Source organism: Chenopodium album, chromosome 24, assembly GCF_948465745.1.
Source record: "Chenopodium album chromosome 24, dcCheAlbu1.1, whole genome shotgun sequence".
Classification (NCBI taxonomy): Eukaryota; Viridiplantae; Streptophyta; class Magnoliopsida; order Caryophyllales; family Amaranthaceae; genus Chenopodium; species Chenopodium album.
The window spans coordinates 17,179,401-17,251,489 of record NC_137857.1 but is presented as its reverse complement, the minus strand read 5'-3'; the positions used below and the strand labels follow the sequence as shown (position 1 = coordinate 17,251,489).

The 72,089-nt window shown below is 37.3% G+C and overlaps 2 protein-coding genes and 1 non-coding gene across 3 annotated transcripts; 1 reads left to right on the top strand and 2 right to left on the bottom strand.

The window, feature by feature from the left end:
- Window positions 1-7,304: 7,304 nt before the first annotated feature.
- LOC145612921 (small nucleolar RNA R71) lies at window positions 7,305-7,410 on the bottom strand. The gene has a single exon (XR_014106824.1). It is a non-coding gene; the product is annotated as a small nucleolar RNA R71 (small nucleolar RNA).
- Window positions 7,411-28,673: 21,263 nt separating this feature from the next.
- Window positions 28,674-50,238, bottom strand: LOC145610085 (lecithin-cholesterol acyltransferase-like 4). Its single transcript, XM_081665349.1, has 11 exons — window positions 49,791-50,238; window positions 43,765-43,856; window positions 40,759-40,877; window positions 39,034-39,169; window positions 38,893-38,944; window positions 34,921-35,021; window positions 31,068-31,250; window positions 30,813-30,970; window positions 30,616-30,670; window positions 29,602-29,655; window positions 28,674-29,334 (listed from the first exon to the last, which is right to left on the bottom strand). Exons 1-11 carry the CDS (start codon window positions 50,032-50,034, stop codon window positions 29,005-29,007), a joined length of 1,524 nt encoding a protein of 507 aa, XP_081521475.1. The 5' UTR covers window positions 50,035-50,238; the 3' UTR covers window positions 28,674-29,004.
- A 3,383-nt stretch (window positions 50,239-53,621) lies between these two features.
- LOC145610088 (putative arabinosyltransferase ARAD1) lies at window positions 53,622-66,163 on the top strand. Its single transcript, XM_081665350.1, has 3 exons — window positions 53,622-54,621; window positions 61,533-61,898; window positions 65,475-66,163. The coding sequence occupies exons 1-3, from the start codon at window positions 53,746-53,748 to the stop codon at window positions 65,661-65,663; spliced, it is 1,431 nt and encodes a 476-aa protein (XP_081521476.1). The 5' UTR covers window positions 53,622-53,745; the 3' UTR covers window positions 65,664-66,163.
- Window positions 66,164-72,089: the final 5,926 nt, after the last annotated feature.

Here is a 72,089-nt window from a genome sequence, read left to right as displayed (position 1 = left end):
AAAAGAAAAGAAAAGAAAAGAAAAATGAGATGAGAATCCAGGTTGCCTCCCGTAAGCGCTTTTGGTTAACGTCGTTAGCTCGACGTGCACCACCCTATCAAGGTGGCTTCAAGAGAATCATTTTGTGAACAAGACCAACAAACACTCCATCAAAGTACTTCTTGAGCCGATGACCATTAACCTTAAATGAAGATGAGGAGTCCAAAGGAGAAATCTCCACGGCACCATTACCAAAAACATCCTTCACCAAGAATGGACCACTCCATCTTGACATGAGCTTTCCGGGGAACAACTTCATTCTAGAATTGTAGAGGAGGACTTTGTCACCTACACAAAACTCCTTTTTCTCAATCAACTTGTCATGAACCTCTTTGGAGCGAGCTTTGTAGGTGCTAGCACAATCGTAAGCATCAATTTGAAGTTCCTCTAACTCATGAAGATCCAACCACCTCTTCTCTCCCGCACTTGCTAAGTCAAAATTGATCTTCTTGATGGCCCACAAGGCACGATGTTCAAGCTCAACCGGGAGATGGCATGATTTGCCATAGACAAGGCGATATGGAGTGGTACCAATGGGCGTCTTAAAAGCCGTCCTTGACGTGGGGAAAACTATGTTGTTGGGCTAATCTTCCCTAAGCCAAATAAAATTTATAAACACTCAACAAACCTAAATACAAGTATAGAGGTAAGTCAAGGGTCGAACCCAAAGAAACGGTAATGTCTAAATGCTTTCAATTATGTGCCTAAGCTAGGGCGAAGTCTAAAGAAAGAAGGTGTCACTAACAACTACTTAAATGAAGAAACCAAACAAATATAAAGAGCTAGGGATTAGGATCCGCAAATAATAGCAATGAACATAGCAAATTGGAATGGAAAGTTGACTAAGTCAAGCAATGTAAGGGAAGATCAAGCATGCAACCAAAAGAGCATATCAAGCTATCCTCCTAGAGGTCTAACTAGCGTCAACTACAATAAACTCTAGCTAGGAAACATCACAAGACACCTCAATCGTGTAAATGCAAGCCACAAATCAATGGTCCGTATCAATGTGAACTTACAATGCAATCTAGTGCAATAATCAAAGTTAGCTACTCTCTAATTAATCACACACATGCACATGATCAATCAACCAAGTTTAATCACATCATCAACTCCATCGATTATCCCCAATTTACATCAATCCATTACATCATAAGCTTCACCAAATCCCTAACCAAACAACTACTCTAACAACATCATCAAATCAACTAACAACTAGAGAAATCAACAATCAAAGAATCAACAATAAAAGAAGAACAATTACTCTAATCAAACATCAATCATCAAATCATCAAAATCCAATCAAAATCAAACAATCCAAACATGAATACTAAACAAAACAATAAATGAGATAAAGTTTAGAAATGCTCTTTGATAATAGAGAAGATTTCCAATACAATTGTCACCATTGAATCTTCAATCTCTCAATCACCATTGAAATTCCTCACTTTCTCTCTCTAAGATCTACTCCTAAAATTAACCCTAAAAACTAGAGAAAGAAGCTCTCAACTAAGCTAAGAAAATGATCTAATTGTAATTCTAATCTAATTCTCTAATTGTCTAATTGTTTCTCTCTCTACCCAAAAATGGGTATTTATAAATACAAGGATTAAAAGAAAATAAAAGAGAAAAGAAAATAAAAGAAAAGGAAAAGAAAAGAAAAGAAAATAAAATAATAAAAGAGATAGAAAGGAAAAAGAAAACTAAAATTAAAAAGATAATAAAATAAAAAGAATTCAAAAAGAAAACGGAGAGCACGAAGTTGCTGCTCCTCTAAATGGGAAGTGATCCCATGCTTCTCTTCTCACGCATCAGATCACAGCCGTTCATCAACATCAATCAACGGCCCAAGTTATACCCAGCTGGGTGCGGCCGCATTCATGGAATGTGCGCCTGCACCTTCTGAGGTTCGAAGCTGCTCTGATGGAGGGGAGTTAAATGGGGTTGCTGCTGTCGTTGGTGCTTGATTTGGTGGCGCAAATGGAGGTAGCAGGTGACGGTTGTGTTGCTGCAATTAGTGGCGGAAATGGAGATTGTTGTTGGAGTTGTTGCTGCTTGGTTGCGTCGTGGAGTTGTTGGTGTTTGATTTGGGGAAATAAGGGAGGTTGCGTGAGTGGTGGCTGGTAGAGCAGGGCTGGGATTTGTGGTGCGAATTGGGGTGGATTGGTGTTAATTGCTGGCAAAAATGGTGGTGTAATTGGTGAGTGTTGCGGGAGCAGGGGAAGTGGCGAAGGTTGCTGCTGGTGGCTGTTGCGGTTGTAGGGGAGGCTGATTTGGTGGGAGGATTGGAGGTGTGCGTTGGGGTTGCGCTGGTGGAATTTGCGTGGCTGGGAAACAGGGGAAGGCAGGGGAGTTGCGGAGTTGTAACTGTTGTTGAAGCTAGTTGCTGCTGTTGTGAAGTTGGGGAAATAAGGGAGTAGCTTCTGGTTCTTATCATCACCATCACCATCATCACCATGATGGTGATGAAGACTCAACTATGCAGTAGCACCTCTAGCGAGCGCAACAACTTGGACTTGGAACAAACACCTACAAAACACACATAAAACCGAGAAATAAAATAAAGTAAAATAAAACTAAAACCAACAAATAAAAGTAAAAGAAATAAAATGAAAATGAAAATAATAAAGGAAGGAAAATATAATAAAATGAAAATAAAATAAAGTAAAGAAAATGAAATGAAATGAAAATAAAATCAAATAAACTAAAATAAAATAAAACTAAATCTATAAAATCTAAAATAAAGAGAAAACAACTAAAATAACGAAAATAAAAGAAATAAAAGAAATCCGTGAAAACTATGGTCTTGGAACCCAACAAGTAACACCGGAATTTCTCAAAAGAGTGCACAATTACCAAAAAATTCCTTTTCCGTTGTTGTGTAGTTCTTTTGAGCCCTATTGAGAGTCTTGGACATATAGTAAATCACATGAAGCTTCTTGTCTACCCGTTGTCCCAAAACACCTCCAATCGCCCAATCACTCGCATCACACATCAACTCAAAAGGAAGATCCCACCTTGGGCCTTGAATAATAGGAGTAGAGATTAGGGCCTTCTTCAATCTATCAAATGCCTTCAAGCATTTGTCATCAAAATTAAATTCAACATCCTTTTGAAGAAGGTCATTTAGGGGCTTAGCAATAAGTGAAAAATCCTTGATGAATCTTCTATAAAAACCCGCATGACCAAGGAACGATCTCACTCCTTTGACATTCACCGGAGGTGGAAGTTTCTCAATCACTTCTATTTTTGCCTTATCCACCTCAATGCCTCTATTTGAAATCTTTTTCCCAAGCACTATACCTTCCTCCTCCACAAAGTGGCATTTTTCCCAATTCAAAACAAGATTGACTTTCACACATCTTGCCAAACACTTCTCAAGATTCATAAGGCACTCCTCAAAAGAAACACCCCCCACCGAAAAGTCATCCATAAAGACCTCCATTTCCTCCTCCAACATATCCCCGAAAATACTCATCATGCACCTTTGGAACATTTCATCACTGCAACGGCGCCATTTTGACAAGAGGAAAATGTATGTCGTTATCTACCCTTTTCCCAAGTCAAACTAAATTTGTAAACACCTAACCAACCTTATATGAATGTAGGGCAAGTTAAGGGTCGATCCCAAGGGAATGCAATGATGAAAACTAAAGTCTAAATCAAGCTACCTCGAAGATGAAATTAAGATTATGGTTGGTACTAAAGTGAACTAAAACAAGTTTAACAAGTAATCAAAGGTCTAAACACTAGGGATATAGGTTCCACATGCAAGATCAATGATAATGCTAGTTTAGAGCTCAATCAATTAATTCAAGTATTGCAATGGACAAACAATAGTAGCAATCGAGAGAGTTGAAAAGCTATCTCCTATAGGCCAATCTAGTGGTCACTATGAAAGGCAAACCAAGAAGAATCACAAACAAACTCAATCAATTAGAGCAACCTTCAAATCAATTGTTCATGACATTAAGAGTTGCAATGCAATCTAGATTAATCTTATAGGGTGATCAATCCTAGTCTAATCACTCTCATGCAAAAGTATGTCAACCAATTTAATTGCAACAAATCAATTAATCAAAGAGCATCAACTAGCAATTTCATTAATCAAACATGCTTCCCCCTTTCCCTAGCAACTAATCTACTCACTAATCATGGTGAAATTCAAGAACAAATAACTAGAAATTGTATTGATCATCATTCTATATCAAAATCTAGTAGAAATCAAAGTATTCAATAGTATCAAACTCAAATCCAAAGAAAAACAAGCATCAAGCATAAATCAAATAGCAAGTAAGTAAGAGATGAAAGAAGGAAGAGATTCTCACTAATATTGATGATTGAAAATGAAGAAATCCAAACTTGATTGATTAAATGTTGAGTTACAAATCCAAAACCAAGAACTTCTCTCTAACTTCTCTCTAAATTCTCTCTCTAAATTCTAAGCTAATGAAATATCATCAAAAAGTTGGTTTCAAAAAGGAAATACAGTTCTATTTATAAGCAAAGAAGAAATCGGCAGCTCCCGTGCCCTCTCCTGATAGACCCGCGCCCGCACAGAAATGGGTACAGAACCCTCTGCGGGCTATCTGGGCAGAACCCGCGCCCGCGGCAGTGAAACCCGCGCCCGCGGCTAATCCCCTGCTCCCAAAGACTGATCAGGGGGGCCGCGGTCTCTTTGAATGGAGCGGCCTCTCCATTTTACTCGCGCCCGCGGGGCAACCACGGCAAGTTCCTGCTAAGTTTTGGCAGTATTGAGCAACATAGGCCCGCGCCCGCGGCCTACTGGAATTGCCTTGGAGACCTCTCCGAGGCCTCTCCAAGGCCTCTCTAAGCCCTCTCTAGCCAAATGCTTCTTCCTTGCTTGATCATTAAGGTCCCGAATTGAATCCTTTGCCAAGGTGATTCTCACAATACCTACAGAAGTAAACAAAGAAAAGAAATTTGATGAGTGACATTCATGGCACTCATTTGGTTCCTTTTTGGATGATTTTTATTTCATTTTATCTCTCTTTTCTTTAGTTTTCCTTAGTTTTATTCTTGTTTTCTTCATTTTATGCTTTTTGTAGTTAGTTTCTCTATTTCATGCTTTTTCTAGTTTACTTGTTATTTTTCTCTTTTACTTGCTTTTTATCATTTGTTTGTAGGTGGTAATTGATTGTCCAAGAATTCCCGAGCTTCCTCTCTATGAGCTTTCATTGTTTTCATGCCTAAAGAAGGTGCAAGAAGCTTCAAGTCATGGGTGGATCCAAGAGGCAAGTTTCAAGGCTTTGTATATGCCTTCTTCATGGCTTATACTTTTCAAGAAATTCAAGAAAGTTTCTGCCTACTTTGTCCTCCATCATCATCATCTAGGACGTGTGCACCGCTTGAGCTAGGACGAAGAGAAGAAGGGGGAAAACCCAGGGTTGTGCGGGCGCACTAGAGAAGTGTGCGGCCGCACATCTGTCGTGTGCGGCCGCACGCCAGGTGCGTGCGGGCGCACCTGTCTGGGTGTGTTCCCGTGCGCACCATTCTCTCCCCTCCGAGCGCCCGCACTTACGAGGGTCTATTTTTGGGCGTCATTACCGACCTCCTCTTTGTATATATAGTTATTTCTACCTATTTTTAGGAGGAAGAAGTTTTTAGATTGAATTTGATAGTTAGTTTTGGGAGAATTTTAGAAAGAGAAACTCAAGAACTTTAGAGAGAGAAACTCATGATTTTTGGTGATTGCTCAAGAATTCCTCATTGTATTTGATCTTTAGATCAAAAGTTTTGTAAGGATTTTCTTCTTGATTTCAATACAAGTTTGATTTTAGTTGATTTCATTTGTTTTCCATGTTATTGATGATTGATTTGGTTATTGATTGAATTTTGATTGATTTTGGTTGATTGTTGGTTTAATCTTTGATTTCAATTATGTTGATGATGAAATTTATGATTGTTGTAGTTTTGATCTTAATTCCTATGGCTAGTGAGTAGTTTCCTAGCTAGGGAAATGGTGAAGCATGTTTGAATAATGGATTAGTGTAATTTGGGGATAATTGATGGAGTTGATGATATGATTAAATTTGGTTGATAATTCATGTGCATGTGTGTGATTAATTGAGGTTTGGCCATCTTTGATTATTACACTAGATTGCATTGTGAGCTTGCTATTATACGGACCATTGATTAGTAACTTGCAATTTCACGATTGAGGTGCTTTGTGACGTTCCCTAGGTAGTGTTTAGCGTAGTTGACGCTAGTTGGACCTCTAGGTGAACCATCTTAGTATGCTCTTTTGGATACATGATGATCTTCCTTCATATCACTTGACTTAGTCGGTTTGACCTCCCAAATTACCATTTTCCATTACAATTACATGTGGATCCATTGCCCTAGTGTCTTTAGATTGATTTCATATAAGTTCTTGTATCGTTTAGCTTTAGTTCTAATTTCCTTCATAAACCCCTTTTACTTGACTTCGAAATAGCTTGACTTAGACATTGTGCATTCAACCTCCATTCCTTTGGGTTCGACCTTGACTTACCACTACGCTAAATAGGGGTTTGTTAAGTTACAAATTTTGTTTGATTGGGTGGGGTGGTAGCCCAACGACCTACCGTTCTCCTTCCCATCAAAATGGCGCCGTTGCCGGGGAATGGTGCTTTGAGTGCATGTTGTTGTTGAGTCTATTTCATTTCATTTGCAAAATACAAAAAGATTTTACACTTTAGGCTACACTTGTAGTCGTGCTACTTATATTTTCTTTGAGTTTTGCATGCATAGGTCCCGAGATCGCTCATTTGTTCCCTTTGATCCGGAGATTGAAAGAACTCTCTCAAGGAGGAGAGTAGCAAACAAGACCTTGGATTATAGTTCCTCAAGCGAAGAAGAGATTGAACAAGAGCAAGTCATGGGAGAACAACCAAGAGTTGCCTTGAAAGAATTGGGAGTACCCGGTGCATATAAGTTCGAGAGCGGCATAGCTCCACCTACTACACCGGCAAACGACTTTGAAATTCGGCCGGCAATGATCACCCTAATAGAGAGGAGACAATATAGTGGGGCAAAGAACGAGAGCCCATTGAACCATCTTAAGGAGTTTGAAAAATATTGTAACACGATCAAGGTTAATGGAGTGTCTCAAGAATTCATCCGCCTTAAGTTGTTCCCTTTCTCTCTCTTAGGAAGGTCTTTGGAATGGCTAGACAAAGAGGTGAAGCCCAATTCATTGAGAACATGGAATGATGTTACTAAAGCTTTCTTGTCCCGTTTCTATCCTCAAAAGAAAACGGCGGAGGCAAGAGCTTTAATTCAAGGATTCAAGCAAAAGCCAAATGAGAGTCTTTATGAGGCATGGGAGAGATTCAAGGAGTACAAAAGAGAGTGTCCTCACCACGGAATTCCAACATATCAATTGATCCAAATCTTCTACGGTGGTTTGAGTCCTCAAGGCAAGGCATGCCTTGATGGAGGGGCCGGTGGTCCAATCATGAACAAAACCGAAGAAGAAGTTGTGGACATAATAGAGGATGTGGTGACTTACTATAGAGATTGGCAAGATGGGGAAAGAGATTCTTCAAGTAAGCAATCTTCATTGTATTCGGTGGACCATCTCAATGCCATCAACAATCATTCCTCTCAAATGACAAACTTGGGAAAGGAGATGACGGCGATCAAGGCCAAGTTGGAGAGTGTTTCTTCCTCTTCCCAAGCTCCAAATCTTCCCTCCCAAATTAAGGGGAGAGGTACTTCTTCTAACTCTCAAACTCCTTCAACTTCACATAATATGCCTATGGGATGTTTGTTTTGTGATGTATGTGGATCATATGACCATGATTCTAGCAATTGCAACAATGAATGTGTTGATGAATTTGACAACAATGAGTGTGAAAATGTTAATTTTGTGTCAAACAACAATTTTCAAAGGTTTGATAATCAAAGAGGCCAATGGAATAGGAATTACCAAAACCAAGGCAATTTTGACAACTATAATCATAATGGTGGTTATAGGAACCAAGGGAATCAAGGTTCTCATGGTAACCATAACCAAGGTTATAGTGGCCAAAATCAAAGCCAAAATTATGGTAATCAAAACCAAAATTATGGTAATCAAAACCAAGGTTATGTAAATCATAACCAAGGTAATGGTAACCATAATCATGGTGGTGGTAACCATAATCAAGGTTATGGTTCAAATCAAAATAGGGGTAATTGGAACAATCAAGGAAGGGGAAATTTTCAAAACAACGCTCAAAGAGGTCCCCCACCCGGTTTTGTTCCAAAGACTCAAGGTGAAAATTCCTATTCACAACCTTCTTCTTCTAGGACTACTTTGGAGGAGTTGATTGATAATCAAACCAAGATCATTAACACCTATATGGCGGTTAGTGATAAGAAATTCAATGAGATGATGACCCACAATAAGATGCTTGAGACTCAAATTACCTAATTAGCAAGCACTATTAAGGATTTTGCTAGTCCTTCATCTTTGCCTTCCCAAGGTGTTGAACCAAAGAAACCCGTGTACTCTATTGCCACAAGTGGTGGAAATGATTTTGATGAGGGAGTTTCTTGTTCAAAAGAGGAAAGAGATGAGAGTGGTGCTACGGAGAATGAAGTGGAGAGGGTTGAGTCCAAGGAAATTTATTGTGAGGTTGAAAAAAAAGAAGAATGTGTTGTTGAAAAGATGAATGAGGTAGAGAGATTTCTCGATCTACCATATCCCCAAAAATATTTGAGATTCAAAATGGATGAGCAATTTGGGAAGTTCCTTGAAGTTCTTAAGGATGTTCATGATTCCACACCCTCTACCGAGCCAATTCCCGACATGCCTAAGTACTCCAAGTTCCTTAAGGAGATACTAGAGGAGAAGGAAGATTTTGATGAGGGTAGTTCGGTGGAAGGAGGGAAGTGTTTTAGTGCTCTTATCCATGGTGAGCTTCCGGAGAAGATGGAAGATCCGGGGAATTTTTCAATCCCTTGTCAAATTAAGAAAATGGTTTTTGAGAATGCTTTGTGTGATCTAGGGGCTAGTGTGAGTATTATGCCCTTTTCGGTTTTCAAAAGGCTTGATCTAGGTGAGCTTCAACCATCTAATATAACACTTCAATTGGCCGATCGCTCTATTAAGCTTCCTAAGGGAAGAATTGATGATGTTCCTTTAAAGATTGGAGAGTTTGTCTTTCACGTGGATTTTGTTGTTTTGGAGATTGAGGAGGATGTACATATTCCAATCATTTTAGGGAGGCCTTTCTTAGCCACCTCGGGAGCTTTAATAGATGTGAAGGGAGGTCAAATCACTTTGAGATGTGGAAAATTGGAAGAGAGTTTTAAGTTGAAGCCAATGCATGAGTCCTTATCTTGTGTGCAAGATATAGCATGTGCTAGTCTTTCTCGTTCCATTGATGATATGTGCATGATTGATTCTTCTACTAACGATGTTTTTGAGATTGTTGATGATGTTTGTGCAAGTCTTAATGATGTTAGTGAAGAAGAATTTGTAATTCAAAAGCCAAGGGATGAGAAAGAAATTGAGATTCCAAATTGGTTCAAGCTTAATTCTCAAGATGAAGAGAAAGCTTCCATGATTAAAGATGTTGAAGTCAAGCCGAAGAAAAAGGCCCGTGACTCGAAGAAAGCAAGAAAAAGAAAGAAGTTGAGAAAGGAAAAAGAAGAATTTGAAAATAATTTTGTGAAGGTTTCATTAAGCAACGATGAGAAGTTGCTCAAAATTGAAGAAGATTTTGCTCTATCAACTACCTTGAAGAAGGTGGTGTTCTTTGATCCTCCATGATTTGGAGGAAGGGTCGAGCTTAGGACCTTAAGCAAGCGCTTCCCGGGAGGCAACCCGGAGTTTCTAACTTTTCACTTTGATTTTTGAATTTTCTCTTTTTTGTTTCTTTTATTACTTTGTCTTTTCTTTTACTTTTCTACTTGATTGGATTTTTAGGATGTCCTTTTGCGGGATTGGAATTCTAAAAGTATGCATGATGAATAGAAGGTGTTCATAGCACAAATCACATTGCGTTCGATTCTAATCGAAATTTGAGGTAAAAGGGGTAAGAATTTTAGAGAGGTAAGATAGAAAATTCATGTTTTGAAAGTTGGAGGAAATTGATACTTAGTGAATTTTTGTGGTGAGCACATGAATTTTCAACTTTGAGGGCTTTGAAAATGATTTTAGCTACTGCCTATGTTGTTCCTCATCACCATCATGATTCATGTGCGCACCAAAACAGGCAGTAAGTATCAAATTTTTGAGAAAAAAGGAAGGAAGGGAGACGCACAGGGGTGTGCGGCCGCACACGAGGCTGGTGCGGGCGCACAGCTTGCGTGTGCGGGCGCACAGCTTGCGTGTGCGGGCGCACACCATTCCTGCGCGGCCGCACACTTCTGGACGTGCATATTACCTCCTTCTTCCTCCTTTTTCCCTTCATTTCCTCATTTCCTCTATCTTCCTCACGCACTTCCTCTTCCAAAACCCTCATGTGCGCACCTTCTTCTCCTTCATTCATCATCAAAAATCATTCAAATCCTCACCAAAATCACTCCAATTTCAATTAAAATCACTCACAAAGCTTTCTACACTACAAATTCCTCACAAATTGACCCAAATTTCACTCACTCTCTCTCCTACTCTTGGTGACCGAATTTGGGGCTTTCTTTGTGGATTCAAATTGCTTGCTCAAAATTGGTTAATCTTGCTTCTTTTATGGTATAATCACTAATCCTTGCTTTAATTTTGCCATTTATATCATAAATTTGCATAGATTGAAAATTTGTATGCGCATGAATAGTGTAGTATTGATTTTGTGATTTTTGATGCTTGATCTTGATATTTGTTGTGATTTGGTGATGTTTGTTGATTGATTTTGCATAACATTGTGTTGTTTGTTGATTTTGTAGTGATTCTCATCATTTTTGGTTGAAATCTTGTGAGTTGAATTTTTGGAGTATTGGTAGTATATGGTGATTTTGGTATTGGTCTTGTGGTTGTTCTTGGATTGTTGAAAAGGAGTTTTTCTTGGATTATTGGTGTTGTGGATTGGTTTGGAATTGGTTTGATTGAAAAGAAGTGTGAATTTGGAGTTTGGCAATTTTGGTAGTAAGTGGTGAATTTGGGTGTGGTATTCTTGGTTCATTGATTTTGCTTCTTGTTGGTTGTTGGTGATCTTTCTTAGCCTCTCAAAAATGTCTAAATACTTCAAGAAACTCACCAAGAAAAGGAAAACCGATGTTAGCATCGATGAACCTCCTCGCCCAAGTACCTCCTCTAGGCCTAGTACATCTTCTAGGCCTAGTACTTCCAACCCTTCCTCTACTCAAACACGACCCCCAACCTCTCTTCCCAAAAAGAAAAACTTCACCGACAAACAAAAGACCTTCTACCAAAACTTGAAGGATGAAAGAATCCTAAAACAAACCCGCCACTACTTCCAACCCGATATGCTGAAGTTGGGTATTGATAATGATGTGCGGTCGTTACTTCTAAATCTCAGATTGGGTTCTTTCATCACCGATGCCTACCGCACCTATAAGGAGCCTACTTTGGAGTTCTTGGCTACCTTAGAGCTTGTACCCGTAGGAGGGGTATATAGGGTGCGTTTCCAATTGTTCAACCACATCTTCGACCAGTCATTGGAAGAGTTCAACGCCGCTCTGGATTTTGATCCCCATGGGGATATTGTCAACGTTGAACACTACATCTTCCCGAAGTATGATCAACACTCATGGTGGGAAGACATCTCAGGTGGTAATGAGTTTATCACCAACCGGGCTAAGATCTCAGAGGTGTACCAACCTTGCCTTAGGGTTGTACACCGTCTTTTGGGCTATATTTTGTTCCCCAAACAAGAAATGGGGAAGTTGAGTAAGTTGGAGCTCAAGGTCCTTTGGTTGTCTACCCGCCCGGAGTATGTGGGCCGGTTGAACTTGGGCTATATCTTTGCCCAATATTGTTTGGATCTTCGCAAGAGGAGGACGGGAGAGATCCCATGTGGGGGCATGGTAACTAGGCTATTGACTCGCCTTCGCCTCGATGATTATCTCCCATTTTGTAAGGAGATCGGGGATGCAGCTTCTATCTACCTCGATATGCAACAATTGGGTCAAATCCAATTTATCTCCAAGGGCTTTAGCGAAGGGAGATATGAGTGGCTTAGGGGCAACGAGCATTGGTGCTACTTGCCTAACCCCAGCTTGACTTCTTTGGCTAGGATTGCCAACAATGTGTGGCATGTTCCCAAGTCCTTCCGGCATCCCAACTTTGACTCCGAGGAGGATGAGGAAGAAGATGATGAAGAAGAACAACAACATCAACAACAACAACATCAACAACAACAACATTATTCTCCACAACAACAAGCTCCTCAAGAGCAAGAGCAAGAGCAAGGGCAACATGCTTTCGCCAATGCGGATTTGAGGGCTCTTAGTGAGAAAATGAGTGGATTGAAAATCCACGTGGATGGCATGTATGATCAAGACTTTGGGGCCATCTATGAGCAACTAAGAGGTCTTCAAGAGATGCAGCAAGGTATGTTTACACAACAACAACAAATTTATGAGGCGGAGGTTAACCGTGGGAACATTACTCCCCCGGTTAACTATCCGTACTTCCCGCCCCAACAAGGTCCTCTACCTTTATATGGGCATCCTTATTGGTCGGGGCCTTCTAACCCCGACACCGAGCGTCACTACTATCCGGACGAGCATGGTAACTATGATTACAAGGCTCCGGGTGGTAGTGACTATAGGGGTGATCCTAACTACCCCCATGTCCATCCCAACCACCCCTTTGAACTCACTTTGCCCGATAACTTCACCCCTCTTGCTCCTTGGAAACAAGATCTTTTCAAGGGGCATTATGGGTGGCCCGAGGGGTACACCGGAGGATGGGAGCCCTACCCTCATCCCTTCGATGACCCCGAGCGCAACAGAAACCCCGATGGGGCCGGGCCGAGTGGGAGTGGTGGTGGTGATGGTAGTAGTTATTAGTTCCCTTTAGCTTTTCATGCTTTTTGCCTCCATCCCTTATATTTTTGATGCATGTTTTCTTTTGATTGGGATGTTGAGATGTATTTTTATCTAGCTTGGGGGAACTAATAACTTGCTCGGTGACCATTTTGTTTTTGTGTACATATCTTAGTTGTTTGCATGTTTATTTTCATTCCTCTTGTTTGTTTTCCTCATTTTCTTGATCTCTAGGCTACTTTCCTTGTAGCTAGCTTGTTTGCCCGATTTGCTTGGATGTTTGTTGTTTGTGGCGATGTTTTGCTTGGCATGTTGTTGTTGATGATCCCTTATATCCAAATCCCTTAATCCAAAACCCTTTGATCCAAATCCCTTAAATCCAAATCTTGTAGTTTAGAGTAGTTCTTTAGTTAGTTTAGACTTTATTGTTTACTTAGCTTTATTTCTTTTATTCTTTCTATTCTTTGGTTAGTTTAGCTTTTCTTTCCTTTAGTTGTATATACTTCTTGCTTAGTTTAGTTTCCTTTTATTTGTTGTTTTCTTTTATTTGTTTTGAAGTTACTAACCATTTTCTTTGTTTATAGTTTCTTTTATTTCTTTTTCTCACTTGGTTCCTTGAAGAGCTTATGGATATGGCATGCTACGAGGTGGTTTCTAATCGCTTCATTTATTTTTACTAAGCTTGGAATCCCGGTGAGATCTTTCTTATTTTCTCTTTATTTTCCTTGGTTGCATAGTATAGGATTAGTTTAGGAGAAGTTGAATGGTTCGAGGATGGATGCTTGTTAACACGTAATGTGTTTGGGATCGGTGACTTTGTTGTCTATCGATCACTTGTTTGTCGATTGGGAATTTTATGTGTTTAACTTGCTCTCTAGTCCTTTACATGCTATTTCTCCTATATTTTCCTTTTCTATGTCTCCGTTTCTTTTCTTCTACTCTCTTTTATTTTACTTTTTCTCTTACTTTCCGTTATTTTTCTTTTCATTTTTAATGTGATTATGAGGCATTGTTTTTCATTTCTTTTCTTATGAAATGAACCTTGTACATTGGACTTGTCTTTTGCATGATTTTCTTCCTAGGTTGTAAAGGTATGCACGGTTTGAGACTATGTTCGGTTGACTCTAGGATAGTGTATGCTAGGGTAGTTGGTTTGAACTAGGAGGATCATGAAGCCGGATTCTACTTGTTTGTGGTACGTTGGTAGTTGCTTCCTATAGTTGATTTGACACCACTAGTGAGTTGTTGCCACAACCTTGTGAGGTTACTTGTTTTTCTAGCCTTCAACATTCCTTGTATGAGCGGCGTGGATCCTTGACTATGCAAACCTAATCTAATAAAGCTTGATGTATGATTCTCAAACACGAGACCGAACTATCTAGGAAGGACAAAGGCACATTTTTCGGGGTGGTATTCTTCATTTTTTTTGCTATTTTGTTATTTTCTTTATTTTTGGGTTTACATTTGCCTTCTTGCAACCATTTGAGCCTTATCCCTTCTTTTCAAGCCACGTCTTTAGTTATTTGACCTTTTGTTTCATTTTGTCTATTTTCTTGGTTTTTGTGAAGCAATATGATCATTTGAAATGAAGTTTGTGGTGGTTAAGTTGGAATTTTGGTTTTTATATAAGCAAGTATGTGATTTCATCTTCTTTGTGAATAATGGCAAATATTTGTGAAAAAGCCGTCCTACTTCATAAAAGGCATGGACTAATAATTTGCATTTTGGAAAAGCCGTCTGAATTAAGAAAAAGGCAAGGACTTTGCAAATACGATATAAAAACACAAAAAAATTGAAAAAGTGAAAAGTTCAAAAATATTTTGATGTATTCTTTTCTCCTACTAAGCATTGAGGACAATGATTCATTTTAGCTTGGGGGAGAAGCGTGTACGCTTTTTGTATATATTTTTGTGAGTATAGCTTCAAGTAAGCTTGGGGGTGTTGTTTTTGTTTGGTAATTTCTTGATTGTGGTGTTAAGGATTGATCACCCTTTTGCTTCACTTTTTAGGAAAATCACCAAATTTTTAAATTTTAGCCTACCTTCACCCTTTATGCCTTACGTTACAACCTTGGGGAAAGACCTTTCGACCTAGATAGTTGAGTCACTATTCGGGGGAGGGCATCATGGGTCATTGCCTAAGGAAAGGGGATGCATAGTCAAGATTGTCGAGTAGCCTTAAAATAATTCTTTTCCGGTTTCTTCGAGGAATCATTGGGACACTCACTAAGGGGAGATTTGAGACTAGTGGGAAGAACGCGGTAAGATTGTTTGGGATGAAAGTGAATTGTGATAACTAGTTCCTATGCCTAGCATACCCTATGTTTCAATCAACCTTGGATATCTTGAAACGTGCATACCTTAACTACTTGAGAAAGATTGTCATTCATTTGCATTATAGTCTTTATGTTGATTCATTTCGCAAAGGTTTGTTTTTATTTCATTTTCTTTCTTTTATTTTTATGGTTTGCCTCATTGATGTTTGGTGGAGAGTTATGGGTCAAACTCTTAGGATACCCTTACGAGACCTCACTCGTCCTCATAGGCGACTTTGGGGTTTAAAGGGCTTGTTGTAGCTAAAAACAACCGTGATTCCTACAACAGTGAGTTTTAGTGTATATTCTTATCTTGAGTCTTTCTTTTTCGTTTTCAATAAAATTTTCATCCTCTTTCTTTCTTGCTTTGTTTTGCTCGAGGACGAGCAAAAGTTTAGCTTGGGGGAATTTGATGAGTGACATTTATGGCACTCATTTGGTTCCTTTTTGGATGATTTTTATTTCATTTTATCTCTCTTTTCTTTAGTTTTCCTTAGTTTTATTCTTGTTTTCTTCATTTTATGCTTTTTGTAGTTAGTTTCTCTATTTCATGCTTTTTCTAGTTTACTTGTTATTTTTCTCTTTTACTTGCTTTTTATCATTTGTTTGTAGGTGGTAATTGATTGTCCAAGAATTCCCGAGCTTCCTCTCTATGAGCTTTCATTGTTTTCATGCCTAAAGAAGGTGCAAGAAGCTTCAAGTCATGGGTGGATCCAAGAGGCAAGTTTCAAGGCTTTGTATATGCCTTCTTCATGGCTTATACTTTTCAAGAAATTCAAGAAAGTTTCTGCCTACTTTGTCCTCCATCATCATCATCTAGGACGTGTGCACCGCTTGAGCTAGGACGAAGAGAAGAAGGGGGAAAACCCAGGGTTGTGCGGGCGCACTAGAGAAGTGTGCGGCCGCACATCTGTCGTGTGCGGCCGCACGCCAGGTGCGTGCGGGCGCACCTGTCTGGGTGTGTTCCCGTGCGCACCATTCTCTCCCCTCCGAGCGCCCGCACTTACGAGGGTCTATTTTTGGGCGTCATTACCGACCTCCTCTTTGTATATATAGTTATTTCTACCTATTTTTAGGAGGAAGAAGTTTTTAGATTGAATTTGATAGTTAGTTTTGGGAGAATTTTAGAAAGAGAAACTCAAGAACTTTAGAGAGAGAAACTCATGATTTTTGGTGATTGCTCAAGAATTCCTCATTGTATTTGATCTTTAGATCAAAAGTTTTGTAAGGATTTTCTTCTTGATTTCAATACAAGTTTGATTTTAGTTGATTTCATTTGTTTTCCATGTTATTGATGATTGATTTGGTTATTGATTGAATTTTGATTGATTTTGATTGATTGTTGGTTTAATCTTTGATTTCAATTATGTTGATGATGAAATTGATGATTGTTGTAGTTTTGATCTTAATTCCTATGGCTAGTGAGTAGTTTCCTAGCTAGGGAAATGGTGAAGCATGTTTGAATAATGGATTAGTGTAATTTGGGGATAATTGATGGAGTTGATGATATGATTAAATTTGGTTAATAATTCATGTGCATGTGTGTGATTAATTGAGGTTTGGCCATCTTTGATTATTACACTAGATTGCATTGTGAGCTTGCTATTATACGGACCATTGATTAGTAACTTGCAATTTCACGATTGAGGTGCTTTGTGACGTTCCCTAGGTAGTGTTTAGCGTAGTTGACGCTAGTTAGACCTCTAGGTGAACCATCTTAGTATGCTCTTTTGGATACATGATGATCTTCCTTCATATCACTTGACTTAGTCGGTTTGACCTCCCAAATTACCATTTTCCATTACAATTACATGTGGATCCATTGCCCTAGTGTCTTTAGATTGATTTCATATAAGTTCTTGTATCGTTTAGCTTTAGTTCTAATTTCCTTCATAAACCCCTTTTACTTGACTTCGAAATAGCTTGACTTAGACATTGTGCATTCAACCTCCATTCCTTTGGGTTCGACCTTGACTTACCACTACGCTAAATAGGGGTTTGTTAAGTTACAAATTTTGTTTGATTGGGTGGGGTGGTAGCCCAACGACCTACCGTTCTCCTTCCCATCAAAATAAAAGGGAAAAAAAGCCAAATAAAGGAAAACACGATAAAAACACGAGAATCATAAAGAAAAGAGGAAAAAGAGAAACTAAAGGAAAAAGGACCAAAAATAAGAGAAGAAAGCATGAAAAAGGGAAAGAAATAACCCTAAAAGACTACCCTATGAGTGCCATAAATGACACTCATCACGGGTCACCCTCTTTCGAGGGAAAACTGCCTCGTCAGGACCTCCTAGAATCTCTTCATCATCGACGAATGGAGGCAAGTCCATACTATTATGGATAAAGTTTCTTTATTAGTTTATTTTCCTTTCTAAACTAAGCTAATAAACGTGTTCTAGATCCATTTCGGCAGCATAACGGCTGCCGGTAGGGCAAAACACAAAAATAAAATGCCACCCATACTTGGGGGCTACGATACCTACAGTCAAACTCAGTAAATGGGGGCTTGTAACACCTACAAAAGCAATTCTATACCAGTTTTGACTAAGCATTCAAGGGATTTTATTTCAAAATCTCAAAGAATCAACTATTCCTAGATGAATACCAACAATACAAATGTTATTATCGTCTACCAAACAATCTTAAACTTCGAATCTGGCAAAAATAGGCTAAGTATAAACTTCGCGCCAATTTTTTCGTATTCAAAATTTTCAAATTATTAATTATGAAGGTAAAATTAGTTCTAATACTACAATAACTTCATCATTGACAAGTTTAACCAAAATGAGCAAACAAAATACTAGAAATCAAACCAAATTCGAGTAGAATTTCAAAAAACACACTCAAACGAAAAAATGCTCATACAAGGTTCAATGCTTAACCATTTTTCTTGAAATTTGTTGCAAAACACCCCTAAACATAGCATAACAACATGGGACAAACATTTTCAAGAATAATGGACCGAATCAAAAACCCCCAAATTCGAAATTTGGGGTTTAACGATTCGAAAAATCGTCCAAATTAAGCCAAAAAAGAACGAGTTTTACATTGGATTATGGAAAATGTGAATTAAGGACGAGATATGCTTCCTTTAGCTTTGATTAACAAGAAAATCCGAGCTCTTTAAAGAGAGAAAGGGGCGAAAATCGTGAAGGAAGGAGAGAGAGAGAGAGTGAAATGAAAAATTGCGCTTCGCGATATTCTTTTTGCTGAACTGAGTGTCGCACACAACTAAATCAGTTGCGCGTGACAGACCAGCGCAACTCAGAAAGATGCGCGCGCCTGGCCAGCGCGACCAACTGAGTTGCGCGCGGATACTGGTCACTGAAATGATCGGTATCCAGATTTTGATCGTTTGATCATTTTTCAACGGATTTTGCTCGTTATTAGATGTAATGGCGCACAAATTATCAAAATCTTTTAAATTGCTTTGGATTTTGTAGTTTGTTTTCTTCTTTGATAGTTTTTTTGCATCATATTGCATGCACACCGTGCTTTGTGCCTTCCTTAAGCATACGTTTTGAACATTTTTCGTAAGAGTGCCTTAAGACGTTCCGTGGTGGTGCTTTACGTAAAAGCACCCATAGACAGGTTTTTTTCACGTCCGAAGCAAAAAGGAAGGCGTTTTCATGTAGCGTAAAAATGCAAATGGCTTATCGTACGGCGCAAAATTGTACGGCGTAGGTGTTGCGTAAAATTTCACTTCAGCCCAAGCTTTGCGAGATCTACCTGTCGGAACTAAAAGGTAGAGAATTACCGTAGGCGTTACCTCACGAGTCAACAGGCACGCCGAACCATCAGAAACAGGCACTTCTTTAATGGAAGAAAATACGGTAGTTAGTGAGCTTACTAACTTACCGGACAATTAGGGTGTCCGACCACCCCTGTATAAAAGAAGCAACGAGACGATGTCGCGCCTATGTAGTCACATGCCTCCATTCCTGAGACACGTGTGCTCGTCTTGTGGACAAAACTTCTGAGAGAGTTACTGACTTTCTTCCCTCTCACTAGATTTGGATATATGCCTCTAAGACATGTATTCTATCTTATGGACATCCGGCTCGAATACCGGGCCATTTCGGCTCGAATACCGAAAACGCCTTTTCATCTTTTTTTACTTTGTTAAATTCAGGCTAAAGTTTCAATGACATATCGAGGGACTTTAGACCAACGATGGCACGATTGAGAGGAAATCATCCCCTTTTATCCTTTTTTAAAACTGTTCTCTTCTCATGACTTCACATCATCCAGAACACCTTTACTTGTAAAAGCATTTTACAATTGCAAAGGATCAATCTAGATTCTTTAGCACGTTAAGACTAGGAAAAACTTTTCCTAGCTTTAATAGCTACTTGTTTCAAACACATAGCGAATCAATGATCATTTCGACATCCTTAAACATTACTGAAAGATTCTCTATCCTTAGAGAACTTCGCAAAATGAGTCTCGGATTTATTTCCTTGACTACTTTGATCATCGTTTATTCTAGACTCGATCAAAGTGGGGGCTTGATAAGTGGCTTTTATGTCACTTTTAGGGTATTTTTATGCTTATTTTCCAGTTTAGTTTCTATTATTTTTCCCTAGTTTTATACTTTATTTCACTTATTTTCTTATTTTCCTTATTCGTTCTCTATTTTGAGTATCTTTGCTTTTTTTATTAGTTTTTAGTTTATTTTTGTAGTTTTAGTTAATAATTTCCTACTTCTCTCGTTTTATTTATTTTCTTTTAGTTTCTAGTTTGTTTTATTTTATTTCATTTTATTTTGTTATTTCTTTAGTTTTAGCACTTTATTTTACTTTATTTATCTTGTTTTATTTTATTTTATTTTATTTTAGTTTTTGTCCCTATTTCTCTCGGTTTTCTTGGTTTGTGTAGGATTGTGCTCGGAGGTCCAAGGTTCGAGGTTCAATATACGTGTCTCAAGTTTTGAGTCATAAATGGAGTCTTGAATTCAAGCCAAACATCATTCACATGCTGCTGCCCCTAACCAACCAACTGCTGCCAGCTTATCATACACCCCACCATCACCTAAACCTACATCACACACTCTTCACCTCACTTCCCCTGCTCCCCTGCTCTCCTCAACAACACCAACAGCAACAGCTCTTCACGCATTCCCACACCTCCAATCACCACCAAACCACTCACCAATTAAACCCCGCAACTCACAGCAGCAAACCACCATCAACAACCACCCATCAATTCGACCCCAGCCTGCCACCATCTCCTCCACACAAATCGTTACAGCAGCGCCAGCCACCCATCATAAACTCCTCGCATCCTTCACGCGCAACCCCACAAATACAACCACAACAACACCCCAATTATCCCCTGCAATTAACGCACCATTGCACCAATTTACAGCAACAAATCAGCCACGAACCGCAAGCACCTAACATCAATTACAGCAGCAAAAATTGCGCCACATCCAACCACAGCAACAAATCGCACAACAACCCCAAATCAGAGCAAATAGCAAATCAATTGAGTTCGGGCGAGAAGTTCGGTCGAAGTAAAAATGCAAAAACAGTCAGAATCATTCGAGTTTTTCTGATTTTTAGAGGTGTGGGCGAACACACCCATGGTTCGACCGAACCATCCCAAAGTTCGGTCGAACCCACCCTCGGTTCGATCAAACCGCCTCACAAGCTTCTCACGCAGTTGTTTAAAAAAATCGAATGGCCTTGATCGATGCTCAATGAGATGCGATGATGTTGAATGGTTGTGATTTGGTGATGCTAGATGATGATGATGTTGATGAACGGTGGTGATGATAGTTTTCTGGCTGATGCGTGATGGTGATGAAAGTTCAGAGCAGCCACGAAGAGAAGAGAATTGAGGGGTCTGATGAATTCGTGGGTTTAAGGGAATTTGGGGATTTTTGTTTTAATTTCATTTTTATTTTTAGTTTTGTTATTTTAATTATTTTAATTAGTTTTATTTCTCTTTTCTTTTATTTTATTTAACTTGTATTATTCTCTTAACTCTTAACATTTTATTTTACCCTAGATTAGAGTAGTTTGGCCTATTTTTATTTTCTCTCTCTTAGGGTTAAATTAGGATCTTCCCTCTCTAGTTTAAGAGTAATTTAGAGATAGAAAGCTTGGATTTTTCATGGAGTTTTTAGATTTTAAAGAAGCATTTTGTGGATTTTTCTTCTCATTTATTCAATGAGTCTTGCTAACTTTCTATCACCTTTATTGCTTTTATTTATTATTGTTTTTGCTCATTTATTTGTTGATTTGAGTAGATTAATTAGTTCAGCTATTTGATTCTTGCTTTTATTCTTATTTTACCTTGTTTTCCATGTTTTTGTTCATCATGTTAGGTTAGATTTTGTTCTAGGGAAATGGATGAAGGTTATGTTAATAAATTGAATGATTGATTGTGATTAGTATGGAATTGTTTCTTGATTATTGTGTATGGATGATGCTTTTATGGATTAGAAACTTTCTAGCTAATTGATTTTATGTTCTTAATTGTGCTTTCAATCAATTGTGCGAGAGTGTTGGTTGAGAGTCTAAATTCTTCCATACCTTTGCTAGGCTAGTTGCACGAGAGTGAATTAGTTTAGTAGGATAATTAACATGCTTAATTGCGTGAGAGTTAAATGTGTTGATCGTTCCTAATTGAGGTCATTTTCATCTAATTGTATGATGTCGTTGAATGCATTGATGTAATTGGATTCCACTTTCCCTAGTTTTAGTTATTTGCTCCTAGTGTTTAGTTTAATCTCTCTTTACCTCACAACCGTACCTAGTAGTCTAATTAGCATAGATTGATACAATTAGTCTTCGTGGATCGACCCTTTACTTACCCCTATACTTGTATTAGGGTAGTTTAGGTTATAAATAATTAATTTGATTAGGGTTAGTAGTCCCAACGACACTACTTAATCCTCGATCAGGGCTAACTGTAGACACCTACTTTTGGCCTCCTGTTCCGACAGGAAGTCCAATGACGATAAATAAAACCATCTTCGCGTTGGATCAAAGTGAAGAATGCTTATGGAGAACTGGTTAAGCCACAAAACACAAAAGACTAGCCCAAACAAAGAACAAGGCCAAAACAAGGTCCAATTAACTAAACCCGATCATAATTAGGCTTAAGCCCGTCCTTAAAACCCAATAATGACGGATTTAGGAGCGCCTAGGTTAAATTTTAATGCTGCTGCAGAAAAGCCGCGCGCATCTCAAACAGTCGCGCTGGGCAGCTGCGCGCAACTAATTCAGTTGCGCGCGACACCCTTCACAACCTCCAGAGATGCGCTCGTGTGAGATTCAGAATTTTGAAAAAATTGAAAATCGAATCTTACCGCATAGCCGCGAGCAAGAAACATAGTTGCACTGCCAATAGCAGCGCAACCAATTCACTTGTGCTGGGATGCCACGCGCAACTCATTCAGTTGCGCGCAACACCTGCTGCGGCAGAATGCTCGTAACCCTAAACCTAATCATTCCCTATAAATAAGAGCTTAATCTGAGGCTTAAAGACACAAAAAAATAACCTAAAACTCTAGAAGAATACTTGTGAACTTGTGCTACCTAAACCCTCTTGCCCTAAACACTCACCCCTTTGATTTTTGTTACTACGGTGGAGGTTCCCCAACAAGGAGTCCATAAGTGTTTTAAACTGAGATCTGGCAAAGAGAAGTGGTAAATCCTCGAGCACTTAGTTAAATCATATTTATTTTCTTGTTTAAAAGAACTTTAATTAATTAATCAGTGTTGCTTGATCACCTTAAAAAATTAATTAATCAAGTCCACATAGTATCTTGCATTAAATAAGATTAAATTTGAATAATTAATTGTTGTTTGATCACTTAAGCCAAGGCGAATATTGTTTATTTCTTGTTCTATTCACGAATTTGATTAAATAAAGAATAACGACATTGCAATGCAATTCCTACGTGAATTGATGTGTGTAAATAAAATCAACTAACTTGGTTTTAGGTATCGCGTTGCATATATTGTTTGGTGATAAAATTGTAAAAAAGGAAGAGCTAGTAGAGGCCGCATTAGGGCTAGGATAGCCCCTAAAGGGAACATTATTTTAGTACCCTCGCTCCCGAACTCATTTCTAGTTTATAGACCAATTTGGGCATGGGTAAACTTACGATTCGTGCTAGTTATTCCATGAACTCCACATGGAAAAAAGGCATGAACGAGGTTAATGAGTTTTCCTAAAACTCATTGGCGACTCCCTACTTGTCTCTTACAAAAAAGCGTGATGATAGAATCAATTCTAATTCAAGGTCCCCCAAACAGTCTGACGTGGGGAAAACTAGGTCGTTGGGCTAATCTTCCCTAAGCCAAACAAAATTTATAAACACTCAACAAACCTAAATACAAGTATAGAGGTAAGTCAAGGGTCGAACCCAAAGGAACGGTAATGTCTAAGTGCTTCCAATTATATGCCTAAGCTAGGTCGAAGACAAGGGGTAAAAGATGACTCTAACAACTACTAGAACGAGGAAACCAAACAAATATAAGAGCAAGGGATTAGGATTCACTTATGATAGCAATGAACAATGCAAATTGGAATGGAAAGTCGACTAAGTCAAGCAATGTGAGGGAAAATCAATCATGCAACCAAAAGAGCATGTCAAGCTATTCTCCTAGAGGTCTAACTAGCGTCAACTACGATAAACTCTAGCTAGGAAACATCACAAGACACCTCAATCGTGTAAATGCAAGCCACAAATCAATGGTCCGTATCAATGTGAACTTACAATGCAATCTAGTGCAATAATCAAAGTTAGCTACTCTCTAATTAATCACACACATGCACATGATCAATCAACCAAGTTTAATCACATCATCAACTCCATCAATTATCCCCAATTTACATCAATTCATTACATCATAAGCTTCACTAAATCCCTAACCAAACAACTACTCAAACATTATCATCAATTCTACCAATACAAACATGAATATCCAAAATCAATCATCAAATCATAAAATTCCAATCAAAATCAAACAATCAAAACAATGAATACTAAACAAAGCAATAAATGAGATAGAGTTTAGAAATGCTCTTTGATAATAGAGTAGATCTCAAATATAATTGTCACATTTGGATCTTCAATCTCTCAATCACCATTGAAATTCCTCACTTTCTCTCTCTAAAATCTACTCCTAAAATTAACCCTAAACTAGAGAGAGAAGCTCTCAACTAAGCTAGGAAAATGATCTAATTGTAATTCTAATCTAATTCTACTTGTTTCTCTCTCTACCCAAAAATGGGTATTTATAAATACAAGGTTAAAAGAAAATAGAAATAGAAAATAAAATAAATAGAAAAGGAAAAGGAAAGAAGAGATAATAAATAAAATAACAAAAGAAAAGAAAGTAAAAAGGAAAATAGAAAACTAAAAGGAATAAAATAAAAGCAAAAATCCCCAAATAAGAAATCAGGGGCTACGAATAAGCTGCTCCAATACTCATGGGAAATCATCCCCTGCTTCGCATCTTCAAACCCACGAACGTGCGACCGCAAAGAAGGAAAGTGCGGCCGCGGAGGCTGCGAGTGCGGCCGCACCTGTCGAGGTGTTGAATTGAGGTGGCTGCTCCTTGGTGCTGCTGCCGAGAATAGCTTCGAGGGTGGATAGGGAAAGGAGGTGAGGTGGCGATGGTGGTTATTCTGCTAGCTGCTAGTGTTGCGAGGTGGTTTGCGGGAATTGTTGGTGAATTGGGGGAAACAAGGGAGTTGTGCTGGTGGTTGCGGGAATTGTTGGTTGCGGCTGGGTTGCGTGGGTGGCTGTGGTGTTTTGGGGGTTCGATTGGTGGCGTTGCGGGGTTTGTGGCAGCAGGTGGTTGATGCGATTGTGTGTTGGTGTTGCGTGAGGTGGCTGGTGGGAATTGATGGCCGATTTGGAGGGGCAGCAGGTGGTGATTGCTGGTGTGTTTTGAGGTGTAATTGCGGGAGCAGGGGAAGTGGCGAAGGCTGCTGGTGGAAATAGAGTGCGAAGGTGGTGGTGGCTGGAGTGTGCGGTAGTGGTGGCTGCGAGGAGTGTGGATGGAGGGGGCAGCAGCTGGGGTTGATGCGAGGTGAGGGAGTGAGGTGCTGCTAGGGGTTTCTTCGGGGTTTGTGGCAGCAGCTAGTTGATTTGTGTTGCTGCAGTTGTGAAGTGCGGGAACAGGGGAATTGAGGGAGGAGTTCCTGGTTGCTTTAATCACCATCACCATCATCACCATGATGGTGATGAAGGTTCAACTATGCAGTAGCTAGAACCAATTTGGACTTGAACCAACACCTACAAAACACACATAAAACCGAGGAATAAAATAAAGTAAAATAAAACTAAAACCGACAAATAAAAGTAAAAGAAATAAAATGAAAATGAAAATAATAAAAGAAGGAAAAATATAATAAAATGAAAATAAAATAAAGTAAAGAAAATGAAATGAAAATAAAATCAAATAAACTAAAATAAAATAAAACTAAATCTATAAAATCTAAAATAAAGAGAAAACAACTAAAATAACAAAAATAAAAGAAATAAAGGAGAAAAAGCTAGAAAACCATAGAAAGGTAGAAAAGAGAGAGAAAGCATAAAACCGAACATTTATTGAGCAAGAAAACTATGAAAAGAGGATAAAAAGGACCTAAATACTCATCAAATGTGTGCCATTTATGACACACATTACAGTCAGGAACTCAAATCCTACTACACCTTAACAAGTGTTAAGTCCTAGGCTTTTAAAGGGCCATGGACATGTAAGGAGAAGGATCCCCTACGATGGGAACACCCTCCTTACAGAAAGAAAGAAAGAAAGAAAGAAAGAAAGAAAGAGAAAATCTACAAACTCAAACCTTGGGCATAACCAACTACCAAAACTCAACTCATTATCCAATCATCATCATCATCATACAAGACATCATTACTCAACAACAAACAAAAACAAACCAACCAATCGCTATAAAACCAATACCCAACAACAAGACCAAACACAAATCCCTCTATTGTTCTCATGAGTCCTTAATTGGTGCCTTCCCCCACACTTACCCAAAACTACTCCCTTTTGACTCAAACTGACCACCCACACTAAATAAGAGCATTGTCCTCGCTGCTTCACATGCAAAGAACAAGAAAGGGATGGACCAAGAAGAAAGGGGAAAACAATAAAGCAAAGGGGAAACTATTGGCCATTGAGGGTGGCACCACCATCATCCCCATTATAACTATCATAAGAAAAACCCGAAGGGGGGCCATAGGGTTTCCAACCTCCGGTGTAACCGGGAGGCCACCCATAATGACCCTTGAAAAGGTCTAGTTGGGATGCGGACAATTGGTCAAATGGCTCGGGTTGCACTAAAGGCAAAGGGTGAAAAGGATCAACATAAGGGTAGTTAGGGTCATGACAAAGGAATAAACGTGTCGTCAAATTTCTATTACTAGCTAAAATACAATTTATAACACTCAACTAAACTAATACAGGTACATGGCAAAAGAGGGGTCGAATGAACCACAAGGAACAATTTAACACCACCAAATGTTATCACCAACTAATTAAGCTAGTCCGGGATAGGGAAAGTAAACTTAAGTCAAAACACACTAAAAAAAGAAGTAAAACACTAAGGGAAATGGTTTAGGTATAGCATCTACTCAAGCATACCAAAGGCATAGAATTTAAATTAATCATGAACTAAACATGCTTAAATATCGAAGTAAGGTCCAATCTAGCCACCTGTTGGGGTCAATTGGCTTCTCCTAACATAGCCTCTATGTTGTAACATTAGAACCATATATTAGGAGGTGTAATAAAATAACAATCAATACAAATGAATCTTGCTAGGTCCGCTATCGCATCAACAAGCAATAATTCACCCCCAATCAACTAACAACATGCATTTTGCAAGTAGATTAAAGAACATCAAGCATATAAAGACTTTAATTACAAACAAATCAACTCCAAACCCTAAACACGCTTAAGATCAAATTACACCACAACCATCCCCTTAATGGGGAAATTACTCACTAATCACGCCAACCTTTTTTGAATATTACCCACAGCACAAAGACTCCTTGATATGCAAGAAAATTCTGCAAATACGACCCCTTCTTCTTCGTGATGGAAAATTGGTAATGGGACAAGTGATCTTTTTTTAATTAGACAATTGGTGTGCTTCTGAGAATGTTTTTCTTTCTGTAGGTTGGACATCTCTATTAGGAGTGGGATAGTATGGCTCTCTCGCAACTAACACCTGATCATCTAGTTTATCTCATTAAAGGTAACGCCTTCCTGCTTCAGACATTCAAGATGAACCTTATTGGGGTTTATCATATAATGAGAATTTTACTTGGCTACATGGCTAGCCCATAACATTCCTTCGTATACTAAATGGGAGTTTTCTTGGATTTGGAAGGTGGACATTTCACCTGAACTTCGTCTATTTATATGACAACTATTACATAACGCTCTTCCTACACGAGTTAATTTGACTCACCGTCATATTACTATCCCAACTTTATGTCCTTTTTGCCAAGCACTGATATTCAAAATCACTTTTTCCTTTAGTGTAATGTTGGAAACATGAGGCTACTATCAACTGGTTGGGTTCTTTAACCCTTGATATTGGTATGTTTTTGTTATTTAAAACTTTGAGAGACAACTTCTCTTTGTTTTATAAAAGATTATTACTTTCATATGGAGTATTTGGAAAACCCAAAAACCCAAAATGCCTTATTTTTTAAAAAATATCCATGTTTCTTCCTTGTCTACCCTTTCATAAGATCAAGTAATTTACTTTGAATGGACTATTAGAGCTCGTTTAGACTCTCTTGAGACTATCCCTAATTGGCCCCATCTCCTATTAAAATTGTTCATGTTGCTTGATCCCCTCCTCCTATTGGTGTTGCTAAAATTAATTTGGATTATTCTGTTCGAGACAAGTCTAATGTTGCAGGTATCGTTATTAGAGATCACTTTGGCAATAAAGTCTGTAGTCGTACGTTTAATTAGGAACAACTAGTCCTCTAATTGTTGAAGCTATAACTCTTTGAAATGAGATTCTTTTGGCCCACATCCATAAATTTTCTAATATTTTAATAGAAGGTGATAACTTGCTTATTATTCGCATTTTTTAGGGTAAAACTCAGTGTCCTTGAAAGATTTTTACCTATTGATGGATGACGTCAATAGCTTCGTTGTCATTTCCGCAGGGTGGACTCCAAGCACATTTATAGAGAAGGCGGATAATGTTACTTCCTTGGGTCATTACATGCAAACCCATCGATATATATCCCTTTTTAGGTAGTGAATTTTTTTTTATTACTTCTGATAAGTTAGGGGTTAGTCTTAAGAGAAGACTTTCCTAACTTCTGTATACCTTTCCACTTTTTTCTAAAAAAAAACAATCACCTTAGGCCGTAAAATAAAAATAATACTTAAATAAATAAGGAGTAATTTATCGTTACAGGAACATATCAGTGCTTGTCTATTCTCTCACACTTAAGACGATCCATTATTACGTAATTACATTATACACATCAATACACTTTTAACTTTTCAGCATAGCAGTTAGCTAGCTACTGAAGTCCAATCATATTTAGTTATTTACATATGTACACATTGCTACATTATCTTCACAATTTTGAACAGGCAAGCCAGCACAAGGCATTTCACATAAGATCGGCAACATGCTGACCGCAATCACCTTAATTGGCTTCAATTGTAAGGCTGATCAGCGACATGAGCCTTATCATTGCACAGAGAGACTTGCTACCTCAGAAACCGATATAATACTTATAGGATGCTCATTAGCATCCACACTATCATCAATCACATCTGAGTCTTTTGGTATAATTTCCCATTCTTCTTGTAATGTAGTGACATGGAGGCATTTCTCCACAACCCTTTCGATTTCAAATTCAGTAGGCAGAATCACATAATCATTCAGAGGATCATAGAAGGGATCAGGTTCACCAGCATTCAGCCAATGCTTCAAAATTCTGAACACATGATGATCCGAAAGGATGCCACGGTGTTCACCAGGTACTCCAACCCTAGCTTCAGCATTGAGCCCATCAGCCTGGAAAAACAGCACCAAAAGGATACACGTTTAAAGTTCTAAAGCATAAACATATCTACTAAAAATATCACCTACCAACAAAGGTATGCAAAAGTACAAGACCAAATCACTCTAAAAATATCATGTTAACATAAAAATATGTGCATGGCATGGACAAGTAAAACACCCTCCAAACGTTAAATAAATCATAATATAGGATTGCTGCCAAAAGTATCATCTAATGGAAAAACTGCGAATTTTGGAGCAATAAATATGAAAACAAAATACCTTTGCAGATTCTGTTGGAACAGTCCCATCGCCTTCAACACTTGTGAATTTGGCCTGTAATAGTAGAAAACAAGTCAGATAGATCATATGTGATAAAACTAGAAGATTCATTACTCATATGAGCATAGTCGTCTAAACTTAAGCCAAAAAAGAGTAATGAATGGATGGACAGAACAGAAGATGGACAGAAATAGTCAAACAGATATCTCTTAAGTCAGATGCCATAGCAGAAAAAAAAAAAAAAACAATTTAATTTTTTTACAATGATGTCTTTTCAAAAGAGATGTAGTGTATCAACACAATAAAATCAATTCACCAAAGCATGTTGTTTTCCACTGCCCAAAGAGGCCTTATATAAGCTGCATCATTTCTTGATGCATTCATTGCTCCTAATGTCAACAGAAAGGACCAAGGGAAAACATATTACAATATCCTCCAAACAACTTAATTTGTTATTCAATGGTATGCCAATACATAACTCATTTAGAGAATCTGCTAGAGTCAATAACAACACTGAACAAGAAAAATCTTAAATATCAAAGAGAAAGCATTTATATCTGATACAACCAGGCACATCAAGCATTAAAATTAGTACATGCGCTCATCTAGTATTCTAACAAGGCCTTTGTTCAAGGTCTCCGGTCTCGCAATCAATGGCTAAGTAAGTTGAGTACTTACAAGAATATTCTACTACGTACAAAAAGGAGTGACATGTTACAGGTATTCTTTCATATGGGTAGCACCCTAACTATTGCATTAACATTGGCGCATCAAATGTGACACACTACAGTGCATGAAACATTCTGAAAATGAGCTTATAAAACCCACTGTTCCAAACTTAGATCTGTGTCCAGAGAGTTGCTATAGAGACCAAAGGTATTATCCCACAGCCAAACGAACAGAAGTAATGTAAGTATTGCAGATAATACAGTATTAGGCATGCATGCAATTTGTATTTTAGTGGGTATAACTTCCAAAAAAGACATAATAAGCACTATAGTAATATAAGACTACCTGATAATATCTCAGCTCTTCCAAATCCATAACTGGTGAATCTTCACTGCCATAACTGCAGCACAACGAATAAATAATGAGACCAACTGGAATTATTGAAAGACTAGGAAATGCCAAATCCAATAATGTAAAACATCATATGCCCTATTATATGGAGGCACATGTTGTATGAACAGAAAAGAACTGATCTATCATACCAAACACTGTGAGGAGTCTGAAGACTGGTTCCATAGATGTTATAAAATTTAACTTTAGGAGGAACCTTTGCACGAGATAGTATCTCCCTAGTTTCATTTGCCCAACTTAGTATATCCAAGTTGAATGGAAGAGGCATACTGCCACCTACATAGTTGACCTGATAGCACAAGAAGTCAGAAAATTTAACTGGATGAAAAAATATGTAGAGCTAAAATAATAATAAGATTAAAAATGGAAGTAAAATCACCACTAACCGTATTGCTTGAAAGGGACTTCTCAAAGATGGTTATACTTTCCTCCGGAGTATATGATTCCAACCTTATATGGGAATTCCCATCATCATCATGCTTTTCCCTCCAAAGCTCAAGGTATGGAGGATTTTGCCAATGGAAATTGGGACAAGCCATCAATTCATAAATAGAAGGACACTCAATAAGCTGAAAATTAAAAACCACAATCATCAAATATCAAACAATAGAGCAGAGAAATACAACACCTAGCAACACGGGTACATTTGCAATTATCACATTCAAGTAATAGGGATCAAAACCACAAAGAATATTCATGCTAATACCATATAATAAGGAATACAGAATACAAGACGTGAATCAGATTAATTTAATTAAAAAGTACATTTACTGAAACATAAAAGTAATACTAGTCAATAACAATCAACAATTGAGTTTATTATCAACACAGGCACGCATGCACACACGCACACACAGCTTTTGCCTTCTGCCTTATCCTGATCACATATATGCTGCTTATTAATTATAGCAAAAAAGAATAGTTCCCACTTCAACTCATAGAAAAATAAAAACCCAACTTCTGCCAGAAATCCTGAACATCCAAAACTAATGATTTAGCAGATGGTGAAGAAAGAAATCAATTAATCATAGCATTAATCTCAAAAATGGGGTCGGCTACATGAACCAATAGTAATTGATCCGTACAATCATCCACAAAAATTTTCCTCCTCTCTTTACGATCAAATACCTCATTCTCATGCAAATCCATTTGCATCATATCCTTCCTAACTCTTTCCAACCAAGTCATTTTTGGTCTCCCTCTACCTCGTTTAAGCTCTCAATGATCCCACTCTTTCACTCTTCGTACCGGTGCACCATGGGGGCTCTGTCTTACATGCCCGAACCAACGCAGATGATTTTCCCTTAGCTTATCTGCAATACATGCAAAACATGCTTTCTTGCGAATAACTCATTTCTAATACTATCTTTTAGACCCGCACATCAATCTTGACATGCGCATTTCCGTAACCAAATAAAATTTTTAAGTGTATCAGTGTGACCAACGTGTAAAATTTTTTTTTTTTTTGAGGAAACCAACATGTAAATTTAGGTCAATGAATGAAGTAATTTTGCATATAACGGGCATGCGCATTTCCGTAACCTCCATCTTTTTAATGTGCTCCTTTTTAGAAGTCCAACTTTCTGTACCATAAAGCAACACTAGTCTTATAGCAGTCTTGTAGAAATTCGCCTTTAATTGTAAAGGGATGCTTCGGTAACATATCAATTTCGAGGCCGCTCTCCATTTAAGACACCCCGACTTATCCTATGAGCCACATCTTAATCAATGTCACCATTTCGACCTAAGATATTTAAAATACTCACTCATAATCAAATCCTTTCCATCCAAACTCACAACATCATCACTCATCTCCCTCTATGTACCAAAGCAGCAAACCAAATATTAAGTATTATTCTGACTTAGCCTCAACCCTCTAGATTCCAACTATTGCTTCCATTGCTCCAATTTGGCACTAACCCCATCATTAGTTTCATCCACCAAAACGATATCATTTGCAAACAACATAAACCCATGGGACCTCATCTTGAATTGGCATGGTTACTTAATCTAGAACTGATGCAAAAAGAAAAAGGCTTAATGCAAACTCTTGATACAATCAAATTGTAATAGAAAAAAATTTTGTGTCTTAACATTTGTTGACACATCCAAATCCCAATACATATTCTTAACCAGGTTCACATACTTTCACGGGATGCCTTTCTTCAACATTGCCCACCAAAATACCTCTCTTGGCACCTTATCCTAGGCCTTCTCTAAATAAAAAAATAATAATAATAAAAATTTAAAAAATAAAAAATAAAAATAAAAAAAAAAACATATGGAGATTGTTTTTTACCCTATAAAACTTTTATCATTTTTCATATCAAATGGATTGCTTCCATCGTAGATCTTCCGGGCATAAAACCAAATTGGTTATCCGAAATAAATTTGCATTTCCTAAACCTATCTTCTTTCACCCTTTCCCACAACTTCATAGTGTGTCTCATAAGCTTTATCCCTCAATAGTTAGAACAATATTGAGGGTCTTCTTTGTTTTTATAGACAATCAAGATACAATATGCAAAGAAAGCACAACAAATCAAATGGGTGTTAGGTTACCTTATTTGGAGTCTGCACCCTATCTGCTAGTGCTCTCCAGCCCAACATAAAATTTAGAGATTTCAGACACTCCCCTCTCTTTTTTCTCTCCTAAGTCCTAAGAATCTATTCTGGTTTCTTACTAGCTATTGACTTGTATTTATTTTCAATTTCTTTGATGGATAATTTCAATATTTTTTGCTTATTGAATAGATTAAATTGGGCAACGAAATCAAGGGTTGATATCTCTTCTATGAAATCCATGAGTGTTGATAGTGGTAGCCACAACCCTTTTTTTTCTTTTTTTTTCTTTTTTTTTTTTTTTTTTGTTTTTTTGCTTATTCTTAAGGTAGAAATGCTAATGGTCTAAGAGATGCCATTTTTTTTATAATATATAATTTTTATTTTTCATATAATTAAGTTGTTACTAATTTGATCTAGGGAAAAGATTTTAAGTTTAACTAATTGACCTTGGTTATAATATGATAATAGTTATTACTACCTCCGAAACATATTAATTACAACAAAGGAATATTTTATGTCACACAAATAATACTCCTTTGTTGCAATTATATGTAATAGAGATTGGTATATTACATAAAGTAATATGTTTGATTTTAGTTGGACATTGATGAGATACAAATGTGGGATACAGATCACACTTGCAACCACAAAAATAGAATCAAATTAAATTAAGGTCGAGATATAGTCCCTCATTCCAAAATTTCAACTTCGTACTAGGAAGTTTTCGCAAGTTCCGCTCACTTATACTTTATTCCATTTTTTGTAAACCCCTTTACTACATTACCCTTTTACCCCACTCCATTTACACCTTTAAACTCACTCACTTTAACTTTATAATGAATCCACCCATCTTTTACTTCATCTCTCTTATTTTACTTACCTTTTCCTACACCCAATTTTTTCCAAAAAATTATATAAAATAGTCTTCAAGTGAGTCGAACTTTTGAGATTAAAGGGGAGTAAATTACATTTAATAAATAGTTGTAATAAATCATCTGACATTTACTCCAAAAGAGAACGAGGCAGTAGGATTGGATATAGAATCCATCCCAGTTTCAAATTTTCACGGGGATTTTGAATCCATACCTCAACAATTATTATAATACTTTCTCCGTTCTATTAATATTGCAACAATGGACTTTTTGCAATATTCATCACTCTTGTTTGACCATATAATATGATTTATACGTTAAGAAAAACATAGTCATGTGGGATCTTGTTGCATTCGTCTCATAAAATACTTTCGCAATATCAACTTTTATTACTCTACACAATTATAGATATTTAGCATATAAAATGTGCTTTGGGATGCGTAATTTCCTCCTTGTTGCAATATTAATAGAACGGAGGAAGTATAAACGAGAGGTTTTGTGGAGGAAGAGAGTGGAGGAAAAGGGGAATTTACATTTAAAAAAATGACCAAGAGAAATTTGAAATGTTTTACAGGTTACAAGTCACCAATACTTGGGAAGGATACCCCCACACTTGGATTTCTTAGGAATATACTTCGTATTAAAGTTTAAATTAAGATGTCAAAATACCTAAACTTGGAATTAATGGTATAGAAATTTCCAAATAAAATTTCAAGACAAATCTAATGCTGCTGCAACTGCCTGCTTAAAATGCTTAATACTAATCTTCAGCATGCTAAAAGAAAGAAAGTAAGCCACATACCAGCTGGTGCATGCTCCATTTTGATATAAAGAAGTTTTGTTCCCATCCATCAACAAATGAGCAGCCATTTAACATCGTGGAAGTAACATATCCAGGAGCACCTGCCATTTCAAAGCAGTTATGTTATCTTTTCTGTTCCGCTTCTGCATGACATACTGAGCATAAATGATAAAATATTCAACATTGCAGATGAGTATGACAAGGAACAATATTAAAGTTTCAGCTTGACAAATTGTGTTGGAATTATTAAAACATTCGAATTCCTGGGCCTCTTCAGAATTGACAAAACAGATTATGCTACAATACAAAAGCAGTGTATCAAGATGATAAGTTGATAACCAAAGGGTCCAAAGCTGCTGCCTTAGAATGTGAGCATCAGGATTTTGTCTTACAAGTTCTTCAATAGCTAGGGAAAAAAAACACTTTGAGTTTACTTGGAATAGTGAAAATCAAATAAAGTCTTGGAAATTGCTCTCATGTGTATGAAAATCTTTTTCCTTCTGTGTAATTAGAAGATCAACCTTTATTTGTAAAAACGAATTAGGGAATTACCAAAACTGCTAAATTACACTTCCTTTGTCATATGTCCTAAAAGTTTCTTCTGATGGTCCTATATTTTCTCTAAGCTTCAGGATCATATAGGGCCTCCCATTATGGTAGAAACCTTTCTTTTTAATTACATAGAGGTGCAGTTTTGTCACATATACCATGGGGGGAAAAAAAAAAAAAAGTTGTCAAGTTTGCGTTGTTACGAGAGCTACTTGCAACTGTTACATAGAACAGATTGCGGACTTCACGGCATGTTATTTTAAAACATTTCACATAAGTCAATTTTTGAGATTCATGTTTTTTGTATTTTTATAATGTTACTGCCAATACTACTTTCAAATACAGCACAAGATACAAGATACAATATTTATAAAGTAATTTTATATTATTATTGAGAGTTTCAGACTTTCAGTACATAGCATTATTTTACTTTCAGTACATAGTAGATATATATTGTGCATATTGTTATATTATTAGAAGATGATTACTTACAAATTTTGCTATGCTCAAACTAAAAAGAGCTACAGTTAGTACAGTATACCTATGGCCCAAACAGATGAAAAGACGTAAAAAAACCCACAGCCTCAAACCAAAAAATTTATAAAAGAAATAGGAAAAATAGCAAAAAAAACCACCTTTTATAACAACTTTTTTGTAAAAAAAAAACACCTAATAATTTTATTTTGTATTTTGTAAAAGCACACCTAATACCACTTTATTTTTTTGCGAATTAACACCTTGCCTTGGTTTCTGTCCTTTGACTTGGTTTTCAGGAATTGACTTGCACGTTAGAAGCACATGTTTCGGTGAGTTCCCTTTTTTTCCCTTCAATAAACCCTCCATTTCTCCAATATCTCTCTCCTCCCTTCTTCTCCAATAAAGTCCCAATTACTCACCATTGATGAAGGAAACTCCATATTTAAGCGTGAATTGCTGCAATTAAACTAATTTCAAGTAAAGTAAGTTGTTCTAATTACTAAAATTTCTTGTAAATTATGTTGGGTTTTCGAATTTTCATAAATTAGGGTTTGTAATTGAATATTAGGGTTACTATTTTCGCCCATCAGTGATGGAATTAGGAGTAATTTCGAGGGGCCAATGTGTTTAAGATGCCCTCCAATGTAGTCTTTGATTCAAAATTTTTTATAAATATATTTTTTTGCATGTGCTTGCAATATTGGGCTTCAATGGAGAAAGAGGGTGGGGTTTTTGGGTGGATGGGGTGAATTAACAAGGCTGGAATTTTCATATGGGAGTAGCTTTATTGGGTGATATGGTATTGGTGAGGGTGGTAGTGAATTGGTGGTGGCGACGAGATGGTGTTGGTGGGGGTGGCAATGAGGTGGTGGTGGCGGTGAGGAAAAGGGGAAAAATATAAAGGAAGGTGGTTTTATGAGATCACATGACCCACACGTGCAAAGTCAACGCTGGAAAACCAAGTCAAACAGTGGGTTAAGGTGTTATTTCGCAAAAAAGAAGTGGTTTTCGGTGTGCTTTCAAAAGAAAAATTTTATAAGGTGTTTTTTCACAAAAAAAAAGATGTTATAAAACGTGGTTTTTTACAATTTTTCCAAAAAAAATATAATAATTAAAAAAAATGGGAGAAAAGAGAGAGAAAGCCACGTGATGACAGAAAGAAAAAAGAAAAAAAGGTAGAAAAGAGCATACAAGCCAAGAGCAGCCGCTAGAGTAGCCGGAAATGAAAATTGGCCGATGTACAAACTGCTTTTAGTATACCTGAACTTGACAGCTAAAACCCCCAATATCTGTCTTCCCTTTTATGATGGGTTTTGTTTAATTAAACAATCTAGGGTTTTACTTTCGAACCTTAGATCTGAAAATTAAGTTCAATAATATACTATTTCTTCTAACTAAAACTTAATGGCCGCTACATTTATTCAACGATTATAGAGTGCCATTCTACCGTCACGCAACTGCCATCGCGGCGAGTTGGTGTGATTTTTAATGCAGCATTAACCATTATATATAAAACTTTTCTCAAAACAGGCCCAAAACCATCACAAAGCGGCCGTTATAGAACGGAATAGCCAAGTTTTGATTCCCATCATACATACAAATACAAATTTAATAGAAACGCCCAACTTCTACATCACTCTACTCTTTATCCCTATGTTACTTGGACTTACCCATGTCCGACACGGGTATGTGTCTAAGTGTCCGACTCGGCTTTTTTTTTGAAAATTTTCCATGATTTTGAACTAAAAGTGAAGTGTCCGGTGTCATACCCATGTCCAAGTGTCGAGGGTCCGACACGGGTACGTGAGGTGAAATGAAGAATCCGAGTAACATAGCTTTATTCTCCAACATATCTTACTTTTTCTAGATTAAATTACTGAACATTTCCAGAAAAAATCAAGATGACATTTGTCATGTCAAAAGATGGTATATGGCTGAAAAAAAAAGAAAAAAAAATAGCATAGACAGCGTAAAGTCACATCACAAAATGCAAAAAGCATTAATTACATGCCAAAGACTGAATGCATTATAATAATCCCACGATATCATTGTCAAGTATAGAACTTTATGCCTAGCAAGTGGCTACCAGCTGATCAAAGAGCCTACAGCCCATGATGCTACCAATTATAAGGATTTGTTTTCATCACCAAACAGCCCAAATTCAAGCATTAGTCACTTGGGCTTAAGCGCTCTTCAATATATATATTGTTAATGAAAGCAATTTGTGTAGATAAAATAGTTCTGATGAAGTATAAACTGAACATGACAGACGATGTGTCTACCTTACAGCTCGTACCAGTTCATAAATTCTCGACCCCACCCCCCCCCCCCCCCTCCACACACACACACACACACACCAAAAAAAAAAGAAATAGAAAAACAAGATGATTTACGGGGTGAATTAGGCTTGCAATGTTGGATTCAGAGCTTCAACAAGATCACATTTCATTAAACTAAACCAGATGGTTTTGATTCAGTCAAATCTTTTATGATATAGCCCTGCAAAAATGACACAGATGCATTTTTGCACCATGGTATAAATACAGTTACTGGTCACATCTCTTGCGTTTGAGATGAGAAGGTGCTCCTTTGGCGAATTCATACATACAATTTTGTTTCTCTCTAATCCACCACAAGGAATGTAAGAAGTTGTCTCCAACTAATATTTTTCGAATGCTCGAGAAACATAAAGCATAAATAAAAAAAAATATTTTTTTTATAATAATAAATAAATAAATAAATAAAATTTTTTTTTTATAAAAAAAAATAAAAAAAAAATAAATTAAAAATAAAAAAAAAACACACACACACACACATTGCAAGTATTACATTTACAATTTGAATGAAAATTGAAAGAGAGGTGGAAGGGACCAATTCAATTTCTTATAACAAGATTTAAGTGTACAATAGTAATAAGCTAGTCAACCATGGCCAATGAACACTTACCTTGAAATGGAGCAGCAATTGCAATCCAGTTCTTAACATACTTCTCAAACAGCTACAAGAATGTACAAAAAATCTCTTCAATTAAAAAAACATTAAGACAATTATATTTACAACAGATCCAGATAAAGTAAGAGTGCTCACATCGCTATGAAGAGACATGAAACATTTAACAAGAATACCACCCATAGAATGACTAATTATGTTTATCCTCTTTCCACCTGATGCGGTGAAAATTGATTCCAATTTTGCAGCAAATCGCTCCATTACTTCTTGTAACCTGATGCAGTGGAAATATAACCAAAAGGGGAAAGAAAATCTGTCAAATACTGGGTAAAAAATATAATAGGTCAGCAAAAAGATGTTGCCTTGAATTGAATACAACAGCTGCACTCTTGAAATTAAACAAACATGTCATCAGCATAAGAATATACATTTGCAGTAGACCAAACTAAACGACAATTGGATCAAAACAATCCCATTAAAAAATTAAAACAGTAGAAACCCTAAAATGTAAGTGAAAGATAACTTTAAAAGATAAAAGACCTGCAAGAGTGCAAGTGACATGTCATGATGTCTAGTCACATTAGACAAAACAGTTATAAGAAGAATTAAATGCAAATTGTGAAAGCATAACTAATCATCCAATTCACTCCAGGGAAGGATAATAATAAAAAAAATACATATATATAGTTTTAAAATATATATATATATATATATATATATATATATATATATATATATATATATATATATATATATATATATATATATATATATATATATAGGGGGAGGCTCTCGTGAGAATTTTTCTTATGTGAGAACAGTCTTTATGTTCTAAATTTTAACTCTTATGTTCTAAATTTTAAATCTGATATTCTAAACTTTTCCTTAGGTGTTCTAAATTAAATCAAATGTTCTAATTTAGTACTCACATGTTCAAAACCATAAATTAGTTAAGTTTGATATCATCAATTTTAAAAAACTTGTTCAGAAATTTTAACTTATATGTTCTAAATTTTAAAACGTGTGTTCTAAGATTTTTAATTATCCAGATTTTAAAGCGTATGTTCTACTTTTTTTTACTCGTATATTCTAAATTTTTTACTCACACGTTCTATATTCTATATCAATATGTTCTAAATTTTTATTCACATGTTCATAATCTTAAATCTGATGTTCTAAATTTTACTCATGTTTAAAATTTCATAAAGCAAATTTTATAAATATTTAATCACTTGTTCTAATTCTTAAATCAGATGTTCTAAATATATTACTCACACTGATGTTCTAAATTATTACTCATATGTTCTAAATTTTAATTTAAGTCACATGTTCTAAATTTTAATTTAAGTCACATGTTCTAAATTTTTACCCGTATGTTCTAAATTTGTACTCACATGTTCTAAATTTAAGATTAGTTCTCATATAAGTACAAATTCTCACATATGGGCCTATTCTCACCGGATCCCTCCCCTATATATATATATATATATATATATATATATATATATATATATATATATATATAAATGTCACAATACTTGCAACACACTATAAAAGGAAAGTTACTTTAGGGAAAAACTATATTATATCCCTTAATTAAAGCACATGGCCCACTAAATTACACTCCTAACAACCACTCATCCTATTTTAAAGTTTATTATATCATGTAAACCCCACCTTTCTTAATTATAGCGCTAAAGGGTGTGTTGCATCTAAAAGAAAACGGAGGAAGCATATATATATATATATATATATATATATATATATATAAACACACTTGTAGAAATAGGACTCAACAGCTACAAGAAACAAAATCAGGCACACATAATTATCGGCTCATCAATATTAGAGCATAGAACATACCTATTACTTTGCCGAAAATCATATCCAAAACCAAACAGTGTTTTTCCTTCTTGAAACCCCCACTTGATCATTTGTGTTATCATCTCATGAAAATAGTAAACACATTCCCTTCCAAGAATCTGCATGCCAAAAATTTTTGTAACTGTGTTTTTTATGAAGGATACAATTGATGGGAAGAAAATAATGCACAAATGCATATATTATGAATTTTAATCTCAGTCAATGTAATGTATCAACTGATACGTATCTAATTTTAAGACCAGACCATTGATTCTTGAGTTGTACAGGTCTGTAATATATATCAGCAGTACAGATTATACAGTCAATAAAGAGCCAATATGGCTGTTTTAAACAAGTTAAAATAATAGAAAAACAATTATGACCTTTTATGTGCAATTACAGAAAAGTAGGCTTCTGTGATGCAGTTCTAACTGTGATCAAGACTATAACTAATTCAAACCCAGAGTAAACTGAAACCTGAGCTCAAACATAGATTGAGACCTTAACTGTAACACTCCTCAGCAACTTACATACTACTTTTTAAAAAAAAAATACAGAAATAACTCCCTCTGTCCCTATATAATTAACATTCCTCTTTATGATTGCCCCAAAATAACAGTCCACTTTCTAAATTCGATTCGAAAAACTTACAAGTTGTCCATATTGCCCTTGAGAAAACTCACTGCCTTGGACATAATGACATTGAAAAAATATAAGAATAACATATAGAAGGATACTGAGTTTGGACTGAATTTAAAGATGAAATGAGAAGAAATAAGAGAGATGATTGATTATAATACGTAAAAACTGCAAAAACAAAGGATGATACAACTTTAGATGGTAAAGGTTGCTCGAAATTGAAGAGGGAGAATATCTGGTGAAGGGAAGAAGGCGGAGAAAATGAGATATGTTGGATGGCTTTTTCACTATTTGTGGCAATAGGAAAAAATGAGCTCTCTTTTGCTACATGACCAAACACTAAAATGAGAATCAAAATTCCATCTCCCACTTTAACCAAACAAAAATATTTAAGTTCCTTCCTTGTTTCCAATCTCCTTATTCCCTTAAGTTGATTCCCTTTCGCTTTTCCCCTTCTCTGATATATATGTACCAAACAGCACCTAAGATCTATACAAAGTTGAAATATCCAAACCTACAAACAATGGTCAGTAATTAAAGATGAGGTTGAAATCCACAAGGTTACTATAAGGAAAAGACAAGGCTCTTAATATTTTATTGCTACAATTGATCAGGGCTTTTGTTGCCAGTATATTTGCTTCATTTCACTGCTTATCCACAAGTTTCAATTTACCTACTGTCCTTTTAGCCAGCTCCTGTTGTTATTCTTTGCCTTCAGATCCTATTACTGTTTTTAACCTCTCAAGATTTAGCCATCCTTTTATTTCTACAGATCCACTTCAAAAAGTACCACCACCTTTGCCCAACAATATTTCTTTTCTTTTGTTTTCTGTATCAAGAAGAGTCATAAGCATCAACATCAATTGGGTAAGGCCATATAATTCTGACTCTATTCCTTACAGAGAGAAGCTACTCCCAAAGACGGATGATACACTCAGAATTTGGTGTACAGTCATCGCATCCCCCCTTTACCCCTCTTCCTCCACCCAGCCTCCAGAAATACAAAAGCAATGCCACTGTAATGAATATCTATAGTGCAATGACATGTGAACAAAGCAGCCCACATAATTTTTTGATGGTATTGCTTACCCTCAACACGATTTCACATTTAGATATTTGAGGCTTTTGTACAGCAACAGTCAAGCAACAGATTTGAAAATTGCTTGACATTTTATGATTTTGCAAAATAGTTTCGTGATATTTCAGTGTGACAAGAGCTGTTTTGTTCTTAGCCCTACTTTGTATATGTATATGTTTGAACCATCCTTGGTTTACTACTAATACAGACTTTAGTTATCCATAGTTAAATTACTTTTTTTTAAAAAGCATCACCCAATTTGCTTTAAGCTCAACCCAAATCTGGCTAAGAGGAACACTTTGCCAAACTTTTCGCTTTCTTTTTTGAGGCCAGCTGCTAGCTTACTCTAGATAGAAGCAAAGAGACATAAAATAAAAATAATAAAAAAAAAAAATGAAATTAGCAGTAGATGAGCTTCAACCAGCTAATCAAGTGATGACACTAAACATCTGAATCAATGCTGAGTTTGGCCCAGTTGAATAAACAGAAACATAATCTTTGTCCAGATTTTGGTAAAAATTACTTTTTTTGAAGGCTTACAAAAGTTAATCTTCTTTTGTTTAGTTGGAAATTTCTTCTCTGAAATACAACCCATCACCCAGCCCTGCAGCCGCCTACTTCACAAATACTTCCTCCGTTAACAATTATTTGCAACATATACTATTAATGGATGCTAACTATTATGTGCAACAAATGTTTTCTTTCCTTTTTAGATTATCATTTCTCTCTATCTCTCTCCTCATCACATGCACCCAACTTTTTCTCACTCCATTTTATACTCACAAACAGATTTTGCCTAGGAGTCCGCAAACACCCCTATTGTTGCAAATAATAGTTAACGGAGGAAGTATAAAAGTTGCCAGTTATCATAAAGACAAATTTATGCTGACAAAATTTAGGCAGCTTGCCACAATTCATCATGGCTACCAATTCTTGAAGAATGGAGAGCACCAGTAACTAACAAGCCAAATGTAGAAGATTCTGAACATATAACCTACAAAACGGTTGCAAGTAAAAAGATATGATAATAGCACATGCAGGGTCATTGACTAGAAGTGTTTTTGTCTAGTAAACCTTCCTCAATGTCATATCATTTTGCACACTTGCATATCTACATAGTTCATTTTAGATGAAACAGTAGCTTAGAAGATCAAGCTTGTAGCTTGCATAGCTTGATCATAAAATTTTTACAAGTAAACATTTAAAGAATGATGGTAAATTATGTTTCAGAATAATGATTTTGCACTCTTTATATAAATGTAGACTTCCAAAAGAGAGACATAATTTACCAGATCAGGGTCAAGGACATCAATTGCATACAGTCCATCTCGATCTTCAGGGACTCTAATGGTTGTATTAGGATCTAAAGACAGCGTTTTACCTGCATTAAAAGGACAAAAAAATATTGGGAATGCTGATCTGAGAACTGAAAGTTGCAACAAATGGAATCATAGTATAACATTACAGTCCACAACGAAATAATATATATATGCCCTGGTAGAGCATAATTGTCAATTACAATGGATTTGAGTTAATACTATAACAGTTGTGAAGGACAGTATCATTTCGCCTAAAGGTAAATTGAAAGATCCAATGCCCATCTGTTTTGGGATATAAAATTTGTTCTGCAAAAAAATATGTCAACCCCTTCATATTGCACACCCCCTGGAGTGAATTGCAAGGTTAAAAAACAGCTCTTTCCCATACACACTCTCCTCGAAAATATTAGAATAGGATTTTCATGATTTAACACCTTAGGAGTTAGGATTCTTTAACTTTACAGATTTGATTTAGCAATAAGAATCCTAGTAAATCTTGAATTCTGCTTCGAATATGTCTTTGATTTCAAAATTTGTTTAGGCATACAATCATTTTTGCTGAAATTCAGTTTTCTTTAGGCATTACTATTGTTTTTGAGTTTATTCTTAACTTTAAGCTTTTTAAATTTAGACGTTCTAATATTTGTTCTTGTATTAGGATAGTAAGTTTAACATAGAACAGATTTACGAGTCTGGAACCCAATTCTAAGTGAGGATAAATTGAATAATTTGTGAAGCAAAAGCGTTTATCGTCAACCCTTCCTAAATCTTGAGTATTTGGTGAATGAAGGCCACAAAGCTTTAAGATCTGATTTAAACCCCTTAGGAGATAACAAAGGGGTGAAGCTTGCTAAAACCTAAGGGTTCTAAATTTCATATAAACACAATAATTGACGAAGGATTCTTAAAGTTTAAAAAAATAGAGATTTTCCTCATTGGTAGCAATATACTATTGCACATTTCATTGGTAGCAAATGTTTTTCTTAAAACTCCTAAATAGTATTACTTTTACAAAATTTTCACATTTGCTACCAGCAAAAGCACCCTGCCACACATTTACTACCGCTTTAATTTTTTATTTTATTTTACTACCACATAAATCAGACTTTGTTAAAAATCACTACCACTTAACGGAATCCGTTAAGGTTTCATTAAATGAGCCCAATGTTTTATTAAATAATAATTTAATTTATTTTAAAAGATAAAAAAAAATAAAAAAATAAAAAAAACTTAAAAAAAACCACAAGCCACCGAAACCACCAACACAACCACATTCCCCCCCCCCTCCGGCGCCCAAACGTTCCCCGAACCCTAGACCACCACCACCAACATCACCGTAACCCCCAAACTCGGCAACTCCCCATACCACCACCACGACACCACCCTAACCCCCAAACACAGACCACCACCACCGAAAGCCCTATACCCAGAACACCACCACCCACAAACCACACCTCCCTTGTCTCACCACCACGCACTAAACCACCGCAGCAATTTGCGGCAGCAGCAAATCGAGGCAGCAACAAAGCGCGACAGGAGCAAAGCAATTAACCACAGCAGCAGCGGCCAAATGCGACCAACCAGGCAACCACCGTCACCAAACGCGTCCATTCGCGGCAGCAGCAACGACAATTGCGGCCAATCGCAATAACCACCCTAAAACAGTGGGAGATCAGAGGAAAGAGAGAATTGTGGGGTCGTCTACGGCGGTTTAAGGGTGGCAATTGCGGTCAATCGCAACCAACACTACCCTAAAAACAAAACCCTAAAACCCGTTTAGGGCGGTTTTAACTTTTAAGGATGGTGTTTAGGTTCAAAGTCGGTTTTTTGGTGAAGGAGAGGGGGGGCATGGGAACGGGGCTGGGATCGGGGTTGCTGGTGGAGTTCACGGCGGAAAGGGGCTACCGGTGGAGTTCGCGGCGGAAAGGGACTACCGGTGGAGTTCGCGGCTGCCGTGGGGTGCTGGTGGAGTTCGCGGCTGTCGTGGGCTTCTTTGGGCGCGGGCGTTGATGGGAAATGGAGGTTGGATGGTGGCAATGAGGGTGGTTGAAGATGGAGTGGTGGTGGTGAGGTGGTTAGACGTTGGTTGGGCTCTACTAACGGAAATTTTGGGATTTGGGTGGTAGTAAAATAATATAAAAAAAATTAAAGCGGTAATAAAGGTGAAGCAGGGTGCTTTCACTAGTAGCAAATGTGAAAATTTCCCTACTTTTATTATTGTTTACTAATCTTTCTATATTCGATTAGTTCTGACTAAATTAATTTTACTTTCTGTAATAATCAATGCCTCAGTCTACGTGTTTAAAAATAGTCTTAAATTATGTGCTAATAAAATCGCTCGCTTAAGGTTCTGAGGATCATTTGGCCCTTAAGAATCCAAATCAAGGTCATAATTGGCAAAAACCTACTAGAATGGCTTAGATTGCGTGTCAAGAAACGCCTCGGGTTGTGTGCCTCTATTTTCAAGTAGGGTAAATTGATCGGTTAAGGTTTTAAGCTTATTTTGGCCCTTAAGAATCAAATATGAGGTCACGGTTGGGAAGACAAAAATCATAATTTCTTGGCTTGCGTGCTCGAAAATCATCTCCACTTGCATGCGAAGAAAATTCTATGGCGAGATTTTAGGGGTCATTTTGGCCCTTAAAAATCCGAGTTGAGGTCAAAGGCAAACTATTACCACAAATGCCTCATTTCGCATGCCAAGATTTATTACCACATACACCTCATTATGCATGCCAAGAAACACCTTGATATATGTGCCATGGGTTTAATAAGGTTAATCAAGGATTAATAGGTTAGTTAAGTCAGAATTAGTCGAATAAAGCTAGATAAGAGTATAATCATAGAACTGATACTATTTATGATATTTCTTTACAAACTTTGTAATGATAGAAACCAAAAAAAAATACATCATATTCTTTTTCTTGACAATAACTTGCATAGATTAAAAGTTATATATGCTTTTTTATAGCCTTCAAATCCATATACATAAAAAGACTCCTGATAAAATCCCACCAGCTATACTTTTTGATAAAAAGACTCCTAATAAAAAAATTTAAAAAGAACCGTTATACTTTTTCAAGCGTTGTTATTGAATACAACCAAAAATCCCACCAGCTATGAGAATCTACCTATAAACACAAAAATTCACTAACTTTTTAACCTCTCCAAGGCTCCATGGTTTCCCATGCTTTTTGATTGAAAAGAAAAGAATAATAGGGAAATTTTCGTTGGTGGGTCCTAATATTTGTACCTTATACGAAGAGTTTGGTAGCTAAAAGAAAATTGAAATATCACTGATAGCCCTTTGTTACTTATTTGCTTTCACGAGACATTAATGATGCATTAAATTAACATATCCGTAAAATTTTAGCAGCAACCCTTTTCAACCATGGTTCCCTTTCACTTGGAAGATATGCTGCCCTTTCAACATCTTTTTCACTCATCTCCACAATTCCCCTTCATCAGCCCCAACAGTAGCACGACTCTACCACCAACCATCATCAGCTCTGCCTACACACAATTGTAACTGCCCACCTCCAATTTCACACCATCAAAATAAGGAAAGATGATTCATTTTACCTTTCATCAATTACCCCCATTATTAAAGAGCAGCCATAGTAGAAAATCTAGAAATACCTAAGTAAATCAAACAACGAACTGGAAAGAGATAATTCGGGCAGTGAATCTAAAAGATAAATAACTGTTTTAGCTAGTGCTTAATGGCAGAAATTCAGCAGTGAAAGTGATTGTAATTGGTGGATATTCTTGTGAACTAATCAATGGAAAAAACTTCTCATATGTATATGGAGAATCTCTCAGTATTGAAATTTAGAGAATGATAAGAAATAGTAACAAAATGACACTCCGGTAAGGAGCTTGAAGAATTACAAAGTGCTGGAATAGCGAGATGTAGGAGAAGACCTAAGAAAACTTGGAAGAGGGTGATTGACAGTGACATGAGTGCTTTGGGGATTGAGGAAAATTTGGTGTTGGATAGGGCGGTGTGGAGGGAGAAAATTCATGTCAACGACGTGTCGTGATTATGTATATACTTTCTAAATTTATTTTCGTATATAATTTTACTATTTTACCCCACTACAGTTTTATGAATTGTATTGTATTCCTTTGCTAAAGTTTTCTCAAAACCTTTATGTTTTTTACTCCAACTGTATTAACCTTTATAATGCTTTCTTCGGTTTTATTCTTAGTTCTCCTTTAAAACTCCCTAAAATTTTCTTAAATACTCTTTTGTTCACTAACTTTACTCACCTTTTTCAAACTCTTTGAAATTATTATCTTGTTATGTCCCTTTCTTTATGTCATAGGGTTTCTTATGACAATTCATGTTAGCCGATCCCAAATCATTTTGGGACTAAGACTTTGTTTGGTCGTTGTTGTTTATAAGGTATAGAACTAAATAAATTGAAAATCTATAAAGAAGGGTTGATTGTCATGATTAGGACCAGGGATGGATTCAAGGCAACTACCTCCAATTTCACAGCCGACATGATTTCATGATTGATAAAGAGATGGACAAAGCAGATGGTAGATATGGTGAAAGGGCAGCCTAGTCTTTTTTTTTTCCTTTTTTTTCTTTTTGCAATAAAATAGGGGAATCATGTTGACAAAGGTAAGATTTAACAGATATTTCAATTAAAAATCATCTTGAATGTCATGAAATAGAAAAATTAATACCTCAAGACTGCTAATGAGATTGAAGTTTTTACTATTCTTATGCTACCAATTTACAACTGAGAATTTCCCCAAAAAAACAAACTATATGATAAATTCCAAAGCTTCTACAGATTGTATATAAGGCTGCTTATTTTGTGCCAAATCATTCCAATTTTGTCACCATAATATAACTTTCCACATAATATCCAGGCATCCTCATAGTATCTATATTGAAATAGCTGAAACCACTCCCGGTAAGTGAAATTGATGCAGCAAACTCCTCCAGTCAGAAAACCAATGACCTCAAATCCAAACTCATCTTGGCTCCAATGATAAGTTGTAACCATCTAATATAGCTAATAAGTCAAAGGATGATTCAAGCCTTTTGGGTGGAAAATAACTACAACGGTTTTGTACAAACTACTGCATCAGTCACTACCATGAAAGGAGATCATCACCAATATATATTGGCAAATGATTCACACTAACCCTATGTTTGGATTAAAGGAAATGGAGGGAAAGGGAGGGAAGAGAAATGGAGGGATGGAGTATCCTTCATTTGGATAACAAATGAGGAATGAAGGGAATTGAAGGGGACAGAAATGGCGGGATTAATTTGTGAGAAATTTATCTCTCCAACAATGGAGAGATTTGGAAGGAAAACTCATCCTATTCCCCTCCCCTTCCTTTCTCTTCCCTCCCCTTCATCACCCTCCCCTTCATCCACAATTGGCAAATGATCCACACAAACCCTCGCTGGCTGCACTTCCATATAATAACGAACTTGTATGCACAATCCCTGGACTCAGATGTTCTAAAGAGCACGTAATCGAACAAAAGCGACCTCTAAAATATCACCAAGCGTGAAAATAGGCTGCTTAAGGTGCTTCTCAATCCTAAATTGCTCAGGCTCACAATCACTTTTTTGAACATCATGCTCTTATGTGTATAATCGAACAATTGCTCGATTGCTTGCTTAAGTTATCCACTTTCAATGATTAAAAACCACAATTTCTCTTTCAATAAACTAGGCTGCTTTATGTGCTTCTTAATCCTAAACTGGTCAGCTTCACATTCACTTTCTTGAACATCATGCTCTTGTGTGTATAATCTAACAATTGCACGATTGCTTGCTTAACTGAGCCATTTTCGATTATTAAAAACCACAATTTCTAATTCAATCCCTCAATTCTTTTCAATTAAACTCCCCCAAAATTTAATTTCCCTAATTTACTAATACCTGATTAAATCCAACCCACCAAACCAAACAAAATTAAAATCAAAAAAAGAAAAAGGAGTGAAATTCCAGATACAATTACCAGTAGAAGGGTCAAATCGAGACCATAACTTGGTGCGAAACATGTAATCAGCAGCAAAAATTCGAACCCAAACGCGGTCAGAGTGGCCATTCTGATCAACAGCTTCGAGAATAGAGCCAGCAATTCCAGGAACCAAAAGAACAGGATCTAGATTAGGGTCCACGTACTGTTGTTCTTGAGGCTTCTTGATAAGCTTTAGCCAAATCTCCAACACTTTGACTAGTTCTTCCAGAGAAACCGCCATTGTTGTATGATCGATCAAGGTTGAAGAGAGAGGAAGACTTTTTTTTTCAGGTTGAGTATGCTTCCAGAATCCCGAATTCAGGAGGAAATAAAGGTTTTTGGGTTACAGACGGAAGCAACCGAAGGAAAAACAGTTAAGGTAGGATAAAAGAAAAAAAAAGGATAAAGAAAGAAAGTAGAGAGCAAGAAATTTTTTTCTTTTTTTTTTTTTTTTTGTGAAAGGAAAGATGTAAAAGTTAGAAAAATCTTTCGGTGATATAAGGAAGAAAATCAATGACGATTGACGAGAGAAAGAGCTAGCAGTGTTGTAAGTAGGGTTGTACACCGGTCCAAAACCGGATCGGACTTGGACTGGACTTGTTGAGACCGGGACATGAATCATTGGATTTTGAAGATTGGAAACCAGACTTGATTCAACAGGTCGGGTTTAATAATATTGGTTACATTGATAATTTAGATTATAATAATTAATTAGGAGTAGAAAGACTTGTTTCCCTGTGGATTCGACCCAACTCCGGCCGATTTCGGCCATTTGTGGCCAGATTCGTGGTCGTGGTGGGATCTAGGGTTTTAGGTTTAGCGTTTTTGGGTGCGACGCGGTTGCGGGAAAGGGAGGGGAAGGGTTCAGGTGGGTTGGGGCTGGTGGTGCGACGCGGGTGGTGGTTTCGAGGAGGGGTGCGGTGAGTTGGGGGGAAGGGGGTGGTGGCTGGGTAGTTTAGGTTTTTCTTTTTTTTTTTAAAATTTTTTTGGCCAATAATAACACGACACGTGTCGTTATGGACCCACTTAACGGATTCCGTTCAGTGGTAGCAAAATTTTAAAAAAGGGCATTTGTTAGGTAGCAAAATAAAATAAAAGTTTTGATAGATAGCAAAATTGAAATTGAGGTGTTTGTGAGGTAGCAAAAGTCAAAATTTCCTATTGTTTATTGGTGAACCTATGCCCTAGGCTTTTATTATTTGATTTCAACCTGATTTATTCCCTTACTCATATTCTTCGTAGTATAGACTTTAATCACAATAATATTGGTTACATTGATAATTAAGATTATAATAATTAATTAGGAGTAGAAAGACTTGTTTCCCTGTGGGTTCGACCCTAGCTACTTCCCTATCTGCATTAGTTAGAGGACTTAGGTAAAGACTTTTGATTAGGGGATATGACTTTACCCTGTCAGCCAACAGCGCCCACACTAGGCACATGGACGTCTGTGTTCAGCTTGACACAGCCAGCAGGGGGAGGGTGTAGAGTATCCAGGCTAGTAGCCACGGTCCGACCAGCAACTCTTGGGAAGACCTTAGATGCGTATGCATTATAATGTTGCACCAAAGTACAGAAACCAGCAGCAAGCATCAGGAAATTTGGTCTCTCACTGTCATAAATTAAACCAGCAGATTTCTACACCTCCACGCTGCCCACATAAGCACGGCCATTGAACACACCACCTTGGCATTATATTTATTGACTAGCCACTCCCAGCGAGAAGCAAAAGAGTCTTCAGGGGCGCCCATCAAATTAGTTTGCAACTCACTTTTTTGCCAAATTTCCTTAGCCACTTCACACTCAAACAAAGCATGAATGATAGTCTTATTCAATGCACCACAGACTTGGCACGAGCTATCACTTACAATGTGGCGATAGCGTAATCTATCTTTTATAGCTAAGTTCCCTTTAATAGCACTCCACCAAAAGTGTTGCAACTTTGGTGGATCACGCACCTTACATACATATTTCCAGACCTCTTTGTTGATGCTCTCATTGTAGCCCTCCAAGCCCCCCAATTATGCCAGCCAATAGCCCGATTTCACTGAATAAATACCATTTTTCGTCCATCCCCAATACCGCAGGTCAGCTCGAGGCAGAGAAGGCAGAGGCGAGGCAAGAATTGTAGCACACCAGTCAGCCCCAACGATATTCAAGATCTTTGTTGTATCCCATCCACCTCCATCAACACAAAGCAGTTCTCTCACCTTCATACTACCACAATGTACCAGCAGCATTTGTAGGAATTTTGCTCGGTTTACCATCAATTTGCAGCTATGTATCAGCCCATATATCAATCACTGTGCCATTTCCAACTCTCCACACCAATCCATCACGTAAAAGGCCCTTTGCACCCCACATACTCCATGAAAAACTAGGATCAAAGCCCCTATTAGCTTCAATCACCTATTAATTTTTGAAGTATTTTGCCTTCAAAATTTTGTGGAGCAACGTTGACTCATTTGTGTGTAATCTCTACTCATCATGTAAGTGGGAATAGCTTGCGCAACGGCTTCTTTAAGAACCTCCTCCCCCGGTCTTGACATCAATCTCTCCTTCCACCCATTCACCTTCTTCCAAATGCTCTCCTTCAAGCAGGCAAAAATCATTTTTTTAGATTTACCAATTATTGTCGGCAAACCTAAATATTTCTCATGTTTCTCCACCTCTCTAACACCAAGAGTCTCAATGATCGACTGCCTCCTTTTCACTGACACACATTTGCTAAAAGCAACCTCCGTCTTATCTAAATTGACTTTCTGACTAGACGCTCTTTTTTATCTACTGATAATTTCAGCAATCTTTCTCACTCCTCAAAGTGATAATAACATAGAGCCACCAAATCGACTAGGGTTGTCAAACGTGTCGTGTCGTGTCGTGTTCGTGTTCGTGTCAATATTAAACGGGTTGAAAAACCCTTGACCCAAACCTAACCCATTTATTAAACGGGTTGAAAACCCTTGACCCAAACCTAACCCATTTATTAAACGGGTTACCTGTGTAACCTTTTAACCCACATAATATATAATAAACTAATTAATATTCAACATAATAATTAAAAAGACATACATCATTAACTAACGATACTACAAGAGATTAAAGCTACTGATTTTGGCAAAAGATACTACAAGAACATAAAGATAATGGTTTTAGCAACCAACCAATACATAAGAGTTGTCCAAGTCCCAACCTTCATAATGACAACTTCTAAAACATGCATCAGTACTTAAGTTCATGGATTACATATATGATTAAGTCTTAAATAAGGAGTAACTGAGTACTATCTAGAATTTTTTAAAGTGGAAAAGTGAAATGTAAAAAAGTTAAAAAAAAAAAAAATTATTTGTCCGCCAAATTAAACCACCAAACAATCCCCAAAATTTAAGTATAGCGACAATGCTTTCTACAACCGGTAGAGTACAAGTTTAGAATAATGTTTCAAAAAAAAGTTTAGAATAAAAATCCAGGTTTCTTTTTCTACTTTTTAATCAGGTTGATCGTGTCGGGTTCGTGTTAACGGGTTGTCGTTCAACCCATTTACATAATCGGGTTATGCGTGTCGGTTTCGGGTTGAAAATTTCAACCCAAACCTAACCCGTTTAATTACGTGTCGTGTTCGTGTTGACCCAATTATTTAAACGGGTCGAGAATTCTTGACCCAAACCCGCGTATTTCGTGTCGGGTTGTCGTGTCGTGTCAGCTTTTGACAGCCCTAAAATCGACCACTATATTTAACCAAAAAAAAAAAAAAAAAAAAAAAAAAAAAAACCATCACTATAAAACTCAGATTGACTAATTGAGCACAATCGCCATCACCAAACTCAGCTTGAGCCATCATCATCTCCACCTGCACTGCTGCACCCCGCTAAAATCGTTAGATCTTCTCTCTCCTCCATGATTAAGCATAAAAATTGCTAATCATTGAAAATCTACACTACAACACTTGGCCATGAGCCACCATCTTCACCGCCCCAAAGTCGTCGGATCAACCTCTTCTCCTCTTTCCTCTGTGATGAGAATTGGCAGACATTCTATGGTGAAGCAAACAATTTTTACCCTTTCCCTTGTTTTAGTTCTTTACTTGTTCTTCAACACCTTCTTTCTCTCTCCTCTCACACCCCATTCTTCCGTTGATTCTGCCTCTTCTTCGTTCTCGCTTTTCAACAATAATGGTGATAATTCGGCCAAGAAGGTGAAGATTTACATGTATGATTTGCCTAGGAAGTTCACTTATGGTGTGATCGAAAGCTATGCGATGGCAAGAGGTGGGATCAAATCGCCGGTGTCAGATGATTCAGAGCTTAAGTATCCTGGGAATCAGCATTCCGCTGAGTGGTACTTGTTTTCTCAATTGGATAAGGATGAGAAACACCGAGTTGACTCCGCTGTTTCGAGGGTTTTCGACCCCGAAGAGGCGGATTTGTTCTACGTTCCGTTTTTCTCGTCTTTGAGTTTGGTGGCGAATCCAATAAGGGCTGCAAATGCGAATGCTGGTAACGCGGCTGTTTCCGGGGTTTATAGTGATGAGAAGATGCAAGAGGAATTGATTGATTGGTTGGAAGAGCAAGTGTATTGGAAGAGGAATAATGGGTGGGATCATGTGTTTATATGCCAAGATCCTAATGCTTTGTATAAGGTTGTTGATAAGATTAAGAATGGTATTCTACTGGTTTCTGATTTTGGTAGGTTGAGGCCTGATCAGGCTTCCCTTGTGAAGGACATTATCTTGCCATACTCGCATCGGATTAATTCTTATAAGGGTGATATAGGTGTCGAAAATCGTAAATCATTGCTCTTCTTCATGGGTAATAGGTACAGGAAAGAGGTAATCTTTCTGTCTATTTTGCTTGTTTTGTTTATGCTTTGGTATGCTTGATAAAATGACCCAAGCAGCATTAAGTACTATGTATATTGTTTGTTGTTTTAGAACCCGAAATTTTACTTGTATTTGATCAATGTTTGATTTGTACTCAAGTGATGCAACCCTGACTTATTGCTGGTTTAGTTATGGTTAATTTGTAACACAGTCCCTTAGTTGGTTTAACTGATGGCTTAGATTGGTCTGTGTTATTTAGTTAATCCGATTGATTAGCTTTGTAGTTTTCGAATCTGTTTGATACACATATAACATACATGTATACACATACACATATAGAATTGGACCGTTTTGCCTATCTTAGATGTCAATATTGATTGTGAAATTATGATGAGTTTCACTGTCTGGTTAATTTCTGTCAGTAGGACATTTGATGAGTCATGTGTGGTAAGCTTGTTGAATTTTGATGCTTGTAGTTCTCTTACCCGAATATGGAAGATGGATCGATTATTCTAACTGGATTTACTTAGTAGTTTTATAGTTTTTGCTTTTCCCTTCCATCGTCAAGGTTAGGTTGAAGTTAGCCTGCAACATCTTATACGGAGTATTACTTTACTTGGTAGGCCATAGTTGTAGCCTTGTAGGGGTTGGATCTGTATTATAATAGTATCATTGCTGGACAATTGGACATTGCTCATTGTTCTCTTTTTTCCTTGGAGCCTAGAGGAACTACATGTCGTCATTTGATGCATCTCTTGGTGCATTTAGTGACAGAATCTTAGTGCTTGTCATTTCATTTCTTCATTTTTTTTCTTGATTTGTGTAAGTCAAGCAGGGACCTTATTTGAAATTAACTTTGTGGAAAGAGTGTACTTACAAAAAGTTATAGTTCGTATGTTTTCTTTTTCCCCGATAAACAGCTGATAAAATTATACTTTGTATATATTCCCAACTACAAGCAAGAGCCCAGAATCACTTCCATGCCCATTTCCTGCCAACAAAACATCACTGTGAGGTGTGCTGTTGTTGAAGTAAGTCAGATGATGGGTTAAGGTGAGTGACTGAGTTTGACTAGAGACTACATGATGGATTTTTAGTGCAACAAAGGGAGCCACACATCATACAGGCCATAAGCATATGATTATATGATGTAATCTTCCAAGAATGATAATCACTTTGTCCCCTTTCCTAAAGTTATTGATTTCATATAAGTGACTTAAATTTGTATAATACCCAAAACATGGTGAAAAAATACAGCCGTATTGTTTTAGTAGGGCCGTATCACAAAGGATTTCAATTGATCAAATAGTATTGTGTTTTTCAAAAACCTGATGTCAGTTTGAATCAAACATTCCAATCCCAATACGCCCCACATTGAATATTGCATCTTCTGATATGAAATAACCAAGGAAAAGAGGGGAATATCAACAAACATCAATTCCAATGCAACAACACAATATAAACCTATCTCAAAAATTACCAAAATCTATGAAATAGGAGTTCTTAATCAAAGCCAACACCAAGTAAAGTTAGGATTAAGGTGTAACCACAAAGATAGCAAATATTCACCAAAATTAAGGAGAGAGAATATCTCATAGTTTTCAAAAATAAGCAAATATCTTTTGCAAGTTTAACCCTATGCATAGGGTATTACAAAAAAACCTAGGGTTGTTAAATTACCCCTAGGATTACAAGATGAAGGGCCAAGATTAAACAATGAAAGTAAGAGAAAAAATAGAAAATTCATTCGCGTTAAATAGTGCCATTGAAGCGGCGGATAGGATCGGGCGCTTCTCGCGGGCAGCAACACAAATGGCTATAACTTCTTTGTTTCTTGCTCAAATTAGGCATATGGCCTAGCGTTGGAACTCTCCGACTCTACTCTAAGTAATGCTTTTTTGATCAAGTACAAACCTTTCTTTCTCATCCTTGTTTCCATGCTCACATCTTCACCAATCAATTGTAAAATCAAGACAATTGATTGTTGAAGGTAGCCATGGCTTTTCCCTCCCTTTGTAGTAGGGTGGCTCTTTTGAGTCTTGTGTAGCTTTGTGTTTGTTTGGGTGGTCCTAAGATCTTTTTTTTGTTGTAGTTTCAACTTAGCTAAGTTGTAAGTTGTAACCTTTCTCGTTTGGTAATAAAATCTCTTATTTACCAAAAAAAAAAAAAAAAATAAAAAAAAATCAATTGTAAAATCAAGACACAACGAGAACCTTTATTCGCTTAAGCCAAATCATTAGATAGGGTATTTATCCAAAAGTAGATTGAAACCATAAATCCCACTAAACAGATCATATGACCGAAAAAATTGCCCGTTTGGCCGTCCGTTAAAAATAATCCCACATCACTCTTTCTCTCTTGAAAAGGAATTGACCTCATTTCCTAAAGGTGACATAAACTCAAATCAAACCTTCAGATAATTTAATCCTACTTGATTTTAAATCATCACTCGCTCCCAATCTTAGGAGCGCCCGCTCCTCTAAGGACATGAACTTGAAGAATTTTGCAGTAGCGAGGAGCGCCCACTCCTTTTTAGAGGATTGCCCGGTCCAACTGTAATAGACTAACCTTAGGAGGGTAATTTGGGGATTTTTGTATTATTAGGTTTTATAGTCCCTAGCTTTAGTATAAATAGAGGGAGGGTAGAGAGTGGAAGGTAGGCAGAAAATTGGTATGAACCTTTTGGAGAGTTATGGCCTAAAGCCAATTTGAAGAGTTGTGAGCTAAACTCACTTTCGAAGATTGATAGCCTTAAGCTATTAAATTATTGTTTGTAACCCTTTCACTATTATCAATCAATTTAAAGCTTTCACCTTTATTAATCTGCTATTTTAAATCAAAACCAGTGTTGCTACACTGACTTTGCTGGGTGATCGAACTCAGTCCATTACACCAACCTACTAGAGTGGAGCTCCAGCTCCCTTATGCGTTGGGTTTTGCTACCTTTGTTTTTTGTTTTTACTTGCTTTCAATCTGCTGTCATTTGTAATCCAAGGGTTGTATTATTAAGACTCTAGGTTTATTTGTAAAGCCATTAAAAAGGGTAAAGCTTGCTTTTGGGAACAACTTTTGCTTATTTTCAAACCTTTATGAGATTTTCTCTCCATCCATAATCTTTGTGATTATTGCAAATCTATGTGATTTCTCCCCTATTCTTTGCTCTACTTTTTGTTAGACTTGGATTAAACCCTTATTGCATTAAACTTGGTGATTGGTTAGATCAAAATCTATCTTTGTTATTTGTTTTCTCTCAAATTGCGTCTTAAACATTGAAGCTTGGATTAAAAGTTGGTTTTTCTTTGTTATTTTATATCATCTTCACTTCTAAGTCACATGCTATTTAGAGATCGAGATTTCCCATGTTTCTCCCTAATAGTGGCTTCCTCTAATAGTCTACTCTAACTATTCTAATAGCTTACAACTATTATAAAATCTTAAAACAATTTGAATTCAAATTCGCATCGCGGCATGATCCGTGATCAATGTATCATTTCATTTCCGTTACCACTCTGAGACCGTACGTGACCAAAACTGTATTTTGAATGCCGTCTACAGATTTTCTGCATTCCCCATGAAGACTTCACTTTTATCTCATTCCATTTATCTCACATGAACATATCCCATGCTATATTGCTGCATTAGTGATCTTGTCTCAAGTTTTTGCCCTTTTTGAGCCATGTTTTGCTTCAAGTTGGCATCAACGAGTTTGGTTTTTCTGCATAGGGCATGTCAAATGCTGCTTAGCTATAGACCCGGACGTAATATTGTTTGAAGGTTAGTCAATTTTATTTATTGTTGGGGGGTGGGGGGGGGGGTGTGTTGATAAATTTTGGATTTTTACTTTAACTCATTACTACCTTAGGCCCGTAATTTTGTCACTTTCGAACATTGTAATTTATTATCTCTGGAACAAGATAGAGTATTTCAATCTTTTAATTTTTATTATTTATGTGTAAAGGCTCTATGAGAAGTTGCCACTCCTGGTGAAGGGTTATGTTAGAATTAGGAACCAATGGCCTAATGTTTAATGATTTGTGATGCTACATTAGCATACTAAAACCATTAGGAGTGAAATGGATAACTAGTACTCCGTTTGAACTCAAACTCCATTCCTTTATTATTACAATATCTAAGGGGTGTGTGGAGTTTAAGGAACCCACTTGATGAGGAGAGATAAAAAGAAATAAAAGGAGGCACCCATGTGACAGGAATGAGATAGTGAGAAATCATATGCAAATAAAGAAAAGTTGCATTAAATATGATGCTTCCATAAAAAACAGTGTTGCAATGGAATGATGTATATGCATCATAGAGGTATGGCTCAAATTAATAAGAACTTTGAGAGTTTAATAAACTAACTTTAGGGGCAGTAATGTGCTAGAGATCAACAAATTCAAGAGAAACCAAATGCAGAAAAAGAAAGAGAAATAGAGGAATTAGGGAAAGATAGTAGTATTGAAGAACAGAATATTCAGCAATACACCTTAATTCGAGAGGAAGGAGCTCTCCCAGCAACAAACTCAATTCATTTCATAGATACATTCCCCCTCACCCTCATCCCTTATTAATACCCAAAAAATAAGCCAAAAAAAAAACAACTAAACAAGCCAGCCTGCAATAACAAACTCCTAACAAACTTCCCTGAGATTACCACTCTACCCTTCACCACAAAACTGAATGTAACCACCTCACAGCTCAGCAACCTCTAGAGCATCTGATTATTTCTTGATCCTTCTAGCATAAGTGAAGCGAATATCAGACTTAGGCCGAGTCCTTGCAATACCCCCCACCCAAAGTTTCACCTTGTCCTCAAGGTGGAAACTAGGAAACCTGAGATTAACTTCCTCAAAAAATTCCCAAGTAGCTTCAAAGTCCTGCAAGCCCTTCCAGTGAATGAGCACCTCCATGGCAGCCTGTGAATTCCTGACTCCCAACACAGCCCAAGGCTCCACTTCCAAAACCAAGTCAGCAGCAAGCTGTACTGGTAAGTCAGTTGGCTTGTGCACTGAGTCAATGGCCCTCTTGAGCTGAGAAATGTGAAAAACTGGGTGAATTTTAGTCCCTGGTGGCAGCTGCAGCTTGTAGGCTACCTTACCAATCCTTTGCACTACCTGGTAAGGACCATAGAAACGGGGAGATAGCTTGTCATTAGACCTTCTCACCAAGGACCTTTGCCTGTAAGGCTGTAGCTTTAGGTACACCATGTCACCCTCCTGAAACTCACCCTCTCTCCTGCCCTTGTCTTCATATTGTTGCATATACACCTGAGCTTGCACCAGATGAAACTTCAGATCATCAAGAATGGCATCCCGCTCCTGTAATTGCTCCTCAACAGATGACACCATAGTGCTGCCAGCAGAGAACCTAATCAGATGTGGGGGGTCTCTGCCATACAGTGCCTTGAACGGGGTATAGTTGGTGGCAGTGTGAAAAGAGGTGTTGTACCAATATTCAGCCCAAGGTAGCCAACGAGCCCAAGTGTGAGGTTTACCACTCACAAAGCACCTCAAATAAGACTCCACCCCTTTGTTGACAACTTCAGTTTGGCCGCCTGTCTGTGGGTGATAGGCTGTACTACGCATGAGTTGTGTGCCTTGAAACTTGAACAATTCAGTCCAAAAGATGCTAAGGAACACCTTGTCTCGGTCTGAAACAATTGAGCCAGGGATACCATGCAGCCTCACTATCTCAGTCATGAAACAATGTGCCACACTCTGAGCCGTAAAAGGATGTTTGAGGGGTATAAAATGTCCATACTTGGTTAGTCTATCCACAACCACAAGTATGGTGTCCCAACCTAGAGACTTAGGTAACCCTTCGACAAAGTCCATCGAAATGTCCTCCCAAACCCTCTCCGGAATCGGAAGTGGTTGGAGCAACCCCAAGGGAGACAAGGTAGAGGTCTTATTCTGCTGACACACATGGCAATGCTGAACATACTTTGCTACATCCTTTCGCATCCCAAACCAAAACCATTCCTCGGCCAACCTTTGATATGTCTTGAGTTCCCCCGCATGCCCACCAACTAAAGAGTCATGATACTCTTTGAGCAACTTGGTGGTCAGTTCACTATGCTTAGGAATGACAACTCGCCCTTTGTACTTCAAGACCCCATTTTCCAAGGTAAACCACTTGGGTGTGGCTTCCTGTTTCCTGAGCTGCGAAATCAACCTTTGCAGCACTTCATCCCTCTCTATAAAGGCCTGCACATACTCCCATCTCAGATAGAAAGGGATGGGAAAGGAAAAGGTAGGCAGATTTTGGGATTGAATATCACTATTTGAAGAGTTGTGAGCTAAACACACTGTGGAGCCTGATAGGCTAAACCTATTGATTGTGTAAACTGTTCTGTTAATTAAAGCCTTAATCTTTCTTCTCTATTTTACTGTTCTACTGCATTTCTCTGTTTTTAGCTGTGCTTGGCTTGAATCTATTACAGTGAGGTAGAGAGAGATAATGAGGATATGGAAAGGGTCCATGTGATGGAAAGAGAGAATGATAGAAACCACAAATCGAATAAGAATGATAAAAACCATAAATCAAATAAGGTATGTTCCTTTAATTTAGGAACTGTTGGTGTATTGGCTTCCAATCGTCCAGTGACATGAACATCATGTATAAATGTCAATGATAAATAAATCCTTATTATTTAATCATTTAACTATGTCTGCATAGATTTTTCCTATGAAGCGATAAAAAAGCATTGGAAGGAGTGTTGAGCTGAGCAAATTCGATAGCTGATCATTTTAATTGGGTTTCAGATAACTCAGCAGGGCTGTGACCTGTTCTTTTATTGATGTATATATGTTTCCGCCCTTTCAGGAGTGGATGGATGATGAAGGGAATTGGTTATGAGGTTTTATGTTCTTTTAGATTTTAGTCCCTGTGCATTCATGTGTTTCATCTGATCTTGCTTTCAGGGTGGAAAGATTCGTGATGTGCTTTTTGAAATTCTTGAGAATGAAGACGATGTTGTTATAAAGCATGGTGCACAGTCTAGAGAGAGTCGACGTGCAGCTACACAAGGAATGCACACATCAAGGTTCTGCTTGCATCCTGCTGGCGATACTCCATCCGCTTGTCGTCTCTTTGATGCCATTGTAAGCCTGTGCATTCCAGTCATAATCAGTGACCATATTGAATTGCCTTTTGAAGATGTCATAGACTACAAGAAAATCGCAATATTTGTAGATACCAACTCATCAGTGAAGCATGGCTTTCTAGTTAAATTACTCCGGACTGTTACTGAACATAAAATTTTGGAATACCAGCAGGAGATGAAGAAGGTATTGATCCTAATTATGAATGCTCTCTCTTTATTATACATGCTGTATTTGTACTTTTATAAGTTGGTATTGCCTTTTGATTGACATATCAGTAAGTTATGGATCTGCAATCTCGAAAGCAAATTATCTTTGATTAGTTGAATGGTTAGTAGAATTTAAGATGCACTGTTACACTTCTTTTGTTGCTCATAGGCAATACTTTGGGCTGTTAGTGTACAACTAAAGTAGTGTATCTTTGGGTGTCATGATTTCTGTTTTGGGGCATTTTGGGGGGGGGGGGGGGGGTTGGGTTGGGGTGTGGGTGTGGGTGGGGGAATATGCTCTTCTCAGCTCAATTGTTTCATTTTGGAATTGTAGTTGACATTTAGGTTGACATTTCATCTGAATTTACTGTCTTACAAAATACGCAATATGTATTTGGAAATTTGTGAACCACTTTTCTGAAGGTAGAATTGGAATTCTGTAATTGATTTCTGGGATGTAAGTCATATATTAAAAAGAGTCTCGCCAAAAGGCAATTGTAAATTTTGATCTGGTTTAGTCTTGTTTTTGTAGCTTTCTGGCTGATTTGGTGGCTTTAACTTTTCTATTTTGGTAAATAAAGTTTGAATACCCATCAGATACATCAGATAAGGCAGTAACTTGTATGCAGACCACATTGCCATATGATAGGGGGATTTTACCTAATGAAGTAAGGATTGGTGGGTGTGTACTTGATAGTGAGGAATGGATGAGGAAAGTGTGAGAGATACATGTTTGCACAATTTCAGTGTTGAAAGTGAGGATGTTTTACAGAAAAACTCTTCAAAGTTTGATTCCTTTTTTATTCCATATTATAAGCATTTTATAACAGACACTAGGGATTCCCTTTCCTTTAAGGGATCATTTGGTTGGGGGTATTCATCAAAGGGAATGGGAATCAACTGCCCTCATTCCCTTTGTTGTTGTTTGTTAGACCTTTTTTCCCATTCCCTTTACCCTCTTCATTCCCCCAAATCCTTCTAAGTTGATTCCCCACCCCCCTTAGGAATTTCCATTCCCATTCCCTAGCCACCACAACAACACCATACCACCATCCTCCTACCTACCCAAAAACCCATCCACCGCACCACACCTCATCTCCCCAACCCTCGCCGCCGCTCCCTCGCTCCTCGCCGTCGCTCCCCCGCCCCTCGCCGCCCTTGCATTGCTCTTCCCGGCCCCGTAAAAACCCTATAAACGATCCCCTCTCCCCGTATAATCGTCCGTCGAGGGTTTCGATGGTGGTGGGAGAGCCGATGGACAGTTATACGGGGAGAGGCCATTGTTTCTAGGGTTTTTGCGGGGTTGGGGGAGGTTATTACGGGGAGGGGAGAGCTGTGCAAGGGCGGAGAGCGGCGGCGAGGGGTGGGGGAGGTTCGGCGAAGGGTGACGAGTGGTTGGGGATGTGCGACGAGTGGTGTGGTGGCTGAAAAAGTTGGGAAGTGAATAAATTAGGTGGTTGTGTGGTGGTGGTGTAGTGGTGGGATTGGTGATAGTGTTTTCCTTTGTTTTTAAAACAAACAACATAGAAAATTTGGGTAATTTTACTCCATTCTCTTTCTTTCCCTTTGTTCATTCCATTCCGTTTATTTGGGTATGGTGGGTCTTATGCTTGAATTTATTTGTGGTTTGTGACATGTTTTGCAAAGTATGTCTCACCCTACGTGATAGTCTCTATTTTGGTGGAGGAATATTTTTTTAGGATAGGTGTATACACTGACATGACCATAAATCACCCAATATTCTGTTATAACTCATCAATATCCCTTTTAAATTCAAAAGAAGTGGACCAAATTTACCTGCTTATAATAATAAATTGGAATGTCTCGGTTATAACAGTAGTTGCGGGTACAAATCCTTCGCAATAATCCACCTATTTTTTTATTTTTATTTTTTATTTTATTTTATTTTATTTTTTATTTATTTATTTTTGCGATTTTGCTTGTATTACCATTGAACTCTTTTGAGCATCTATCCACCAGCCTTACGATTATTCTTTCTATGCCAAGGAGGCTATGGGATAAATCACTCACTCTTCTTTTGGAAATTAACATTAGTTTCTTCAAAGGAAATTTTGCATTAAACTACCTTTTATAACCACTTTTTTTTGCAGGAAACCACCTTATAAAATATTTTCACAAAAACACACCTTAATCTAAATTTTTTTTGCAAGGCCACACCTTTCCCCGGAAAATAGACTTTGACCTTGTTTTCCGGGGTTGACTCGACCACGTGCTTTGCACATGACCCCCCAAATCCACTAACCTCCTTTTCCCCCCGACCCAACCCCCTCCCCCTTAAATTGGTCGGAGACCACCTCCCCCCTTCATCGCCGGCGACCGCATTCCCTCCCTTTTCCCATTCCCGTCCTTAAACCCAACCCTCAAGCCCTAAACCCAATTCCCAAATCCATTCCCGTACCTTTGTGAAGTGCAACATCCATGGAGGTTGACGGATGGAGGAGTTTGGGTCTAGGTCAATAAATCGAACGACGACGTTTTAGGTGGAAGAGGAGGAGAGAGAATTCGTGGGCGGCGGTTTAGGAAAGTGGGTAGTGGTGGAACTCAGGGTTCGAGTGGTGAGAGTGAAGGATGTGATGGTTGTTAGGTGGAAGAGGAGGAGAGAGAATTCGTGGGTTGGGGGAAAGGGAAGGGAGTAGGATCACCGGCACCGGGGTATGGAGGTGGTCGTCGGCGTCGGTATCTAGCAGGGGTTGGCAGCGGGCGAGGGAAATTGGTTGGCCGGGTTTTTGGTTGGCTGTGGAAAGTAGTTGGCAGCCGGAAAATTGGTTAAATCGTGGTTTTAGGGTGTCACGTGTGAGGCACGTGGCCGGGTCAACCCCGAAATACAAGGTCAAAGTCTGTTTTCCGGCCAAAGGTGTGGTCTTGCAAAAAAAATTTGGAATAAGGTGTGTTTTTGCGAAAAATTTTTTATAAGGTGGTTTCTTGCGAAAATATGGTTATAAAAGGTGGTTTAATGCAAAATTTCCTTCTTCAAATCCCTCATCCTTTAGACATCATGTATACCCAACTACAACAGTTGGGTAGCCATCATAGACATCATGTATCTCTTGAAGTGACTTGCTCATTTTATATGTCATATACATAATGACAGCTGACAAATTGGGTTTACGGTTGGTAATAAAGTTCAAGTGAGTAATGGATTATATGGAATAGCATGTCCATGCAATTTGAATGCATAAACAATTTTCTCAGGTCAGTTTAGATTTTGTCAAATTGTGATTGTATCAGGTCAATTTTTGACAGCCATAACGCTATTTGCTTCTCATAAGTTGTTGGCATTCGTTTTCTTAAGGCCTTTTTTGTACAAGGATGGTTGGCCTAGATACTCTAATTCAATCACCTATTTTTTGTGAGATTAGCAACTATTTATGCACTTGCTGAATTTTCACTTGGAACAATGTCTAGTCGTAAAATACTACATATATCTGAGCCCCTAGCCTACTTAGCTGATGGCGGAGGCCTTTAGTGGCATTGTGGTTTGATTTTATATCGGCAATGTGGCTTACTCTCTACATTCGGTGATGTACTGCAGGTCAAGCATTATTTTGAATACGAGGATCCGGATGGAACAGTAAATGAAATCTGGCGTCAAGTTAGTTTGAAAGTTCCCCTGGTTAAGCTGATGATCAACCGTGACAAACGACTTGTAAGAACGGAGTTGTCTCAACCTGACTGCTCTTGCGTTTGTTCAAATCAAACAGGCACCTTAATCACCTTATAGGGTCATTGTTTTGAATTACGTATGTCAGCTGTCTGCTCCTTTACTGCTAATTCAGGGTATTTCGCCGAAAACCTCAAACTGAAATTGCAGTAGCTCTACGTCATCTGTAGAAGCAAAGATAGACATCCACTGTGCACCGCGGCTGCTCGTGAGACTGGCTATGATTCATGTTCATGTTGTCGCGGATCTAACATTTTGTTTATTCAAATGGATGCTCTTGCGCTCTTGGTGATTCAATTAAACCATAGAGAATGTAATGGCAAGAAAATAGGAGATAATTTTAGTAATGTAACTATATATATACTAGTTTCATGCCCCGTGCGATGTCCAGGTTGTTTATTAGATTTTAAGATTTTTTTTTATAATTTTTTTAATTTATATGTTAATTTTTTTTTTTTAAAAAAAAAACTAACATATAAAGCTAAACTTTTAGCCAGATGATGAGACAGTGACACTTGAGGTTTCAACTTTACGCCAAATGTCGCGCCACGTAGGATAGAGTTATATAGAATTCAATCTGTAGGATAAAAAAGTTATTTAGAATTTTATTTTCAATTAAATTTGAATAGAATTTATAAAATTGTTAGTTTAGAGTTTTATTTTCGATAAAGTAGCAATATTTCAAATGTATAAATTGAATAATAATTTTATTCTAAAAATAGTTGGATTATAATTCTCATAAACTATCATATAAATTTATTTTTTGAATCATTATACTTCCTCTGTTTTTTTAGTTGATACCGTTTGACTTTTACACTATTCACAGACTACACTTTGACTCGATTTTATGATTTATGGATACAATAAAATATAATCATGTGAGATTTTGTTTGAATCGTTTATATGTATATTTTGTTAATATTCACTTTTTATAATTTTACAATGTTGATAATTGAAGATATTAAACGTTAAAAACATGCGTTGACAAGTTTGATAATAGAAAGGAATCAACTAAAAAAATAAGAGGAAGTATTTTTTTTGGAGCGATGGAAGTAGTTCAAAATGTACCACTTCTATTTATAATATATTCTAATCAATTAAAATAATATACTTCACAATCTAATATAATTTTATTACTGTGTGTAGACCTGTTAATCGCGTCGGGTCACGAGTCATTTCGGACAGGGTCATTTCAGGTTACGGGTCAAGAAATGTTCAACCTTAGCCCAAGGTTTTGGGTTCGGGTCAACACATTGGGTTTAGAACAATTTTTTTATTTAATTTAATTTTGCTAATTTTTAGAATTTTCTAATATTTTATGCTTACTTTGCTATTTTTTTTAAATATATTTTAATGGAACACTTTCACCAATATTATTGTTATTAGTCATTACATTCTTTTTATATAGTTTAAATCATCACAAAAAGACATTAATTCCTAACTAATTTTGTATCAATGATACATTTTAAAATTTAACATATGGGTTAAAAATTTATCTTAAAATTCAATAAACAATCCGAGCATCGCACGGGCAAAATATATTCATTAATATGAACTTTTTTCTATCCAAATAAATCATACATGTCAATCTAATGGTTAGTTCTACATGCGCGACACTTACGAAAAGTTGGAATGCTATATTTCGTCCCCCGGCTAATCGTACTCCTTAATTATGTCGCATGATTTGATTAATCGTATAACTTTATTTATTCAGGAATGTCTAAATTAAATTTTATATCAATTAAATAAAATGTATCGTAAATAGATTTATTTTGAAGTATCCTTTAACACAAATATTATGATATAAAAAACAATTTAATAGGATAGTTATTAGAGTTATAATCTAATTATTAATTTGAATAAAGTTATAATTTAATTTATAATATTGGTATTTTATTGAAAATAAAACTCTAAATCAATCATTTTATATTAAAATTATATCAAAATTTTATTGAAAATAACACTCTAAAATAACTTTTGTATACTACAAAATTTTATAAATCTATCCAACTTTTTTTTATTAAAAAAATAATATTCCAATAACTCCTACATGTCAAAAATAATTATCTTTATATAACGCTTATGTGGCACGACACTTAGCTTTATGTTATAAATTTGAATAAAATTATAATTTAATTTATAATATTGGTATTTTATTGAAAATAAAACTCTAAAACCAATAAATTTATCCTAAAATTCTATCCAAATTTTATTGAAAATAAATCTCTAAATTAATTTTTTATGCTACAAAATTTTTCTTAAATCTATCCAACTTTTTTTATAAAAAAAATAGTTCAATAACACCTACGTGTCAAAATAATTATCCTTATATGTGCTTATGTGACGCGACACTTGGCGAAAAAGTTGAAACGCCAAGTGTCGTTGTCTCGTGTCTTGGCTAAAAGTTTAGCTTTATATATTTTTTTGACACCATCTTTATAGATTAGTTAATGTAGACACCCAAATGTGTCTCCCCAAAAACCAAACCTAGTGATGAATACTTTTCACGTCGTATGATTATCGAATGAGGTGAAAGTGTGAAAGTCTAATGATGCGGTTGTTGTTATTAAAACTCCTTTCTGTTTTTGAAATGTACTCTATTTATGAAAATAGCCAATCCAATACAGTTAGGTTCATGATAAAGGTCCAATAATAGTGTAGTTAGATTAGGCTCGAAAAGAGCTTTCCAACGATATATTATAAGCCCAATTCTGATGAATAATGAGGAAGTTATGGCCAAAATACTAAATTGGGCCCGATATGGTTTTTATATGCGGCCCAATGATCTAGAGGAGGGCCTAATATTAATTATCATTCCTAAAGCTATTAGAATTGATTATAGTCTTCTAGAATAGTCTAGAAGATTCTCTTAAATCGAAATGGAATTAGGATTGATAATTATGTTTAAAGAATTTTATTTGGAATAAAATAAGTATTTTATGAAAATCTAATTTTAATTGATAAACGCGGAGATTACTACTTAATCATATTAAGAAGAGGATTACGCTTACAAAGCGCATTTTATATCTTAATCAGCGCAAGACGACAAGCTTGTCGCCAACAAGGAAAAGGTCTCGCCGGCGCGAGTGAAGGGAAGTACTCGTAGAACCAAATCTACATAGATGACGAAAAATCAGTAAAAGCTTGCACTAGTCTAGGGCTAAATTTCAAAAAAGGAGAGAAATATACCTCTACGACCCTCTAGAATCTGGAAAGTGCGATCTCTCCAGATAAGGCCTGTGACGGCAGGAACGTCGCAAGCTCAGTAGAAAGTCAGCATAGGCCAAGCAGGCCAGTCATGCATCCCAACCAAATGAAGGTCGCGAACAACCTTCAAGTAGTAGAGGAGCACTCGACTACCTTTGTTAGGAGAAAAGGTCCCTGACAGCAAAATCAGCACAAAGATGCACACCCGCTGCTCGCGAGTGGTCGCATCATCCTCAAAAGCCGCTACCAGCGTGCCACGGCGAATACACCGGGAACTGAGCTACTGAGCCTCGGCACGGGCCCGAACAGCAATCGGACCCTACAACTCCAGAACGATCGGCGAGTAGACAGTAATGTCGCTGTCGAACGGTAGCGGAGTAGACTGAAACTCCAGCCCCGTAATGAGACTGAAGTCGGCTGGAGTGACCGTCATCTCACCCCATGGAAAGTGGAAAGTGTAGGTGGTGTCCCAAAAGAACTCCATCAAAGCTCAAACGACGAAGTTACCCCCATCGTAGGAAAACATGGCCCGGGTGGCCCGAAGAAGAGGAGTCAACCCACATGACTCCCAAAGCTGCCGCAACGCGTCGTCTCGACTGAAAAAATGTGTCGTAAAGTGTGCTGATGGTGGAGTTGCCCGAACCGTGACTACGGGTCCTCCCACTCTCAAGACCGCGTCGGACTTGCTCCGACAGATGGTGCGCAGGAGCAAAGAAAAGGGTGTGCTCGTCCCACTCTGGGAGAGGTCCAAGTCTGGACGTGGACGGAAGGTCCTCACTCTCGCTAGTAGGCTCATCCTCTCGGCGCAAGTCCCCCGACCGAGAACCAGAACCACGTCGTCTAGCCATGCTATATTATGCAAAATTAATTAATTTTAAGGTTCTATAGTATCTAAGATTCGCCTAGCCGCATGATACCATGTTCGCAAAAAACAGAGTACGTAGTACTAAAACAGAGTGTAAATTCAATCTAAGCATAATTAGCATTTTCAAGCAACCAAACAATTTCTTTCAATACTATAGCAAATATTGTGACAAATTGTACAAGAAAAACTAGGAAATACGCAAAAGAACGGGTCACATTGTTCTTTCGCGACCTCGAGAGGTCCAACAATGGTGAATCGCTCATTTCTTCACCAAATTGAGTCAAACAAGTCTCAAAATACTCCCAAGGCAATATACAAGCATGATCAATAAAATTCAAGGCATAAAATTCAACAAACAAAGCAAATTAAGCAAGAACATGTTCGAATTTTTCGAAAATTCGTGAACAAGAACGATCAATTCAGCAAAAATCGAAATGAGTTTGAGTAAAACTTACATAGATCGGGAAACTAGAGGTAATAAGCTTCGATTTGCAACAAGTTTGAGCGAATTCGGTTGAGAATTGAGCAAGAACGAACGATTTGAAGTTTTTAAGAACGAATATGAACAGAGCAGCAGCGCAGTCTGTTGCCAAACGACAGATTTGTCGCGCGGCAACAGTCTGTCGCCTGGTGACAGGCACAAAACGTGGCGATAAGCTGTTCTGGCTAGCGCTGGAGTGGCGACAAAATACGGGGCTCCATATTTTGGTTATATGGACCTTGTGCAGCAGTTTGGATTCCTTGGTACGCCAGTTAGCCCCTCTAAGCAATTTGACATGATTTAGTAATCGGCTCGATTATAATCACATTAAGTGATCGACATAATAAAAGATCGTTTCACTATGCTTAAAGCGCCTAAGTATTGGCTCATTGCAAAGGCACCAAAATAATGGTTCATAAACGGCAAAGGCACCAAAATAATGGTTTATAAACAGCAGAAGCACCGAAGTAATGGTTGACAAACAGCGGAAATGCCGGCATATTGGCACAACAGGAATATCAAAGATCAATAAGTAGAATGATCTTCAACGATGTCCCAAGGTAGAGAGCAGATTGTCTATAACGGCGAAGCATTGCCGTGGCGACGTAATGTCACAACTCTGAAGATGGCAAAGTATGGTCACCTTCGACGATGTCCCGAGGTATGGAGGAGATTGTCTATAGCGGTGAGGTATTGTCGTGGCGAAGTATTGCCACAACCCTGGAGATGACGAGGTACGGTCATTTTCGACGATGTTCCCGAGGTACCGTGGAGGATTGTCACCAAAAGTATTGAGATGGCGAAATAATGTTACCTTCAACGATGGCATTCACAAGGTACCGTGGAGGCTATCACAGCAACAAAAATGCAACCATGTTGGTTACCCCAAAGACGTGTGCTCGACGGTGCAAGATACGCGTTTCTTAACTCTTTTATCGGTTTAACTACGTTAATTTGCAGGTATCGGCGTTACAAGAATGATTTAGGATCGCAGAACGTTCTGAATCATTCTCCGTCCCTATCGCTACTTTGACTTTTGTTTTCTAAACCTAGGTTTCTCCAAACTCAGTCAAAGTAGGGGCTTCTGTCTCCCCAAAACCAAACCCAGTGATGAATACCTTTCACGTCGAACCATAATCGAATGAGGTGAAAGTGTGAAAAGTCAAGTGTTGCGGTTTAGTTTTTATTAAAATTCTCTTCTCTCTGTTTTTGAATAACAACCTTATTTTATTAAAAATAGCCAATTTAGTTTAGTTTGGTCCGTAATAAGGGTCCAATAATAGTGCAGTTGGATGGGGCTCGCAAAGACCTTTCCAACGATATATTATAAGCCCAATTCCGATGAATATTGAGGAAGTTATGGCCAAAATGCTAAACTGGGCCCAGTTTATTCTTTACATGCGGCCCAATGATATAGAGGAGGGCCCAATGTTAATTGTTATTCCTAAAATTATTAGGATTAATTATAATTTTCTAGAAGTCTCTAGAAAGTTCTCTTAAATTCTAATAGAGTTAGGATTAATAATTATATTTTGATGGATTTTTATTTGGAATAAAATATTATTATTATTATTATTATTATTATTATTATTATTATTATTATTATTATTATTATTATTATTATTTTAATTATACGATTTTAGCTTCTGTACGGATTCCGTAGATCAAATTTGGTTAAAGATCGGATTACGCGTGGAAAGCGCGTGAGAGCCAGGCTGTCGCCAAACGACAAGTCTGTCACCACGCGACAGACCTTGTCGCCAAGCAACAGAGTGAATTTCTGGCGACAACGTGTAGTTTTATTCCTTATCAAATTCTATGTTTTTCCGGACTATTTTTCTTATAAACAAGGTCCTCGACCTCCGTTTTCAACAATCAACTCTCATCAATAATCATCAATTCTCTCTATTTTCTCTCTAAGCAATATAGCTTA

Excerpts from the sequence above, each read along its gene's own strand:
- LOC145610088 (XM_081665350.1), top strand. The coding sequence starts at position 53,746 with ATGAGCCACCATCTTCACCGCCCCAAAGTCGTCGGATCAACCTCTTCT. Across the intron at positions 54,622-61,532 it reads GTAATAGGTACAGGAAAGAG|GGTGGAAAGATTCGTGATGT; the intron begins GTAATCTTTCTG and ends TCTTGCTTTCAG. Across the intron at positions 61,899-65,474 it reads ACCAGCAGGAGATGAAGAAG|GTCAAGCATTATTTTGAATA; the intron begins GTATTGATCCTA and ends GATGTACTGCAG.
- LOC145610085 (XM_081665349.1), bottom strand. The coding sequence starts at position 50,034 with ATGGCGGTTTCTCTGGAAGAACTAGTCAAAGTGTTGGAGATTTGGCTA. Across the intron at positions 30,671-30,812 it reads CAGACTCCTCACAGTGTTTG|TTATGGCAGTGAAGATTCAC; the intron begins GTATGATAGATC and ends GTTGTGCTGCAG. Across the intron at positions 29,656-30,615 it reads AAGAGCTGAGATATTATCAG|GCCAAATTCACAAGTGTTGA; the intron begins GTAGTCTTATAT and ends CTACTATTACAG.